The 57,544-nt window shown below is 34.9% G+C and overlaps 5 protein-coding genes and 1 long non-coding RNA gene across 6 annotated transcripts; 2 read left to right on the forward strand and 4 right to left on the reverse strand.

Annotated features, from left to right (window-relative positions):
• Window positions 1-6,345: 6,345 nt before the first annotated feature.
• LOC106433955 lies at window positions 6,346-8,365 on the reverse strand. The gene is made up of 6 exons (XM_013874794.3): window positions 8,157-8,365; window positions 7,783-8,055; window positions 7,473-7,682; window positions 6,829-6,989; window positions 6,682-6,755; window positions 6,346-6,593 (listed from the first exon to the last, which is right to left on the reverse strand). Exons 2-5 carry the CDS (start codon window positions 8,048-8,050, stop codon window positions 6,723-6,725), a joined length of 672 nt encoding a protein of 223 aa, XP_013730248.2. The 5' UTR covers window positions 8,051-8,055; window positions 8,157-8,365; the 3' UTR covers window positions 6,346-6,593; window positions 6,682-6,722.
• Window positions 8,366-12,459: 4,094 nt separating this feature from the next.
• On the reverse strand, window positions 12,460-14,945 carry LOC125584165. Its single transcript, XM_048752182.1, has 5 exons — window positions 14,750-14,945; window positions 14,396-14,668; window positions 14,094-14,277; window positions 13,291-14,001; window positions 12,460-12,718 (listed from the first exon to the last, which is right to left on the reverse strand). The coding sequence occupies exons 1-5, from the start codon at window positions 14,943-14,945 to the stop codon at window positions 12,460-12,462; spliced, it is 1,623 nt and encodes a 540-aa protein (XP_048608139.1).
• Window positions 14,946-25,044: 10,099 nt separating this feature from the next.
• On the reverse strand, window positions 25,045-27,147 carry LOC125589210. The gene is made up of 6 exons (XM_048761676.1): window positions 27,014-27,147; window positions 26,675-26,913; window positions 26,376-26,579; window positions 26,197-26,289; window positions 25,983-26,084; window positions 25,045-25,897 (listed from the first exon to the last, which is right to left on the reverse strand). The coding sequence occupies exons 1-6, from the start codon at window positions 27,144-27,146 to the stop codon at window positions 25,592-25,594; spliced, it is 1,077 nt and encodes a 358-aa protein (XP_048617633.1). The 5' UTR covers window position 27,147; the 3' UTR covers window positions 25,045-25,591.
• Window positions 27,148-27,298: 151 nt separating this feature from the next.
• Window positions 27,299-30,548, reverse strand: LOC125584166. The gene is made up of 3 exons (XM_048752184.1): window positions 28,444-30,548; window positions 28,080-28,361; window positions 27,299-27,947 (listed from the first exon to the last, which is right to left on the reverse strand). The coding sequence occupies exons 1-3, from the start codon at window positions 30,546-30,548 to the stop codon at window positions 27,299-27,301; spliced, it is 3,036 nt and encodes a 1,011-aa protein (XP_048608141.1).
• A 7,834-nt stretch (window positions 30,549-38,382) lies between these two features.
• Window positions 38,383-38,889, forward strand: LOC125584167 (meiosis regulator and mRNA stability factor 1-like). The gene has a single exon (XM_048752189.1). The coding sequence runs from the start codon at window positions 38,383-38,385 to the stop codon at window positions 38,887-38,889; it is 507 nt and encodes a 168-aa protein (XP_048608146.1).
• Window positions 38,890-40,705: 1,816 nt separating this feature from the next.
• On the forward strand, window positions 40,706-44,766 carry LOC111205894. Its single transcript, XR_007325262.1, has 2 exons — window positions 40,706-40,815; window positions 41,101-44,766. It is a non-coding gene; the product is annotated as an uncharacterized LOC111205894 (long non-coding RNA).
• Window positions 44,767-57,544: the final 12,778 nt, after the last annotated feature.

Consider the following 57,544-nt stretch of genomic DNA (forward strand, 5'->3'; position numbering starts at 1 on the left):
ATCAACATCGCAAAGTCTACGGTGTTTGCAGCTGGCCGGGAGAAAACATGCTTTGGAAAATGAGCAGCAGTGGTGGGGCTGTCGATCTCTGCGTTGCCTATTAAGTATTTGGGCCTTCCTCTCACCTCTAAAATCATGTCTAAGAATGATTATGAGCCTTAATATCAAAGGTTAGGAAACGCTTTCTCCTGGACAAGTAAAGCTCTTTCCTATGCAGGTAGGCTTCAGCTCATTAAGTCAGTAATTGCGAGTGACCAACTTTTGGTGTGCTGCTTTCTGTCTTCCTCAAGCATGTATTGATGAAATAGAGAGTATGTGCTCGGCTTTCCTATGGAGTGGCTCGCCCCATGATTCCTCCAAGGCCAAAATCGCCTGGGAAGAAGGTGTTACCCGTATGCAGAAGGTGGTTTGGGTATTCGACGGGTGCGTGAAGTTAGTACTGTGCTCATGCTAAAGCTTATATGGAGGCTGTTCTCGTGCACCTCTTCTCTGTGGGGAGACTGGTGAAGAAATATTTTTGAGAGGGGAGACATTCTGGGATGCAAAGGATACAGGGCTGGGATCATGGGTTTGGAGGAAATTGTTGCGGCTTAAACCTTTGGTGAAAGGCTTCTAAGAATGGATATAAGGATGGATGCAGTGTGAGGTTCTGGACTGATAATGGCACCCACTAGGCCGCCTGATTGAGATCACAGGAGAGGTCGGTACGCAAAAGCTTGGTATAGCAAGGGAGTCAAAATCTGCGAGGTCTTGCGTGATGGTGTATGGAGGTTTCGAAGCTGTCGTGATCAACACATAGAGATGTAGTTCTGAGTGTCTCCGGCCTTCCGCTATCTCTATCAGCAGTCCTGATGGTGTGTTGTGGAAGTATGGAGAAGATAACTATAAGGATGTGTTGTAGCGCGGAGGTTTGGCAACAGCTACGTGGGCGAAAGGAGGAAGTAAGGTGGAGCAAGCTAGTCTGGTTTCCCCAAGGAGTTCCCGCTATGCATTTATAACCTGGTTGGCCATTAGAGACAGACTAGCTACGGGTCATCGTACTAGACAATGGGGCATGGCAATGGTGGGTTACTGTGGTGAGCCGGATGAGACAAGAGACCATCTTTTTTGCGTTGTCCATAACTTCACACTCTGGTTACAGGTTGTAGGCAATCTGTTGGTTCAGACCCTGACCGGACTGGGAAATCACGCTGCAAAGTATGCTTTTGGGTCTTATGATCGGCTTACTTCTATCTTATTGTGTCTGGCCCTGCAAACCTCCGTTACTTCATATGGAGGGAGGGAACGACCGGCGACACAACGGGACGGGAAAAACTGTAGATCAGCTGGCTCGGCTAATTGATAAGTCAATAGGAAAGGATTACTGCTGCAAACTATACCGCTCGAATCAAAAGCTATATGGACTGATGCAGAGATGGTTTAGTGCTCATCTATAGTCTAGAGTTTATGCAGTAGCCTTTAGTAGTCTAAAAACTCATTTTTGTACATATGTTCTTTTAAAGTTGATCAATAAATTTAACATTTCATCAAAAAAAAAAAAAGATGATTCATTGCAGGATTTTAAATAATGATATAAGAGACATTACTAATGATGTTGTTTTTTTTACCTTAGTTAACTTTCATTTGTTTAATACTTATATAATTTTGTGACTTTTTGAAAAGTTTTTTTTCAGTTTTATATTTAATTTAGTTCACTTATCTTTAAAAAAATTAAACTAAAAAGAATCTAATTAAACCGATCCAAAATACAAACCGAACCGAATCGAATACAAACCAAACAGAATACAAACCAAACCGAATATAAACTGAACCGAACACAAACAAACCAAACCAAACTAACTATGGCTTATTTCATTAGAAAAATACTAGAACCGGACTAAACAAACGAACCGAACCCAAATAAAGGTAAAAAACAAAAATAAATAACTTGTAAATATTAAAAACTATAAGAAATTACCTAATAGTGAGTTGCCTCTCACTCAGCAGTGTTATAGTCATTTAGCTTGAATTTGGAGGTTGTTTGTGGCTAGTAATGATCAAAGTGACCACTTGGTTGTATGCAAGTGTCCACTTCATTTCGCTCATCTGGAACCAAGTGACAATGAAAGCTTCTAATGCTTCATCTCCCTGGTCCATTGATTTTTTTAATCTTTCTCTAACAACCTCACCATCATGCATCCTATGCTGAAGATTTCCAATGTCGCGTTGTTGCATTCCAAGTCTGGCATATGTTTATTCTGAGATGTCCTTCAGCTCTTGGTAGACATCTTCTTCAGCAAGTCTTGAGGAGAACGTGATCTCACCAAGCTTATCATGTATAGCCTCTCGGTACCAGCTGTTTCATGATCTGGTATAGCCGGTGTCGATCGATGGGTATGTATGTATGTCATCAATGGTGATGGTTATGCTTGAGAATCGAGTGTCTCTGAATCGTGTCCAGGGTCACAAGTGATATGAATTTTTTTCTTACTAGAAGAGTTACAAAAGATGAAGTTAAGGAAAGAGTTTTTTTTTCTATTAAACCTGATAGTGCGCCTGGTGTTGATGGAATGTATGGGTTTTTCTTTCAAAAATATTGGGATGTTCTGGGTGATCAACTTACCAAAGAAGTCCGTTTTTCTTCGAAACGGGTATTATGCCATCGGAACGGAATTATACACAGTTTTTTCTTATACCAAAGAAGACAAATGCTTCTCTGATGTCTGATCTTCGGCTTATTAGTTTATGTTCGGTTATGTTCAAGACTATTTCTAAAATCCTAGCTGTCAGACTTCAGCATTTTCTTCCAAAGATCGTTTTTCCAACTCAATCAACATTTGTATCAGATAGACTTATATCTGATAACATTATTCTCACCCATGAAGCTGTCCATACCCTTAGAACTCATGGTGCAATCTCAAAATTTTCATGGTAGCTAAGACGGATATGTCAAAAGCTTTCGACAAAGTTGAATGGAACTATTTGAAAGCTCTTCTACAGTCTCTTGGTTTTGACAATCTTTGGGTTAGATGGATCATGTCTTGTATAACCAAGGTCAACTATTCTATTCTTTTGAATGGCCAATCATTGGTTTCATTTCCCTTGAGAGAGGTTTAAGACAAGGCGATTTGTTATCTCCTTTTCTCTTTGTTCTTTGCACTGAAGGGCTCACGCATATGCTGAACCAAGCTGCTTCCAGGGGAGATTTAAATGTGATTCAATTCAACTTGGATGGTCCTGAAATTCACCACTTTTTTTTTGCAGACGCTAGTCTATTCCTCTACAAGGCTGATATTTACCAATGTCAGATCTTTCAAGACATTTTACACAAGTATGGTGAAGCAACAAAACAGGTCATAAACCTTTCAAAATCCTCCCTCACTTTTGGTAAGAATATCAGTCTGAATTTAAAAGAACATATTCAGTCAAAGATTCATATTTATTCAGAAGGTGGAGCTGGAACTTATCTTCGTCTTCTAGAATGTTTTAGTGGCTCGAAAATGGAAATGCTTGCATATATTCAGGAAAAAATGAAAGGCAGGATGTCTAGTTGGAAAAGAGATCATTTTGAAGTTTGTTGCCATGGCTATGCTAATTCACGCTATGTCTTGTTTTAAACTACCAAAGACCACATGCAACAATCTCACATCTTCTATGGCAACGTTCTTGTGGAAAGATTTGGAGGACAAAGGCAAGATACATTGGCTCAGCTGGGATAAGCTATGTGTCTCAAAATATTTGGGAGGAATGAGTTTTAAGGATATTGAATTATTCAATCAGGCTCTCCTTGCTACACAAGCTTGGCGTATTCTCTCTGATCAGTCGTCTATTCTGAGCCGTTTTTTGAAAAGTTGCTATTTTCCTAATGGAGCTTTCTTATCAGCTCCTCTTGGTAATAGACCCTCATATGCTTGGTGCAGCATCCTCTATGGCAGAGGACTCCTAGCTAAGGGTTTAAGGCATATGATAGGTAATGGTCTTTCAATTTAGTTTGGAGTACGCCTTAGTTGGTTGATGGAGAAAGGCTGTGCATTCCTCTTATGAAGAATATCTTGGTAGACTTAAACCTCAAGATATCAGACCTCCTACTTCCTAACACTCACTTATGGGACTTTCAGAAGTTGGAAAACCTATTTTACAGATAGGATATTGAGCTGATTTTAAAAAAAGCCAGTTATTTCTTCACTGGATTTCTACTTCTGGAACCATTCGCGCTCTGGAGAGTATTCTGTAAAGTCTGGATATTGGTTTGCAGAAAAGAATGCTAGAAAAGAGGCTTTAGTTTCATGACAAGCCCGGCCTTCACTAAGTGGTATTAAGCAATGCATCTGGACTCTTAAAACTGCACCAAAAATTAAGATTTTCCTTTGGAAAGTCATTAGCGGTGCCATCCCTGTTGTTGATCATCTCGTCGAAAGAGGAATGAAGGTTGACACTCAATGCCAAATTTGTGGTTTGGAGGGAGAATCAATGAATCATGTCCTTTTTACTTGTACTATTGCAAGGCAGTCATGGGCTCTATGTAACTTTCCTATTCCAGAGAATGGTTTTGACCCCTTCTCCATCTACTCCAACATTTACTACGTTCTACAGATGGGGAAAAATCAAAGTTGTCCTTATCATATCAGAAGGAGTGGCCCTTGGATTATGTGGTCAATATGGAAGAATAGAAATTGTCTTCTCTTCAATGGAAGTTTATCAGTGGGATCAACCTTTACGAGATCAATCTTTGAAGAGATAGATCACTGATTTTTAGTTAAAGATTTAGAAGACCAAGAGCGTGCAACTAATCTAGAAAGAAAGAAAAAAATTATTTTTGGCTGGAAACCACCACATGTTACTTGGTTGAAATGTGACATTGGTTATGTTTGGGACAAAAATCGATTTGAATGTGGAGCGTCTTGGATTCTTAGGAATTCAGATGGAAAAGTGTTACTTCATGGAAGAAGGTCTTTCAACAATGTTCTCAGCCAGACAGAATATTTTTTGAAAGTTGGAGCTGGGCAATTGAAAATATGAAATCCCCCCACTTTGATAACATTATCTTCTCTAGTGAAGATCATACTCTAGTAGGAGCTTTATCCAAACCAGCTGTTTGGCCCGCTTTAAAGTTCTACTATCGGAAATTCTCTTCTTTGCTTAATAATTTTTTTGTCTTGGCGAGTAGAATCGCCGTCACGCCAGGCCCTTAATGCGGCTTTTCGTATTGCTAAATAGTGTTGTTAAGGAAAATTTGTTTCAATCCTACATTGCTAGAGGTTTTCCTGATTGCCTTAAGGATCTTTTTATTTAGGAATCCTATGTTTTCTTTTTGTTCTTTGGATCACCTTTGATCCCTTTCTGTACTTTGAATGTATGTTCTTTGAGTATTATAATGAAAGTGTTTTAAGAATATATATATAAAAAGGAAAAAGAATCTCCCCTAAGAAGAAAACAAAAATCAAAACAAGTAAATGGAATATAATGGTAACTAGTAGACGTAGACCGACCTTAGGGATGAAATACTTGTTTAGAACCTCAAATTTTAGGGTTTCATATAATAGCCCCTAAAAGTTTGTATTTTTTCTTATAGGAAAACTCGCTTTTACATAAATATCTCTTATAGTCAAGACCGGATCTGGACACGACTACATGAAACATTGGAATTGATATCCTGAATTTTTTAAGGTTATATACAAAAGTTGAATCTCCTAAAATTATGGGAAAAATTTATAAGAAATATTTTTTAGTTTCTGAGTTTTCAAGCTCTGCTTACAGTCAAACTATATTTAAATATCTTTTATAAAAAAAAGTATCAAAATGAAAAAATAGAATAATATGCAATTCCTATAAACAAAATTAAAAAAATATAATCCACTTCAGTTTCCTTTTGTTTATAATGGTGTATGAAAGTGTATTTCTGAAGATATCTCGATTTTATTTGATCGTGATTGTTTTTGCACGTACGTGGTGTTCGCAAGCTGCTCGGTATTCAGAAGAGCTGGTCGGAGCTTTTTTTGTTGGGGTAAACTATATACATAGTATTAATATAATTATTTAGTTTGGTTGGTCGGCTCAGATTCAGTTTTACAAAGCTATGGTCCTATGGATCATCCAAATCCAAGAAGACCTAATTAAAAATTGTTACTTAGGGAATTGGATGTTTTTCACTAATGTAAAACCTGAATTGGGACCAAAGCTGTATTTTATTTTTGTTCTTTCTCTTTTAATAATATAAGATAGATATACAAAAGTTAGTATTTAACTAAGCGGTTGAACACGGTACGTATAAAGTTGAAGCGGACTCGATACATATAGGAAACTATATACAAAACAGTTGGATATTCGGAAGATGGAGAAGGTTGATCCCAACAAGAAAAGCGAAAATGAGATATAAAGTTCTTTTATTTTACCATGCATAGTAAAGTTTCAAATACAGGCACCCAACATTATTGTAAAAAGAAACTAAGAATTTCATTGCAAAGTCCACATCTCTTATCCTATTCTCCAGATTTGAACGGTTCCTTAAAAGAGTTGGCATCAACTGGCCTCGAACGAGGAGGAGCGAAAGCGCCGCGGAGTTTCAGAACTTCAGCGCGTCGCATCATGCCAGCTTTTGCGAGAAGGTCCCACTCCTGCAAAAGAAATCAGTCTTAGATGGGTATCAAAAAAGCAACTTGTTATGAATATATGAGATGGATGGATATGATTTAAACACATTACCTCTGAGCGACCAAGCTGCAAGTTATCAGGATTGGTGCGATCTACTTTTTTTTGCTTGCGACCAGGTCCCACACCTAATTGACAACCAAGAGTGGTAAATATCAGAATGAAAAACGTTATAGACAAATTCAGCAGTGAAATACTTACAAAATAAGCATGTGTTTCACTCTTGAGGTGCTTTGTGAAATCTTCAAAACTTGGGGCATCAAAATGGCAAACTGAACAAGACCAGGGAGATTCACCCGTTCCACGATCCAACCGGTAAGAAAAAATAAGTCTTGATGTTGTCTCCAGTTTATTATCGGCATCTGTGAAAACCAAAACAAAAATAAAAGGGGTTGAATTCACTTTAAAGATTCTAAACTGTATATTTCTATGGATCTAATTCCACAGTTATAATAAATTCTGTAAAATCTAGCTCAACAATTTTGTTTCACGTTTTAGAAACTGCGATTACAAATCGACCCGACTGAAATCAAATACAACTTGATCCGATCTAACTAAATAATAAACAGAAAAACTCAAGGATGAACTACTAATAAATTTTTTTAACCCTCGTGAATCAATTGTGTGACTTTGGTTAGGTACAAGAGAAAGGAATTAAAAATTAAAAACGGGTTTATTTGGAACACGATGACACATGTAAATTATATATTATTAAGATTCTGATTTATAAGAATCACACAATTTTGAACCTTATTGGTACACAGCTAGGACTACTGAACCCAAAATCATTTGGAAAAGTTAGAAGGAAGGAGGGAGAGAGAGGGAGAGAGAGAGAGGACAAACACCTGACAGTAAAGTTTCCCAGAAACAGAGTTTAGGCAGAGAGGGTGGAGCTGGGTTTGACTGAGGATAAGTAGGAAGAATTCTGTATCCTTTCACTTCAAGGCCAGAAAATGTAGAAGCTAAATGTTCCAGTTCCTCATGACCGGTTATGACCATTATAGTAGCCGGAGGAGGATTCCTACGGGACCACTGATACAAATCCGTGTGAACCCCTGTTTCAGAAAAGGAAGGCAATGCTGAATCCAAACAGTAACTTAAAAAAAAAAATCTAAAAATGTAAAAAGAGAGAGAGAGAGAAGAAAGAAGATTAACGGTCAGCATGTTTAAGAGAGATTCCAGAGGAAGAAAGCTTCCTCATGACGTCTTCACCAGGGATCTCTGTTAGGTTGTCGCTAATGGCAGTGATGGAGAGAGGACCATAGGGGCGATCGCGTCTTAACTTCTCCAGCGCCGTTTGTATTCTCGGAACCACCTGGAGAGGATCATGACCAACAGGAATCGGGCAGTTGCTGATGTTCCATATCACCAACGCGTTCTCCTCCTCATGCTGCTCCCTCGCCATGTTCTTGTTTTTGTTCATTTTCCCTACAAAATCAAAATTCATATTCACAAACAAAATCAAATCGCGGCTGATCTAATAAACTACCTAAGATACTGACTCAAGTTGTTGAATCAAGATCACCCACCTCGAATGTGAAACGTTTCGTTAGGTAGGGCAAACTATGGAGCGAGCGATGGATGAGACCGAGATAAAAGGGAACTAACTAGCTTCACCTTATATACAAAATGTTAGGCTGGTTTATATGGGCCGATGGGCTTTCCCCATCTTTTCAACCAACAATCAAGGGCGAGGACTTACTACCATTCCAAACCTAACTGAGAGCCAACAACCTTTCCACGTTCATCTTCAAGTCTTCCACCGACCAAAAGGATTAGTATGGATTTGGGCTCAAGCTGATGATTGTAATGACATGGGCCCAATCCTACTCTAAGCCCAATATCAAAATAATTCCTTTTTTTTTCCGCATCTTCTGCTTCGGTCTGTGTTTTTCCAATAGCATTAGAAGAACTGATATAATCCTTATATATACAAAAGGATTAGGTCAGAGTTTTTGACTAGGGGTGGGCAAAAAACCCGAACCAAACCGAGTCAAACCAAACCAACCAAACCGAAATCGATTCAAACCAAACCAAAGTCTATTTCAAACCATTCGGTTGAAAATTTTCCCAACCCGAATGGTTCGGTTCAGTTCGGTTTAAAACCAAACCGAACCAAAAAACCGATGTGTTAATTATTTAAATTACAAATATTAGTAATAATACCAATATACTAAAATTGTAATACTAAACTATGTATTTTCTATTTTTATTCAGTAACTTATATGCTTCTAACCTAATATGTAATCATCAAAATATTTGATTTAAAAAAAATAGAAAAGTTTTTATTCTTATATTCTTATATATATGTAAATGTAGATGTTAAATCTAAACCTAAAACCTAAAGCAAATTTTATTAAAAACAAAAAATCTTCTCCACAGCGTCACATGGAAGATGATTCATTGAGCTACTCTTCCGGAAGCCATTGAGCTAAACCAGTGTGCTTTTGTAGAGGGACGACTGCTACTGGAGAACGTCCTACTAGCTACTGAGCTTGTCAAGGACTACCATAAGCCATCGATCTCATCTCGCGCAACAATAAAACTGGACATATCTAAAGCTTTTGACACAGTTAGTTGGTCGTTCAGATACTCTGTGTGCCATGCGGTACCCGGATATGTTTGTTGCCTGGATTATGCGTTGTATCGACACAGCGGCGTTCTCGGTCTCCGTAAATGGGGAGCTTGAGGGCTTCTTTGCTAGTAGAAGGGGGATTAGACAGGGATGCTCATTGTCTCCATATCTCTATGTCATCATTAGTAATGTGCTATCGAAGCTTCTAAACAAGGCGGCCGGGGAAGATCTTATTGGCTATCATCCTCAGTGTAAAGATGTGAATTTGTCCCATCTGAGTTTTGCGGACGACATTGTTGTGTTCACAAATGGCTCACCCTCATCACTTCGTCACACTCTCTCTGTCTTCTAGCAGTTCGGGGATTTATCAGGGCTGAGAATCAACATCGCAAAGTCTACGGTGTTTGCAGCTGGCCGGGAGAAACATGCTTTGGAAAATGAAGCAGCAGTGGTGGGGCTGTCGATCTCTGCGTTGCCTATTAAGTATTTGGGCCTTCCTCTCACCTCTAAAATCATGTCTAAGAATGATTATGAGCCTTTAATATCAAAGGTTAGGAAACGCTTTCTCTCCTGGACAAGTAAAGCTCTTTCCTATGCAGGTAGGCTTCAGCTCATTAAGTCAGTAATTGCGAGTATGACCAACTTTTGGTGTGCTGCTTTCTGTCTTCCTCAAGCATGTATTGATGAAATAGAGAGTATGTGCTCGGCTTTCCTATGGAGTGGTTCGCCCCATAATTCCTCCAAGGCCAAAATCGCCTGGGAAGAAGTGTGTTACCCGTATGCAGAAGGTGGTTTGGGTATTCGACGGGTGCGTGAAGTTAGTACTGTGCTCATGCTAAAGCTTATATGGAGGCTGTTCTCGTGCACCTCTTCTCTGTGGGGAGACTGGGTGAAGAAATATCTTTTGAGAGGGGAGACATTCTGGGATGCAAAGGATACAGGGCTGGGATCATGGGTTTGGAGGAAATTGTTGCGGCCTAAACCTTTGGTGAAAGGCTTTCTAAGAATGGATATTAAGGATGGATGCAGTGTGAGGTTCTGGACTGATATATGGCACCCACTAGGCCGCCTGATTGAGATCACAGGAGAGGTCGGTACGCAAAAGCTTGGTATAGCAAGGGAGTCAAAAATCTGCGAGGTCTTGCGTGATGGTGTATGGAGGTTTCAAAGCTGTCGTGATCAACACATTAGAGATGTAGTTCTGAGTGTCTCCGGCCTTCCGCTATCTCTATCAGCAGTCCCTGATGGTGTGTTGTGGAAGTATGGAGAAGATAACTATAAGGATGTGTTTGTAGCGTCGGAGGTTTGGCAACAGCTACGTGGGCGAAAGGAGGAAGTAAGGTGGAGCAAGCTAGTCTGGTTTCCCCAAGGAGTTCCCCGCTATGCATTTATAACCTGGTTGGCCATTAGAGACAGACTAGCTACGGGTCATCGTACTAGACAATGGGGGCATGTGCAATGGTGTGTTTACTGTGGTGAGCCGGATGAGACAAGAGACCATCTTTTTTTCGCTTGTCCATATACTTTCACACTCTAGTTACAGGTTGTAGGCAATCTGTTTGGTTCAGACCCTGACCCGGACTGGGAAATCACGCTGCAAAGTATGCTTTTGGGTTCTTATGATCGGCTTACTTCTATCTTATTGTGTCTGGCCCTGCAAACCTCCGTTTACTTCATATGGAGGGAGCGGAACGACCGGCGACACAACGGGACGGGAAAAACTGTAGATCAGCTGGCTCGGCTAATTGATAAGTCAATAAGGAATAGGATTACTGCTGCAAACTACCGCTCGAATCAAAAGCTATATGGACTGATGCAGAGATGGTTTAGTGCTCATCTATAGTCTAGAGTTTATGCAGTAGCCTTTAGTAGTCTAAAAACTCATTTTTTGTACATATGTTCTTTTAAAGTTGATCAATAAATTTAACATTTCATCAAAAAAAAAAAAAAGATGATTCATTGCAGGATTTTTAAATAATGATATAAGAGACATTACTAATGATATTGTTTTTTTTTACCTTAGTTAACTTTCATTTGTTTTAATACTTATATAATTTTGTGACTTTTTGAAAAGTTTTTTTTTCAGTTTTATATTTAATTTAGTTCACTTATCTTTAAAAAAATTAAACTAAGAAGAATCTAATTAAACCGATCCAAAATACAAACCGAACCGAATCGAATACAAACCAAACAGAATACAAACCAAACCGAATATAAACTGAACCGAACACAAACCAAACCAAACCAAACTAACTATGGCTTATTTCAATTAGAAAAATACTAGAACCGGACTAAACAAACCGAACCGAACCCAAATAAAGGTAAAAACAAAAATAAATAACTTGTAAATATTAAAACTATAAGAAATTACCTAATAGTGAGTTGCCTCTCACTCAGCAGTTGTTATAGTCATTTAGCTTGAATTTGGAGGTTGTTTGTGGCTAGTAATGATCAAAGTGACCACTTGGTTGTATGCAAGTGTCCACTTCATCTTCGCTCATCTGGAACCAAGTGACAATGAAGCTTCTAATGCCTTCATCTCCCCTGGTCCATTGATTTTTTAATCTTTCTCTAACAACCTCACCATCATGCATCCTATGCTGAAGATTTCCAATGTCGCGTTGTTGCATTCCAAGTCTGGCATATGTTTATTCTGAGATGTCCTTCAGCTCTTGGTAGACATCTTCTTCCAGCAAGTCTTGAGAGAACGTGATCTCACCAAGCTTATCATGTAAAGCCTTCTCGGTTACCAGCTTGTTTCATGATCTGGTATAGCCGTTGTCGATCGATGGGTATGTATGTATGTCGATCAATGGTGATGGTTATGCTTGAGAATCGAGTTGTCTCTGAATCGTGTCCATCTCATGTTGCAAAGCATCCAGGCGTGTGGTCAAGAAATCTACACCATCACATAGTGGGTATTAAAAACCATCAGGCCGATAGGTGAATGATTGTAGCCTATCTTCGAATGATGCGAGTCGAGCGTCGATCAATGTTTGGATGTGAGCGTCGATCGATGGTTGAGCGTGAGTGGCGATCGATTTTGATCTTCATGTACCGACTGCATGTTGTTTCTGAAGCATGGCTATTTCTTGCTTCATCTCATATGTGCGTGTGGTCAGCCAGCTAATATTGTTGTCAAACGAGTAGTAGACGTCATCGAGCCTCTTTGAATGATAATCATTTGAAGTTTTGATAGCTTTGTAGATCTCTGCTACTAACTTATCAATCTCTGCGTTGTTGTAGTTGTTCTGCTCTTACACGGTCGGTATGGATACCTCTGTGTTCTCCCAATGAGGTTTCCACTTCCTGTTTTGATGATGTGTGCTTTTTCTGGATCCGAAGTGACCCTCGATCGATGGTGCAGCTGCGTCGTCGATCGATGGTGGATCCTCTGATTTGTTCTTAGGATTGAAGAAGTTACTGGATGCATTCATGGCAATGATTTCAGCTATGTCTTCCTTGGATATGTGAAGAATGCGTTCATCCATTGCTCCTGCTTGGCCTTCTGGATCCCTGAAAATACCAAATTCATCAGGAGTTGGATATGTCTTGATTTTTTTAGATGTCATAACTCTTACCTTGTTCGAGAAAATTTTAAATAGTCTAAACTATTTTTTGATATTTTGTATGTCAAATGAAAATAAAAATATAAAAACTAAAGTTAAGTATTTTCTAAATGTTTTTAAACATAAAATATATACATATCCAAACTATTATTTTATGTTAAAAAAAATAGAAAATATTGAAATTTAGTTTCTATATTTTTATTTACATAGCTGATATATTATTATATAATAAAATAATTCATTTATTAATTTGCGGTTCATCCATGGTTCACCCGCAGTCGACCCAGTGACCCAGCAACCCGGTAAGTCCTCCGGTTCAGTGTCCGGGTCGGGTTTAAAAACATTGGTATTATCTTTAACATGTAACTTGGAATCTGGTGTGTGATGAGCGTTGATCGATGGCTGGATGTCGCTGTCGTAGGACTGCTGTCGATCGATTCTTTGGGATGTTTGTCGATCGATGGATGAATGGCGATGTCAATCGATGGGGGAGTTCGGCTATCGATTGATCCTGAATACTTTGTCTCAAATTCATCCTCAAAATCGAAGTGGCATGCTGCAGTGACAAATTCGTATTGTCCATAACGAGTTCTAAACGCAGTCTTCATGACATCACCCTCTAAAATTGGAATCTGATGATAGCCAGACGTCAAGTCGATCTTTGAAAACCAACTTGCTCCCCTTAACTGATCCAACAACTCGTCTATCCTTGGGAGAGGATACTTGTCTTTGATTGTGATATTGTTGATTCCTCGATAATCAATACAAAGTCGCATGCTACCATCCTTCTTCTTGACAAATAAGACCGGAGCTCCCCATGGTGAAGAGCTAGGTCTTATGAAACATTTCTCCATTAAATCTTCAAGTTGTTTCTTCAACTCTGCAGGTCCCATGCGGTAAGGAGCCTTTGCTATTGGCTTAGCTCCATATTCCAAGTTAATTGTGAAAGGGTTACTCCGAGGTGGAGGTAACTCCTTTAACGCCGCAAATACATCCTCAAACTCTTGTATGACCGCAATATCCGAAATTTCAACTCCATTGCTAGTGGGTCCTTCACTAGCAGTCACTGTTACCAGATGCGCTTCTCCATCCTTAAGCAAATCTTCCACTCTCAAGGCAGCTACTAAAGACACAGACTTGCTTGGACTGATCCCGTAGAACACTATTTGCCGTTGTCTGTTCTCCTTGAACAAAATACGACTTTCCCACAATCTAATTGTGCCCAGTAGCCTGATAACCAATCCATGCCCAAGATAACTTCATATCCTTTTAAGGACACCACCAACAAATCTGCCAAGAACATCTTCTCGCAAATGACTAACGGAACTCTTTTGAGGCATTCTTTTGCTTGAAGGGTTTGGTCTCCGGGAGTCATCACAGCCACATCCATCATGTCAATCACAAATGAACCCACAAACTCGGCAGCTACCTCAGGGGTCACAAAACTATGTGTTGCCCCGGAGTAGAACAATACATGTGTGGGACGCCCCGCAACATGTAAAGTTTCTGCCACAACATCAATATATATCAACAACATAATAATTATCCAATAGAAATTAACCAATCCATCACAAGAATTCACACAACACAAAATCAATATAGTAAGGTTAAAGAACCCAAATACCTGTAATGGGACCCTTAGATGGACCTGGAGGTTTAGTATCCTCTAGTTCTAAAGCGTAAACTCTACCTCCTATAGCTTGCCTTTTTGGCGCTGGTGCGATTACAGGTGGAGCTGGAGGAGGATGGACATTGATTGGCATAGCTGGGATAGAACGGTTGACGTTGCACTGGGTAGAGATGTGCATTTTCTTTCCACACGTGAAACATGTAGGATTGTAGGAGTTTGACTGAAAGGATCCAGGTTTCTTCCCGAAACATTCACTTGACTTATGGCCTATTTTGCCACAGTTAAAGCATTTTCATGTGAACAGAGATTGTCGACTTGGCCCTCCCAATTCCTTTTCCTTATCTTTACCCTTAAATGATCTTTGGTTTCCACCAGACTTTCCTTCTTGATGCTGCTTGGATTTCTTACTTGCCGCCTTCTCAGCTTCTAATCCGATCTCCAAATTCACAGCCTTTTCCACTAGCTCGGTGAGACTCTCGTAGTTTCCGACTGCCAGTCTATTTTCTAACTCTGGTTTTAGACCAAACAGAAAGTTAGATATCATGGTCTCCTCATCATCTTGTCCTCGCAGCACGTGTCGTCGCAGCCGCATGAACTCAGATTCATATTCTCTAACCGTCTTATCTCCTTGTACCAAGTTTGCAAACTGGCGTTGAAGCCATCGCTTGGACTCCGGGGTGAAATACTTGCGTTCAAATTCCTTTTTGAATGCCGCCCAAGTGGTGACCAGATGTCTTACTTGGCGATTCCTACTTTCCCACCATTCTGCCGCGTCTCGTCAGGGTCTCAAAGTTTTTCTCCATAGTTCGAAGCCACTGGTCAGCTTCAAATGAGTCTGTCCCTCCATCAAAATGTGGTGTCTTCATGTTCTTCATGGCAGTTATCAATGGTAACATCGGTGTAGCCACTGTAGGTTGTGGTGGTACGAGTAGCTGAGGTTGCACCTGAGGTTGTTGCAATGACCTTGCTATCACGTCATGAAGCATCTTCAGAGTGTGCTCCATTCCTATTCCTTGTTGTGGTTGACCATGAAATTCTTGTTCAATCGGGTTGTTCCGTCTTATTGGTCTTGGTCCTTGGACACTTGTCTCACTATCATCTGCTTTTGGTCTTTCCCTTACACTACGATTCGGTGGAAAGTGTTCTTCTTGTGGCTTCGACTGGTCGTGCCCAAACAGATTGTCGTTTCCCACTATGTTATCTTTGCTGAACTCCTGGTTGGTGTGTGCTAGTGTTTGCACTCTTACGTCGGATTCATATCCCAGCCCTCTTCTTCTTGAGATTCTTCCTGTACCCAGCATCCAATCCTGTCCCCCTTCACTCCTTCCCCTTCTTGCCATCTGCAATCCACAAACAGGGAATTTCCTATTTAGAATAATAATTAGAGCGGAACTCTGCTGGTTTCCTAATACATCTTTTACGACACATTTGACTTGATAAAACACGAAAAATGTGTGATTGACCGCATGATCTAAACCATGCTCTGATACCACCTCTGTAACACCCCCGAACCGTTTTAGACATCGGTCAATCAGTCGGGCAACAATCAAACAAGAACATGCCCGAACGACGTTCCTCTGCCAAGTCCGGAAGTGTCACAACGGGTTTAGAATAGACTTTCCAAGTCACAAAACATAATTCTGTAACCCAGAATATCCATTCAAAACTCGTTTCCTCTAATCTTCGGCCTGAGGCTTTGCAACCCATACCGAGTCATAGAGTTGTGTTAGGTTGGAATAACCTAATATCAGATTCAACACGTCACGAATATAAAACATACTTTATTCCATATATATAAAACATAAAGTTCGCAAGCCCAAAATATTATACATAGGATCCATGGACGCAGTCGAAAGTAAAACATACATTCATATATCTTGAAAACGAGTCTTTAGTAAAAGATGTCCAATCTACACCAGCTTCTACAGTTCCGCGAGTGCTATGGTCCTTTCTATTGGTCACCTGCAAAAGGATGTGAGGAGTGAGTGAACTAGTTTCACTCAGTGAGCCAGGGTTCCCTATCTAGCATATACAACTACCCGTCATTCTAAACCCAATCCCCAAACACAAGTAAGACGGGTAGTTCAACAATCAATAATCAAGATAATAAAGCATGACCGATTTAAGCAATAAACTATTAAACCATAATAAATCAAAACACTCTTATATATATATACTCCTAGGGCCCAACAGAATCATTCTTCCTCCACATAAGGGACACCGACAATCCCTTCACTATTACACCACACAGGCGTAGGCGCTCGGGAATCGCCCGGTCACGGTCCTCAATCGGAATCACCGTGCCCCGGTCCTCTATCGGACTCGCCGGGGGCTGTCACATCCACGTGTGACACTCGGCCTTGGTGATCAAGCCAAGTTAAACCGAGCCCACCACTTTCCGGACCACGACCGGCTTAGTGGTACCATTTGAGGAAGCAACGACCTGCAAACTACTAGTAGAACCACCACGAGGTTCTCACACAACAGTACCAACACGAGATACACACTATAACAACATATAATAATCACACAATCATAATAATCCGAGTGCTTAGACTAGTCTTGCTATCCACTTAGCCCAGACATCGTCTTTAGCCTCGGATCCACAAACTGACACCTAGACCGGTCCGGCTCTCCTAGCTCGGAAGCCGTCTCCGATGTTAGGAACCTGCATTAAAAATTCGTTAACAAACAATTAACCGTGACTCACAGTGATTAACCGATGTGGCTTGACTTTCTGATTCCGGAAGCTGACCAAACCCCTTTTTATCCTTCCAACTCCTCGTCTTGATTCCATACCATTAATCCCGCAATCTTGTAACACGTCTTGCCTCTCTAAACAGCTCCTTAAATTAATTATTTATTTATTTATTTTTCTCTATTTCTTTTCTTCTTTTCTTTTTTCTCTTTTTTTCTTTTCTCTTCTTTCTCTCCTTTCTTCTCTCTTGATCACGTAAGTGGGGAAATGGAAGAGGTTGACCTTCCTTTTATAGTGAAACCAGATGAATAGGTTTGTGACAGCTGCCCCACCTTCTCTCTTTGATGACCACGTCACCTTGACCTTGTCATTCTCTTCATTTTCCACGTGAACCTATACTCTCTTCAATTTATCCTTTTCTAACACCTCATTCCAAGTTTAATTAGTCATCTCCTTGTCATATTATTCTCCCACGTAGTCATCACTTATATTTGCCTCCTCCCCAAGATGTCAACGTGTGGTGACAGTGCAAGGCAAAATATGATTCACTCTTCTCCTCTTTTCTCTTGGACCCGTGATTGTCAAACCATAAGAAATATAAAAATATTTCTTTGTCTCTTCTTTTCTTTTAAGCATGATTAACTAATCCAAATTTGGTGACCAAAACTCCACACTCATTGGTCACTATTCTTTGAAAAGTGGCTTAATTATCCAATTAAACTATTGACTTACATTTAATGACATTGCACCATATCATTAAACTGTAGTCAAATTTAGATGACTCTACTTCCTGCCGATACTATTCCGAGCCCTTTTTTTTTTTATAGACGGGGTATTACATGTCAGCTACGGGTCTTTATTATTTTATCTCCAAAATACACCAAAATGACCACTTTCCTCCAAATAATTCCAAAACCTGAAACATACTAAAAAGACTCCAAAACAACTAATGTGTATTTAAAAACACTTATATACCATGGCTGAAAATGGGTAAAATACATGGTATATCATATAGTAATATGGACCAATACACCAATTAACAGTTAAACTAGAATGTAACTATATATAAAAATGTTAACACCCTTACTTTGAATTCATCACACGAGAAGATCCTTGTCTTCTTAGGCCTTCCTGGTGGGCGTCTTGTATTTGGCAGTGAAAGGTTCAGCGCACCAATAGTGTCGGCCTCAGCAGCTGAAGTCATGTAATCTCCGGTTGGGTTGATGTTCATGGAGTAAGCAGCAGCCCTAGTGTTGCGTGTGAACTTCTCACTGGCGACTAAATAATCAAAATCTACAAGAATAAATGATCAAAACTATGTAAATATGCAAGATATCACTTAATAAGGGTGAGAGTGGTGATTGGTTTTGCTAGGAAGATAATAAAACTAAGGAAAATCTAAGCTCTGTTCCAGATGAAGAGGGTTCTAGCATGGTCATTTCTGATCCAAAGGCACAAGCTTTTAGGGAAAAAAAATCTGAATTTGCTTTGAAATCTAATTGTAAAGTAAGATAGTGAAAGTTACTAGTGGAACGTAACGAAGGAAGTCTATTAATAACGTTGGGAATGCAATTGAGATGTCAAAAGAGATGAGAGAGAATGAAAGAAACATCAATGTCATTATTAAGTACCAGAGCAAGCTACACTAGAAGCTTGCTTTTCTTTAAGGAATGGTTAAGGAAACTGCATCAGATATTACATGCAAGATTTGAATTATCAGTACTCATCTCAGGGTATACTCTATACATCAAAAGATCACATGGATTGAAAAATCTATGATTCATGTTGTTGGAGGCTCAGACGAAGAGAAATACAAGGCTTCTAGAAACCAAAACCAAAGCTTCAGTGAAAGGCATGAACAAGGAAGAGCTTGAAGGCATGCTCTTTCCTCACCAGAGATTGTTAAGGAGCATAACTAAGTCCAACACACTGTCACAAGTAGGGTCATGTTGAGGAGAACAATAGCGCTAGAGTTATTGGCCTCATTTGACAAGGGAAAAGTCAATTAGGGAGTTTAATTTTTAGAAAAACACCACATTTAATTATTATATCATGTACTTTTATAATAAATATAATCACAAATATATGTTACTAATATTTTAATAAAACCAACAATATAATATATTTAAAGAGAATTTCAAATTTGTTTATTGCTAAAATACGATAAATTTAAATATATGTATTCAAGACCAATAATTTAAATATAATTAAATATATCAACTAACTTATAAAAATATATCTTTAACCTATTAATACAATAATTATTAACAAGATATATAATTATTATGTAGGCCATTAACTATTTTGTAGGTCATGTCATTAACTATATTTTGTTTCTTCATATCTTATGTAATCATAATATATGATTATACTAGTGGTATGTCCGCGCTTCGCGCGGATTATTTGATATTGTGCAACATTATGTGTAATTTGGTTTGATGAATTTGTGGTAGTTTTGAAAATATTTGATGTTGTATTACTGTGATCCATTGGTTGGAGTTCCATGATTTTGTTTCTTACTATTTTTTAAGCTTGAGTTTTGTGAGCAAAAAAAAAATCTGTAAATTTATTTTTTACTGTCATTGATTGTATGTACAAAATACCACGAACAAATCTCTCTTCTTCCCTTTTGTTCTTCTGCATTTTGTTTATAACATTTTTTGGGTAATCTTTATGTTTACCACTTTGTTGGTATCATTATTTATGATTACCATCACTAAAGAGATATTTAAAAATATATATTCTTCATTAAGAGGTAAAAGACTCTTATACTTTGCTCTATATATAATAAATAATTATTTAAATAACAATAAAATATATTTTTTTATGTTTTGTAATTATACTTTTTCAAATTCAAACTTTTTATAATTTTTTTGAACTTTTTTCATAATTTATTTTTGAAATTCGGAAATTCTTTTTGAAACTATACTTTTAGTTTTCTTTAATTATTTATTTATATATTAATTAGAATCCTAAATTTCATATTCCAAAAATCATGTTTTACCCCTCAACTCTAAACCATAAGTCTAGATAAATTCAGATATTTTTTTTTACAAAAATCAGATTTTTAGGTAATAAATGCTTGAGTAGCATTAAAGATAGGATGTTTATTATGTACACATAGTATAAAAAGTTGCGAAGTGGCTATGATGATAGTAGAATGATTTTACTTTCATTATGATTGTAGGACAATGGTTTTTTCTTTAAAAAAGTATAGCAAAAATGCTGATGACAAAAAAGTATAGCCGAAATCGCATTGTGAAATCTGATATATTAGTACTTAATTGGCATATCAATAGAGTATATAACATATTCAAAAGGGTTAAAGTAGAAAAAGTTAATTGTTATTATAACAGCATAAACTGACCATGTTTTTTCACTTTAAAAACCTTATTTGATGATTCTAACTTGCGTTTATATCATCCATCATCTTTTTCTCCATATTTTACATATTAACTTATGGAGACCAAACATGTGTATGTGTAGATATAGATGCTCAGTAGAATTAATATTTGCTTCGAACCCTTTTCTTGCTCATGATTGACGCATCACCTCTCCCCGAAAATTTTCATTTCACAATATTTCCGTTCCAGGACGAGCTTATAAGCGCCGGGTAATGCAGAGGTCAATTTGATGTCTCTTACAGGTGAACTTGGTGCTTTAGCACTGCTGCTTTTATCTACAGCGACATAAGAACAAATTATTATTCCAAATTCGGTCAAATCTATTCAGCCATACTCAAAAATAGACCATAAAGTATGGGGATGATGAAGCCATTATCAGGTTAAATATGCATTCAGAACTATCGTTGGATCCTATGTGCCATGGCCTGTGGCTTAAACATTAGAATCTTCATCCAGTTCTACCAAAATCATTGCTACGTGGTGTCATGGCTTGTGTCTCGAGATGAGAAAACGCATGAATATAAAAAATTCACAAATAAGCAAAAGCATTCCCAATGTCCTTTTGTGTGAAAATAGGGGGAGGGCGTTCGGGTACCTATTCGGGTTCGGTTCGGGTATATTCGGGTTTCGGGTTTTCGGAGTCAAAGATTTCAGCCCCATTCAGGTATTTCTAAATTTCGGTTCGGGTTCGGTTTTGATCTTTGTGGGTTCGGTTTGGGTTCGGATAACCCATTAAAATTATTTTTTAAAAATTTTAAAATTCATTATATACTTTAAATTTCTCAAAATCTATAAACAAAATAATATACATACAAATTTGAATAACATATGTCGAAATACTTAAAATTAAAATTAGCATATAATTTGATTTGGTTTAAGTATTTGGATAGATAATCAATACATATTTCAAGTATTTTGGTGTTTTGAATATATTTTAGCTATTTTCGACATTTACTTTTGACTATTTGTATATATTTCAAGTATTTTGGATAATTTAAAAATATCTTATATATTTATGTTTTTAATAGACATTAAATCTAAAATATATTTATATAGGAGGTATAGAAATCTATTTCGGATACATTCGGGTACCCATAATACTTCGGTTCCATTGTAACCATTGTTACCTTTCCATCAACCAGAAGAAGATCAACACCCATGTAACCATTGTTACCTTTCCATCAACCAGAAGAAGATCAACACCCATCATACTTATCAAAAAAAAAAAGATCAACACCCATCATGTGGCCTCTTTTCTTGAAATTATGATCTTCGCAGGAACAAAGGATCTGGGTAACAACACTCTTCCTGCATCGACCAGCTTTGAGGTAGGATAAATCAAGCTGTTGTTTCGGATTGTGGGTTCGAGTCTCACCGGGTGTGCTCTCATTTTTATCTCTCTTTTGTCTTTCAAAAAAAAAAAAAATATATATATATATATATATACAATCTATGAGAGAGCTTGATAAGTAGTAAAGACACATTGAAAAGCATGTAGTGGGCGTTATTCATTGAAAGTCATTAGTGTAGAAGTTTCTTAAACGCATCAAAGAGGAGGGGGAACAGAACGGAATAGGTTACACAGAAAAGTGTCTACAACCATCTTCAACGATGAGAAAAACCCTAAATAATCAAAGGCCAGTTTGAGAATGTAATTGTTGGCCCAAAGTGTCACATATAATACCAGAAACCTATTAGGACAGAACATTATTTCTTGGCAAAGAGAGGTGGACACATGTCCAAATATGCTCTATGCTCACTGGTGACGTGGCAGGAAAAGTGAGATAAGTCTGTTTTATTGTAATAGATATACATAAAATCGTGTATATAAAGTATGATTTACCTATTAAAAAAATTATGAATTACCATCATCTGATAGAGAATGGAGCAAATGAGAAAAGACAAGAGCCAAAATGCAAAGGTAAATGACCATAGACGTTGGTTGCTCCCACTACAAAAAAGTTGTTTAGCATCATTATTTTATATTTTGCATTAGTTTTTTTTTTGCATCACTTAAATAACTCTGAAAATAGCAATGTAAATAATTACATCAATTTATAAATAAACGTTAAAAATACTAAATATTTATGTATTTAACACATATATGGTTAAATAAGCCATTCTAGTCGAGATTAAAAAAAATTCAATTTTTAACTAAATTATTTTAGTCCCCAATTTTTATATTGGAACAAAAAAAAAGAAACCATTTTGACCATATTAGAAATCAACTTTAAATATTATAACTATGGAAGCTGAACAGTTGACTTTTAGCGGGACTGGAATAGTTTGGTAAACGTTATATGAGATTTATTTGTATTTAATTAAAAATTGAGGATTAAAATGACGTGTGTTTGTGAGCTAGTAAAAAAAATAGGAAAAAAGTTTCTCAGCTACACCATGTTTAGTATAATATGGTGCAAACCATCCAGAGTTTAGAAATGTGTCGAAACCTACACGATGTATATGATAATACATGCCACATATACGACGTTAATAAAAACATGGTGCCAACATCATAACGAGGTTTAATTGATTTTAGCTTAAATAATTGGGGTCAGAGCGTAATTTCTTAAAGTTAAACTCCAATTAACAAAACCCGACCCGACCCGTTCGATAAACCCGACCCACACTTAACCATTTCCCCCAAATCGATTTCATTAGGGTTCTAAACAAGAAAAAATTCGGAATTTCGAAAAGAGAGTGAGAGATTCGTCAGAGACAAAGAGAGATTGCAGAGACATAGAGAGAGATCATTATTTTATATTTTGCATTAGTTTTTTTTTTGCATCACTTAAATAACTCTGAAAATAGCAATGTAAATAATTACATCAATTTATAAATAAACGTTAAAAATACTAAATATTTATGTATTTAACACATATATGGTTAAATAAGCCATTCTAGTCGAGATTAAAAAAAAATCAATTTTTAACTAAATTATTTTAGTCCCCAATTTTTATATTGGAACAAAAAAAAGAAACCATTTTGACCATATTAGAAATCAACTTTAAATATTATAACTCACTACAAAAAACGAGGTCTGTAGCATCACTTATTTTAAACTTTTATATCACTTGTTGAATGACACAAATGTATTACCATCACTTAAATAATTGATTCCGATAGTGGCGATGCAATATAAGGCATCGGTTATAGTAACTGATGGTTATACTTCTATCAATTATAGTAAATGACTAGGTTAAGACCCGCGCCTTGCGCGGAATGAACGTTATATATTAAATTATTGTATATATTATATGCTTCTAACCTATTATGAAACAATAAATATGTATTGAATAATTAAAAAGTCAGTAACTATTATCTATATAATTAAGCTGGTGCGAACATAAATTTTATTAATCCAAAAGAATATTTTTTTCTATTTGATATGGTATATAATTAAATTTAAATGATAGTAACATATATATATAGTATATTTTGATATTAATATTTATTAAATGATGCTTTTTGCTCATGTTTTGTTTATCATTTGTATCTGTTATAGCAAAAAATTTAAATTACTAATAACAAAATTTTCATTGTAGAATTAATAATTTATGTAATTTATAATATTTTTAAAAATTAATTTGTTAATATTTTTTCAAATTTTTATCAAAAAAAATTTATTAAAAGTAAATTTCAAAATTAAGATATTTATTTATTTTCTTATATGACATATAATTTAATTTAATATATATACATATCTATTTTTATCTATATTTTATTTTTAATACTTATTAAATGAGACTTTCAACTTATATGATGTTTTTAATTATTTGTATCATGTCATAACAAAAAGTTTAAACCATAGATCACAAAATTTGAATGTGAAACTTTTAATGATTTTAGTAATTTATATTCGTTTTTAAAAATTCAATATACAACATATAAAGAAATTTTTTAATTTTTAAATGGTTACTATGATTATCTAATTTATTTTAATATTTTAAAATTAAACAAATATAATATAAGATACACTTATTTTTATCAAATCTTTATTATTCAAAGTCACTAATTATCATATATACTTTAGTCATATTAGGTAATTCCGTAATTTTATTTATGGAAATAATGAAGCATATTAATAATGTATTTATGGTTATTTTAATAAAAAGTTTATTATATATTTAGATGGACCAATTTATTTCTCTAAGAATTCTAAGAATCATTCTAGTAATGACATGTGGCTACAAAAACATGTTGTAATGCTTCTCAAATAATATATAGGGGATACTATAATGCATCCCTTATCATAACTGATATAAATATTTGTGACGCTTAGCATAAATGATTTAATTATGTGCATCGATTATTTTAAACGTTGTAAGTACTTGCGTCAGGTTTTTTAGATGATGCATTTTTATATCATTTGAAATATCTGATGTTAATATTAGCATTACTTCTTTATAAACGATGGAAAATGTGTTATCAGTTATAACAATTGATACTAATAATGGTAACGCTTTTGTTTAAGTGATTGTAAAAATTGTTTCACTTATTTTAATTGATGTTAATATATCACTGTTGCATCATTTAATATATTTGCTACTAATACTCATGCATCACTTATGTAACTGAAGTAATATATTTTCGTTCAATAATTACAAATTAAATTCATTAAAACAATAAAAAAAATATTAATAATAAAAAAGAAATTATTTTTCAGATAAATATCCAAATGCATACAAAAGTCTAATATTAAAACGGGAACCAAACATAAAAACCATAGTAGCTAATAAAATAAATAATCCAACCAATGGTCTAAACTTAATTATTAAAAGTTTCTGCGCCGTACTCTAATCCAGATGATCTCTGTTTTGGGTTGCCTGTAAAAAAATCAGATTAGATTTATTTCTTTTGAAAAAAAAGACTAATGCTTAAATTAAATAAATAAATGTTTAACATAAAACTCGTAAAGTACCTCAGAGTTTTGTTGATTGACCAAATTTGATAAAATATCAGCAAAATTTGGTTGATTGGCCAAGTTTGACAGAACACCAGCTAAATTTGGCACCGCTCCATTAGTCTACATATAAAAAGTAATATTTAGTAAACAATATAATACACCAATAAAATACAAAACAGTAATTAGTATAAAATAACCTGAATAGTAGTAGCACCAACTAATTGTTGGATCATTCCTGCTAAATTCTGGACTTGACTTTGCAATCCTGAAACTTGTGACTTTAGCTCAACAACTTCAGAATTTGACGCTGCTAAATTTGGAGTATTGGACATTTTCAATAGCTTTGAAGGTGTAGGTCCACGTCCTAGGCACCGGACTCGTACTGATCGCTCTGGTCCAAAAACTTTGGAATATTCATCGTCTAAACTTGCAGTGATATTTGATCTTTCAACTGAAAGATTTTCACTCATCAAAAGTGTGAGTTCATCCTGAAATATTTAAACAATATAAACATGTATAATTTAATGGTTTTATAAATATTAGTTATAAGCTTTTATATTTAAAGGAACTAACCGCACGACTCTTTGCTTCTTCACAAACAAAAGTTCCATCAGACTTCTTACGGCTTGCAATGAAAAATTCTGCTCTGCATGGTGTTCTTCCTGTTTGGTCTTTCTAAAGAAAATATAAGAAAAAATATTTAACTTATTGTCCAATATAAACATAAATATGTACCTACATGAATGGTTTGAAGAATCAACAAATTATGCAAACTCAAATTACTTACAATGTTGCGTCGCTTCCTTGCAAAACTCTTTCTTCCGCAGACATGTGGCAAAGTATTCTTTTTCTGGTTATTGATATTTCGTTCACGCATTTTCTGAAATTTGATATGTAATACTAAAAAGTTAGTCCCAAATCTAGTAATATGTATAAATATATTGTATATTCAATACATAAACATACCTTCCATTTTTCAGTGAATCTAAAGAAAACAAAACCATTCCACTGATCTTCCGGAACCATGGCAGGACGATTCAGAACTGTTTCAGTACGGTCACTCCGTTTGTACATCTTCCAGAGACGAACTTTAAAATCCTTACATCTGCTCCCTAATACACTTAGAACATAGTTCTTTTTTGTGTCCGGGTTATCAAACCAGAATTTTGTCTATAACAAAAGTCATAGATTTTTTAGTACAAATTACTAGTTAGAAAAGTATAAACCAATAACTATGTTGCAAGAGTAATAATATTTTTTGTTACCAGAATAATGTCCCAGGCTTTGTCCTTCCTGTGAGGAGCAAATACCCTCCAATCGGCATAGTCAATTGGCAACAAATTAACATCATTGCTCAACTGACCTAACCAAGACCCCAATAAAACTCCAGAATCTTCATCAGGCTGGCCACAATCTTCATCAAAATGAACTATCACTCTACGGTTTTGCAGTTTCCAAACTTCTTTTGTTGTCAACGTTTGTTCTTCTATTTCTCCATTTGCATCTATTTAATAATCAGACAATGCATTAGTTATCAAAACTAAAACTAAATATATATCAGTTACATAACACTAATAGGTGTCAATAAAAAAACTGAACGTTACCTCTGATTTGCACTTTCCATTTGAAAGTGTTACACTCTGGAGCAAACTGTGGTGGACAACTGAAATCCAACTGCGTCTCTAAAAACTGCGAATCCTCCGGTGCTTGTGTATCATCAGAATCTGTGAAATCCATAACTCTACATAGAAAAATATAAACCTAGTTAATATTGAGAAATATACTGATGAAATCACATTAAAGATAGTTAAAACTATTAATATTTGAAATCATTATGTTATATAACCTGAACTGTAAGCGCTATAAATATTTACTTCTTCAAAAAAATATTATGATAGGCTACTATCCCCCATGTCATATAAATCTCTAGGTTGGACATGCACAGCAATATTCCATCCTTGCTCACATGGATCTTCTACATAATACACCATTTTTGCTTGAGAGGCCAAGACATATGGTTCGTCTTCTTCTTCATCCCCCGTGTGTAACAAACGATCAAAGTTCACCATGTTATGACCATAAACATCATGTTTGTAGCCTCGACTACTGCGAGTATCAGCCCATTTACACTTGAAAAGCACAACTCTAAAAGTCTCATAGAAGTTTAGTTCGATAACTTCTACTAACTTCCCATAATAAGCTATATCTCCTGCTTTAGGATTTTGATCACGCGAGCTCGCATAACTCACCGTATTAGCATTCACATAAACACCACTGTTTTGTGTTTTCAGGCCATCATCTCTTCCTGATGCTCTAAACTTATAGCCATTGATATTATATGATGAATATTTCACTACTTTTTCAGACGGGCCCAAAGCTAAGCATCTAATATCGTCAGACACACCTTCAACATCATTTTTTTCTACCCTATCTTTAAGCCATTTCCCAAAATTAAGATGCACTTCTCTGTCAACATCTAAGACGTGATTCCGCTTGCTTTGACGAATCTTTTTCTTGCTAAGCTCTTTTTTGTATCGCCTAAATAAACCATTTTTATAAAATGGTTTGTTAGTTAAAATATAAAACAATTTAAATTAGAGTACATATTGATTAATATATAAAACTTACTCTCTCAAATGATCCAGGAATTGACAATTTATCAATATAAACCGATGCGCCTGTTGTCTCTCGACATAACTAAGCGTATAAACCTGACCAGCTCCGACAAATCGGCCTACATTTGGGAAACTTGATTGAATCTCCGAGTTTGATGTATGATTTTGCACTAATGAAGGCCGATCATCAACTCTTCCAACTCTGTTGAATCTTGTCTCTATATCATTGAGATACATTGAGCAAAACGTAACACATTCATCAGCCAAATATTGTTCGCATATAGATCCTTCAGGTTTGGCACGATTACGAACATAGGATTTGAAATGTCCAAGAGTTCTGCACATATATTAATTAGTGAGATACTCCTATATTCACCAGTCATGAAATATTTATGTGACTAATATTTTACGACGATTACCTTTCAATTGGATACATCCAGCGAAAAGCCACTGGTCCACCTTGTTTTGCTTCTTCGACGAGATGCACAGTTAGATGTACCATTACCGTGAAAAACGAGGGAGGGAATACCATTTCCATATGGCATAAAGTCATTATAATATGCTCTTGTAGTTTATCTAATTCATCTGGATCAAGGACCCTTGCTGATATACTTCGGAAAAATCGAGATAACTCAATAATGACAGACGCTACATCCTGTGGGAGCAGATTCCGAATTGCTATTGGCAATAAATCTTTCATTATAATATGAGAGTCATGACTTTTTAGACCAGATAGCTTGTGATTCTTTACATCAACACAGCTAGATATATTAGATGCATATCCGTCCGGCAGCTTTACATTTTTTAAGACACCTAAGAAAATGTCTTTCCCACTACGATCCAAAGTGAAACTTGCTGGTGCATATTTATCATTATTATCAGGCCACAACTCAGAGCGAATACCAAGCTCATGGAGATCTTTTCTAGCACTTAAGTTATCTTTTGACTTCCCCTTGTCGTCTAACAATGTGTAAACAATATTGTCAAACACATTTTTTTCTATATGCATAACGTCTAAATTATGTCGCAGGACCATGGATTCCCAATACGGCAAGTCAAAAAATATACTCTTCTTTTTCCACTGTTGATCATCACACTTTTCCATACCACTCCGGTCTCTCTTTTTACCAACCAATTCACGTCTCTTTCCAAGAGTAATATTAACTCTTCCTTGTTGATCTTTAATTGTAGAACCTGTTGGTGTAACCGGTGGATTTCTAAGTTCTACGGTTCCATCAAAAGTAGCTTTATTTTGTCGATACTTATGATTAATGGGAAGGTACCGACGATGACCCATAAAACAGTTTTTTTTTCCATAGCGTAAACGTCGACCAACGGCATCATAGTTGCAGCTTGGACATGCCAATGCTGTATAAGTATTCCAACCGGATAAATTTCCGAAACCCGGAAAATCACTTATTGTCCACATAAGAGCTGCTCTCATGCTAAATGTGTGATTTGTTGAAGCATCTCGAGTTTGAATTCCATCAAACCATAACTCCTTTAGTTCTTTGATAAGGGGCTGCAAGAACACATCAATATCATTTCCAGGCATTTTTTTTCCAGGAATAACCATAGAAAGGATCATCGATGTTTGCTTCATTGATATCCATGGAGGAAGGTTATATGGAAATAGGATCACCGGCCATATACTATAATTTGTACTTAATCTACCAAATGGGTTAAAACCATCAGTGGCCAAGCCAAGACGAACGTTTCTTGGATCCGATGCGAATTCGGGAAACTGTAAATCAAAAGCCTTCCAAGCTCCACCGTCTCGAGGATGTCTAAGCTTTCCATCACCGTCAGGAGCAGTTGCATGCCATCTCATATCAGAAGCTGTTTTTGACGACATAAATAGTCGTTGTAGACGGGGTTTTAAAGGAAAGTAACGTAAAACCTTTGCAGGAATTTGTTTCACTTTCTTTGTTGACTGAGATGCCTCGCCGCTAGCTGTAGAACTACCACCTTTCCATCTAGATGCTTCACAAATTCCACATGTTTCTCTATTTGCATTTGCTTCCCAATATAGCATACAATCATTTGGACATGCATCGATTGATTCATATGTCAGCCCGAGCTTGCGAATAACTTTTTTCATGTCACCGAATGAATTGGGAAATTTCGCTTTCGGAAAGGCTTCTTTAAGCAATTCAAGCACCATAGAAATTCCCTTATCGCTGATCCCGCACATACACTTAATATGATACAACTTCAGCACGAATGTTAACGTTGTAAGCTCTGTGCAGCCAGGGTAGAGGTTTTGGTTAAAATCAGCAAGCAACTCATCAAAACTAGTTTCATCGTTGGTACTTGATGGGTTATCAGCACCGATTGGTTGGTCAGAAGAACTAGATCCAACATCTGTATTCATGTTGATTCTAGGAAAGAGATCATCCAAAAGATTTGCCGTTGAATTAGAGTCATCAGGGGCATGAAGGATTTCTGTTGCTTTTCCAGTAGTATCGACATCCTCTCCATGTAAAACCCATTCCGTATAAGAGCTTAGAAATCCGAAACACATTAAATCACCTTCAATATCTTGTCTTAGCTTCGATTTGGATAGAGAACAATGATTACATGGGCATTTTAACATGTCCACTTTAATTTTGCCAAAGGCAAAATCTAGGAATTTTTTTACGCCATTTGTATAGTCTCGAGATAAACGAGACTTGTTTATCCATGACTTGTCCATAATGACCTAAGAAATATACATATACATATACAAATTTAGTTAAACAATTATTTTTAGTATATAGTTTTTTTTAGTATATAGTTAAAGTAACGATACATATGATTTCATCACATAAATATTTTTTAGTTAAGAAGGTTCATTACTTGGCTGATAGTCAGATATCTAAATTGTTATTGTTAAGAGTCATACATTTTAAAAATGATTGGTTGTCAGATTTTAACACTAAAACTAAACAAGCGTAGGATATTCATAGAAATCTTATAAACCAGTCAAAATGATATAAAAAAACTCATGATTTCAAACTCAATAGATCCAAACAAATCAGATATTAAACCTCAATCAGAATAAGAAAATAGAACCACAAGTACGATGTTATTCTTAATTGTAATACATATTAAAAATGAATGGTTGTCAAATTTTAACACTAAAATTAAACAAGTAGGATATTCAGAGAAATCTTGTAAACATGTCAAAAGGATGTAAATTCGTGCTTTCAAACTCAAACTATCCAAACGAATCAGAGATTAAACCTAAATCAGATAAGAAATCAAAATTGCAAAAACGACGAAGCAACAATTAACTGACAAATACTAAATAAGGATTAGATTGTCCAGAGAGCAGGGGATTCTTTCAATACCAATGAATAAGAAATCTATGTAACCAAATCAATAATTTACTTGTTTACAGAGATAGTCACATGTCAATAGTCTACCTTCACTAGCTATATTAACAACGTAAAGAGGTAGTATGGTTTACCTCGCAAAACGCCGTAAGCTGATTTGATTCACTAAACTCGTCAATGATAGGTTTCTCTAAAGATATTATGGTGAGTATTTGATATATAAAGATATTATGTATAGAGATATAATTCACTTCCCGCCGAACGTAGAATATTTTAGGGGATCTGAAAACAAAATTTGTTTGTAAATAATTATCAACAGGAACAAATCTCAGCCACTATCTATTAAAATATACACTTATACATAAGTTGTTAGATTCATTATTTATCTTCTCAACAGCACAAGGAAATGTTTTTTTTAATTATTAGTTTAGATCTACAAAATTTAACGGATATGCATCTTCTCAATTAGTTTATTAACCATAAAAAAATAGATAAATTAATGTATCAGTTATCTAACCGTTACAAATTCACTATATTAGCGTTATTGTCTGAAAGTGATACAAATACATATTTATTAGCGACACTTATAATGAACCGACGTTATATTAGCATTAGTTTTGGTAAGTGATACAAATATGTATTTATTAGCATCACTTGTAATGAACCGACACAAAAAGAATTTACAATGGCATCACTTATTAACGCTGATGTAAAACTGTGGAAATTGCATCATTTATTTTTAAGTAATTCTAATTTGTGTCGATAAATTTTCTGATACATTTTAACTGATGCTACAGACCTTGTTTTTTGTAGTGACTATGGAAGCTGAACAGTTGACTTTTAGCGGGACTGGAATAGTTTGGTAAACGTTATATGAGATTTATTTGTATTTAATTAAAAATTGAGGATTAAAATGACGTGTGTCTGTGAGCTAGTAAAAAAAATACTATGCAGCTAAAAGTTTAGATCGGCTGTTTTGTACTATTTGCTTTCATTAGGGGAACAAATAAAATCTCAAACAAAATTAAATGGAAGAGATCCACTGTTTAATCTTCTAATCAATTCAAATTGCACGTTATTACATCAGGCTTAAAATTGGTAGTGTGTTAGCATATTAAGTGCACGGATTCGTAGTTAACAATTACCTTCCACGTAAACATGGTAATATAAACTCAGGCCCGGTGTATGTGCTGGAAGTACCTTTGCACAAGACACATTACAATCTTTTAAAAAAAATTACCCCATATTAAGGCCTGAAAATTTTTAAAATTATTTTTTCTTTTCTTAAGGAAAAAGGTTCCAATTTTTTTTCTTCTCTTTAAAAAAGCTCCAAAATATTTTTTTCAGCTCAGGATCCCATTTACAACTGAGACGGCACTTAGGATACATGCTTATTTTATTGATGAATACACTGTAACATAGTTGCTAAAAACATGAATTAGTGAATTAATTGTAATTCCTCATTGTATATGTAAGAGCGTCTCCAAAAGAAACTTTATAACTTTAAATATAGAGTTTTTTGTTCTCCAAAAAGAACCTTCAAAACTTTAAATTTAGAGTTTTGAGTAGTGAAATTTGCATTTTTTATTTATAAATTAAAATTTTACACATCATTTTTTTTAAATCTAAATAAGATTTACAATATTTTAAAAGTTGAATTAGACAACAAGAATATTACAAAAGAAACTTAATAAAAAAATTTAAGAAGATATATACACGAAGACATAATTATTACACAAATTTAAATATTACAACATCACTAATAGTCTAGTAAATTTTCTCCGGAACTTCTAAAATATTGTCCAAACAAATTTTCTATAACCAAAAATGGAGCATTAATAAAATAATTTTATGTAATAATGTGGTATTTTTCTAGTAGTTTGATATTTTATTATGTATTTCTATTTATAATTTTAGTGTAAGATTTTATTAATTAATATTACTATAATATTTTTATATATGTGCTAGTTTTCTACAAAAGTTGTATGAATTTATTTTAATTATGACAAATAAGGAGCATATATAGGGTAAATTACAAATAATTTTGAAATTAAATTTGAAGTTCTGTTTTGGGAGAAAAGCACCTTGAAGCTTCAAATATAAAATTTGCAAAACTGTATAATAGAGTCTTTTTGGAGATGCTCTAAAGCTCAAGATATTAACAAAACAAACAAGGAAAGCTTATTATTAATTGAAAACGACTTTTCTCTCTAAAAAGAAGGAAAAAAAAACAAGATCGTAGATCTTAGATTGGGTGGCCGGTGGTCAGGTTTTGCCGTCGGTCCCCCCCCCCCACGGGTGTCTCTCTCCTCGCCTCTATCTCTCCTCTTCCTCTCCAGCTTGGTTGCTGTCGCTCTGAGTTCGTCCCTCCATCGGGTGGGCTTGCCTTGGAGTTCCGGCGAGGCTGGGTGAATAGTTGAAGATGAGGGGTTTCTCTGGTCGAGTGTTGCTGTTGAGGCTTGGATCTGTTCTCTTCTTGCGGTGTGGGTGTGGGGTTTTCCAGCTTAATCTGCTCCTCTCAGCCTTCTCGGCTTGGTAGATCCAGCCCTTATGGGATGGATCTGTTGCCAGTTTCAGTTGGTGGAACCGGAGTAAGGGATCTTCTCCTTGTCTCGTCTTCTCTCTCCTTCCGTGTGTTCCAATTTTGGTCTTTCGGGTTGGGTCTTGGAGGTTATGTCGGGTGTGGCCATCGGTGTACATGTTCTATTCAGGTACATGCAGTTGGTGTGTGGTTTCTGCTAGGTTTTTGGTGGTCCATGTCTCAGAGTTTTGCTCCTCTCCGTTGGTGGTGGCGCGTCTGTCGCGTGGGTTCAACCCCTTTCTTGCTCCGGGAAGTTCTGTCGCTGGTTCTCAGTTACAGATGCGTGTGGGGCAAAAATTCTTTGAATTTGTCAACCAGGTCCTTTTAACCTCTGTGGTGGCGCGTGCAGTGTCGTCCAGTGTCGGAGTCAAGATCTAGGGTTTGTCTATGTCCACCTCTGACTTGAGGTGGTGCTGGTTTGGCTCTGGTTTCCTTGGTGCAGGTTTGTGGTGTGGCGTTTCTCAACGTCCTCATTCTCACCAAATAAGAGCTTTGTCCTTGAGAGGACTCTGTCTGCAGCTTTGAAGCTCTGGACAGGTGATTATTCAACTGGGTTTATGTTCGTTGCATTGCTGATGGTGAATAGATGTCGAATAGAGGCAGCGATCTGACTTTGGCTGCTTTGTTACAATCGTAGGAGATGATTCTTGAGGTTTCTCTATCTCGAGGATGCTGGTCGGAGGTGGCTTCTCTGACTGCCCGTAGAAGCTCCTATGCTGCCGGGTGTAGCTTTGTCTTCTAAAGTTGGTTCGTTTTTGCATAGTCCTCGGAGAAGCTGTAGGCTTATCTTCCCACTTACGAAGTTTGAGGGCTGGCTTCGGAAGGAGGAGCTTGTGGCAACAACGATGAGGACTCTAGTTCTTCGGATCTGCGACAATTTTTCAAATGTCCTGGTTCATTGCTAGGAATTGGTGTTTCGTTATCCATGATTCTCTTAATTTTTTTTGTGGTGTTCACTGCTTGTTGCTTTCGCATGTTTCCCTTGTAGCTCAGTTTTATCGGTAGTTTTTGGTCTTTTTGTTTTCTATGTTGTCTCTGTATTATGCCAAAATTTTAAAATTGGTATAAAATTTAACATTTTACCCCAAAATAAACAAACAAACAAGACATAAACTTTTTCATTAAAAAAGCTAGACATAAACTAGCACAATAGAAATGCAAAGCAGAGATAACCAAACGGTGTCGTGCACTCGTGCTCATCATCTCCCACCGTAAGTTCACGAGCGAGGATTCTCTTGTTCCTCCTGAAAACCAACCCGTTCCGTTAGCTAACAACGGATGATCTCAATGCCAATTGCCAACCCCCGGCGTTTAGCGTTTTCTGCGGAGGAACCGAACTGTACTCGTACCCGGCGTCACAGTAGGATGCTACGGAAAGAGTTCAAGTAAATGTCAGACACTTCATAGGAAACTACATTTCTCTCTTCGTTGTATTTTTCTTGATCTCTCTGTATAAGCAACCGATATATCGTTTCTTACGCTGCTTGCAAATTTTCCGTTTTAAGGATTATCTTGACCATTTGATTACTAAAAGAGGATTTGATCAAGCTTACCCCTTCATTCGTCGTTTACTCTTCTTCATCTCCAAATTAGGTTGGTAATTTTTTAGTTTCTTGTTGCACAAGACATGTATTAGTTATAAATATGGATCGATCATGCCAGAGTAATGTTTGTTTTGTAGTATTGACGATTCTTCTTATGCGTGCGCAAGCTGTCATTGCCTTTTTATTGTCCCTTCTCGCAGCTTGCTTAGGTAAAAGCTCTAATCTTTATCTTTGTGTTTCTTTTATGTGTGTGTGTCACTGTGTGCGTATATTTGTATATGTAATGCGTTTATATATGCTCTATATTATTTTTAACAAAAATATCAAGCTTATATCCTCAAGAGATAATATATTTGGTTGGAGCCTATATGTGTTGTTACACGGATCCTTAAGGAAGTTGCGTGATTGAGAATTGGAATATTCTAAAGACGTGGGCTTTCATAGGAGTTGTTTTAATGTGATAATTATTACATGTAACTTTTACTGATCAAACTTTCAAGAAGGAAGGTTAGCAAGGAATAACTGAGGATGATGGTCTTCTCAGAAAAAAAAAAAGGCGAACAACTGATCTGTTTTTCTAGTGAAAACTATTGAATAAATATTGTCCTTTAGCCTTTGAGAAACATGAACAAGTATCATACATATAATTACACCGACCTATTCAACATGAGAATAAACCTAAAACCTTTAATCTACACCGTTCTTCTTCTACCAACAGTTACTTTCATGTCCTTTAATCTACGCCGTTCTTCTTCTACCAACAGCTTCTTCGACCTATTTTGAATATATATAGTAAATACAACTTTTATAATTATTTATATACTTTTATAATGAAAAGTAAGACTATTGGTAACAAAATTTTTAATATAACTTTTAACAGTTTTAGTAATTTATTGTCATTTAAAAAAAATTCAAATTATAACATATACAAAAAATGTAAATTTTTATTATATAGTTAACATCATTTTTATTTTATGTTAATAATAAAAAATTAAACAAAGACAGAGGATACAAATATTGTTATCAAATTTTTATTATTAAATCATTAATTCTCATATATACATTTTAATAATATTAGGTATTCCACACCTTTTATTTAAGGAAAGAAGTAAAAACATTAACTGTAAATTATTAATTAGTGTTATGATTAGTTTATTAAAACTATAATATATATTTACAATAGATCAACATATTTCTCTTTTAATATATACGGATAAGAGAGATAAGAGATTTGCTAATATAAATTAAACTAACTACTCAGTTGTCCTAATACACTTTCTCAATTATTTACTATTTTTTTCTATTTTTCCCTTTATTAATTATTAAAATATTATAAATAAATAGTTTATATAGTTTTACACTTACGAAAATTAAGAAAATATGAAATCATAATTATTTGATTGGTTCAAAATAATATTTTAAAAAACAAAAAAAATCCATTTTCTAATATTTGTTCTACTTATTTTAGAAGTTACTTTCTACTTGTACGTGAGGGTAGATGTATCCTGATTTCTAAACTATTTCTACCTAAGTTAGAATATGAATTCTGCCCAATATTAAGTAATCTCTAATATAGCTAGATTATGTATTGTAAATAATGTTATTTTTTCTACTATCTTCTGAATATACGTTCTGCTAAATCTTTCAGATTCTACTTTGTGTAGTTTACGATTTATACCTATATTTAAAAGTCTACCGCAAATAGTATACGGTTTCTAGCTTTGTCGGCACATGCTACTTTGTGTAGAAAGTGTTGTCTACCAAGTTAATTATCAAAATCCCAAAATATAGGAGATCATGCTAACCAATTTATTTGACAAAAACAATAGTTCTTTCCTTTGTTTTCATCCACTGTTTTATAATCTGATTCTCTTGTGCTAAATGATTATGAGGCTGCTGATAGTCTAATATCTTTGGTTCATATATACCAATCATAGATTACTTATCATTTGTATTATTTGATTAAGAGTATATACAACGAGGAAGAAGAAGAGATTAGGTTCATGTTAGCACTACTTCTGTTTCCGATAAAAGTCCGCAGTTTTTCTCTCGTAACCAACTTTACCAAGTTTGAAACTGAGAAATAGAGGCTGGTGACATAAACAAGAATGACAATGGGATAGATATTTTGAGGAGAACACAACAAGTTAGGTACACGCTGCAACAATAGCAAAACAACAATGATGAGTTTGATTACAAGGAATTGAGATTTTAGAGAAATGAGTTTGTGAATTAAAAGGTTATAGAGGCTCTTCAAGAAATTAAGATGCATGAATCTACACCGTTCTTCTTCTACCAACAGCTTCATATCCTTGTCACAAGTTCTACTTTCGGAAATGAGACTTTAGATCTTTTCTCTTTTTACAAACTAGAAATACAACTATTTCTCATCTCATACTAAAAAGTTGTTCCCAAGTCAAAAGAATAACTAATGTTCCTAGTTCGTCTACCACCCGTCTTCTATATTAGCAATTTTTCCCCTTAAAAAAAAAAAAAAAAATCACCATTCTTTAGTTCACGCGTTTAAGAATCAAATAAGGTAACTGCCAAAAGAATATGACATCTTTAGACCGTTTGGTGAATTAAATTGGTTACCGTACTGAACAAAAAAAAAAAAAAGAAGAAGTGTAATTTGGTGCAGCAATATGCATGCATGCATTTGGTAGAAAAGTATAGTGTGAAATGTGGACCGTTTGGTGCTCCATACTCGATCGATCGGCGTATTATAAATACAAGACGAGACTTCTTCACTTTTAGAATTCACAAAAGATACTCTTCACTTTAACCCAATAATCAGAGGTATATATGTATATAGTTAAATTAAGAGATTTCCTTGTGTGTTGAATCAGCTTCTATATATATATATATATATATATATATTTTTTTTTTTCTTAACACGTTTGATTTTTCTTGTAGATGGCAATATTAGACCACAATTTGATGCCCATACCTTTTTATGCATTCAAGACAGTGTACGTAGCATGGGACATAGAGAATTGCGCTGTCCCGCGCGGTCTTCCAGCTCGCACTGTCCTTGCAAGGATCAGACGATCACTAAGGAACCAAGGGTATCAAGGAGATATCAGGATTTTGGCCGTGGCCGCTAACCAAGACCGGGTTCCTCAGCATATACAGGACGTATTGCTGAATAACGGGGTTGAATACTATGATTTGCACACAAATGCGAAGCAAGCCAGCGATGACGAAATCGTGAAACGAATTAGAGAGAAGATGGGATGTACAGATCGAGGGAACTTTATGTTGATCAGCGGTGATGGTGGTTTTGAGGGGGTGGTTAGAGAGCTCGAGACCGAAGGACATAATACAATATTGGCGTACAATCTTGAATCTGCGGCGGAGGCTATACAATACAAAGTTGGTTACACCCATTTCCTGTGGTGGGATTTATTAAGGTGGTTCTAAATGTGATAAAAGGGTTGAGTAAACCAACTAACTAGCTAAACCACTAAACCGGAATATAAATAAATGTGGCTAAAAAGGGTTGATCGAGATGTGTTGTAAGAGAAAGAAAACCCGGTATTAATTCCGGTTCAATAAAAAGAAAAAAAAAAGTACATTTTGTTACATTGTTTTTTCTTTTTTTTTTCTCTTTTACGGTCAAAATAATGTTAAAAAAATAAAAATAAAAATCAAAATCGGATCGCGTCTCGACCTTTCCTTCTTCTCGCCGAACCCGATATAATTCTATGGTGAAAAACCATCACAGATTTGAAAATTGACGAGTCCGTTGAAGGTGGAGATTTATTGACGGAAACGGAGAGAGAGAAACTCGACGGAAACTGGCGACGCCTTTACCGGACTTTGAGGCGGCGAGAGGCGGAGGAGGAGTCGCGGCGTCTTCATCAACCACGGTCAATTCGAGCTCTGTACCTTCTTCTTCTCGTCCGCATGTGGCGAATTCGTTCTCGGAGGACGCGAAGAGATTTCTCCTCCATCTTCTTCTTCCTCCTCTCCCATTCCTGTCGTCACATTTTTGGAAAGGTTTGTTTCAGATTCATATATCGAGCTATCTATTCGCTTGCTTCGACTCCTCGGTGGTAGGCTGGTAGCTTGTTGTGGTGAGAGAAATTCGTTTTTAGGTTTAACTTAGATTCCATTTAAGTTAGTACGACTGAATCAAACTAGAGATGTGAGAAGATTGCTTTTAGATGTTCCGGAGAAGGCAATGATAGCTTATTATTATTTTTTTTTGAATTGAATGTTAAATTTAATTCAAAAGAAAAAAACTCTTTTTAATGAAACTCCTATTTTAAAATGCATCAGAATTCTATCTTGTATTGAACCAATGTTGCATTCCTTCTCCAATCTCTTTATCCCCTCCCCTTTGCACTAGAGTGAGCCTGTTTCTCATGTTCTTATCAAGTAGTTTTATCAAAAGCCCTGCTGGAGCTTCAGCTTCTCCATGCCTTCTTCTGTTACGTTCTCTCCAGATCATGTACACGGTCGCTTGAAACATGTACTTGAGAAGAAACAAATGCATCTTCTTCCTCCTTGTATCTCTCATAATTCTCATAAGGCAATGATAACTTAATGTGATGGGATTGAGAAAGTTTCACTTGATTGCATGGAAACAAGTTTCAGATGGATAGCTGGTTATGTGTTTCCTTGCTGTTCATCTGTTTATGACATTCTATTAACATACTATATGGTTTATCTTGGTAAGAGACTTCAAAAAAAAAAAAATAAATAAATAAATAAGCATCACACTATGAAGCACCAGATCCGTTTCCTGCTCTTGCTTCCATTGTTGTAATTACAGGAGCAAGAGCGTAAATTATCTGAAGTGGAGCCTGAGAATCGAAACATGAAAGTTGAACTTGAGGAATTTAGGGCAGAAGCGACTCATCTGAAAAATCATCAGTCCACAATAAGGAGACTAGAAGAACGGAACCGCCAGCTTGAGCAGCAGGTCAGCTTTTGTTTTTTTCTAAACTAATGCGACTGTTGTCAGTAAATCTTAGCTTCCTTGAATGCTTAACCCAACTAACACACCGAGCCAAATAGAAATGCTGTTTTGTGATCTTGTAAATGATAACTGTTGAAGATTCACATCGTATTGTTTTTATTTGATTCAGATGGAAGAAAATACTAAGGAGGTCGTTGAGATCAAACAACGAAATCAGAATACGTTGGAGCTTTTTAAGGACAGGTAAAAAATATTTTTCCTACCCTGAATGATTCGGGTGTTAGCCATCACCCACACTCCCATAGTCTTCTTTTATACAGGGAGCAAGCTTTGCAAGATCAGTTCGTAACACTCCACTCCACTATGCAAAAATTTGCATGTGCTGGCACAGAGCCAACTTTTTTAGCTTCGTGCTCAATCAGGTTGTGCTTTGACCCTTAATATGGTGAATCATTTTTGTGTTTCCATAATCGGGATAGTCTCCTTTACATGATTAGTCTTCTAAGACCTTATCAGTTTTCATTTCAGTCTTTCTGTTCCTTCATGTGTTGTTAATACACATTACTTTTATGACTAACATCAGACGAGCAAGCAATCTGAACTTAGTCTATTGATGGATGAAATGGAGCTTTTAAATGTCATGTTTGAATTGAGGGAATGGCCCAAGATAAACCTTGCGGTCTAATTTTGTTTTTGGTTTGTAACAGGGACATCTACGGTCCGTCTCAGCTACAAACAGCTAATGAAGATACTGAGAACTAGAATAGGTGAGCTAGAATCGCTTCATAGGTTTGCTTTGGAGTTTGCGGCGGGCCACCACGTTGATCTCCGTCTGCCTCGTGCAGCATTCTTGTTAATATGCTTGCCGTGCTTCTTCCATGGCTCGCTTCCTCCAGCGAGGAGATGCAGACGTGAGATAGTTCCAGACGAGAAGCTCCTTCAGCAGGTAAGTTTTTGAATTAAGATGGCACTTTAAAAGATGAAAGACTTCTGGAGTTGTATGAAGAGCTGGGGTAATGAACATCAGGCCAAAACCACGGCAAATCCAGATCTACCCGTCGTCGAAGACACGGCGAACGCAGCACAGTTCCCATCGTTCCCACCCAAACCACCGGATCCGATCTGATCTCCCCGATTGCTGCTCCACAGCCATTTAATCCTTTAGATGATCCTCCAGGTTCTAAGAGATTGGAACTGATTTCAGAGGTTAAGGATGCACCTAAGGTAGCTAAAGCTCCACGGTTGAAGAACAAAAAGCTACTCCGGAAGTTTTCATGTGAAGAAGTCTATGACAGGATGTCAAAGGGGTTGTGTGCGTTCTGTGAAGAGGTTGATATTCCTGGTCATCATCTGAAGCACAAAGGAGTAACGATTCTAGTTACTGACAAGGATGATGAACCCATTCTTGAAGACACTTTGGTTGAACCCTATGAACCTGTTACCAACACTGCTATGAAGCATGATTCGTTTTCCAAATCGTTGGAGTGTTTCACTTCAGCTTTGCAGATTGTTGATGTTGCAGTTCAGAGAGAGCACCAAGACAAAAGCAATGAACACGAAAAGATGAGCTTATGTCTTGGAGAAAATATCAAACACATGATAGGCAGCCAATCTCAAAAGGCGAAACTCGTATGGGAGCCAGGTGGGTTACCAACTTAAGTAGCTCAGTGGTACTGGACAGAGAAACGTCAAAGCTTGTGGTTTTCTGCAGCAAAGTCAGATACGCGACCGACCGATGAGACGACTTCATATTCAACATAAGGAACTGCATTTAGAGTTTCAAGACATGCCGAGATTGCTAGTTGGTGCATCTGAGTTTGGCGCTAAGATTCATAAACCTCCTGCTCGAAACAAGAAGCTATTAGGTGATGAAAACTTGGGGAAGTTCAGAGGAGGAAAGAGCTTATGGCTGATGTGAGATTCAACCTTGTTCAATCCAAGGAAGGTTAAATTCTGCTGGGAAGTATGGTTAAATGTAAGTTTAGAGAGACTTATGAAGCTGAAGTTCACCGTGGAGGTTGGGATTTTACTGTTGATGTCTCAGCTGAGTGGGGCAACCAAAATCAGAGAAAATGGTATGTTCGGTAACGGCAAATTCACTAGATGCAAGGCATCTTGTAGAAGGACTAAGAAACAGCGTTCACTGTTCTGATGCGGAGCGTGTACGGGAGCCTGGCGGGTTGTCAGCTAAAGCATCTCAGTGGGATTGGTCCCAGAATTATCGGACTTGTGTACAGACTTTGGTGATGTTACTTAGCCTGGCAAAATAAATTCAAGATTGGACAGTGAATGAAAAGTCCAGCCTTAAGGTATTTTCTTATTTTAATCTAGAGGCAAGGATTCAGTTCGAAACCCCTGGCTCATGAGTATGAGAAGCAGTTGCTGCTGTTCGGATATCGTTACTTAGAAGTGCAAGTGGGAACATCCTTACAAGATTTTGATCCATCAAATATGGATATAGATATAGCATTTTGTTGGAGAATTTGGGAGTCATTCTTGTGGTCTCTCTATTGTGAGGCGAATTTAACAAATACTAGGCAAAATGTTTTGACAAGGCCAGAAGATAAGCATTGCCGACAGTATAAGTGTGATTCAAGAGGGTCAGTTTATGATGGTAATGTGCTAATGTCAATCTTTGCTGTGCTCGTGGGAGGCAAATGGTATAATACGAAGTTGTTAGCTTCTGACCAGAAGGAGCACAAGAACCGTTACTTGTTCCCTGCTGGATGTTCTTGCAAAACCAAGACCTTGCAGATTTTATGGTTAATTTTGCAGAACATTCAAAGCAGTGGCTCTGGCAGCATGAGACACATTCTGTTCTTGGTGATTGAGAAAACTAGTGTGTGGTCTGTATTGCAAGATGTTGAGATGTTCTTGAGCCCAAGACTGCTTCATGACAAAGGAAAATCAGTTTTTGCTGGTCCGAGAGCTGACCAAACCATGCTGTTTATTCTCGAGCAGGGAATCAGTTTTTGTTTCTTCCAAGGAAGCTTACATTCTGTTGGGAAGTGTTGTTAAATGGAAGCATAAAGATATTTCCATAATTGGATCTCGCTATGGATCAAATTATGCAAAATAGAGCTGCCTCGGTGGCGATGTGAAGCAACTAATACGTGGTGAAATGGAGTATTATATGAAGCACAAGTGGAAGTCTAAACTCTCAGAGACAGATTCAGTCTTCAAGATAAATCACCATTCTAACTTTGCAAAGTCGGTACTGGAACCATCGTTGATAGATTTTAGTTTTGATGAGAACGAATTCTGCATCGGCACACATAGAGTTCCTATTAAGATGCCTATTACGGTTATGAGTCTACCCGTAGTTCTCCTAAAGCACATAGTAAGCAACAAATGCAAGGGAGACAACCTAGTGAAGGCAGCTCAACACGTTTTGGTTGCACAGGTTTCCCTTTTGGTGAAAAATGAATTACAAGATACAAAGCTGCTTGCAGCTAGTGATACATTCCACAAGAGGTACAAGGAGGAATTATGGCTGTTTATGAAGCTCACTCTCAGTGCACCACGTGCAGGCCAATTGATGCAATCAGAACTGGTTCATGGCGAAGAAAAGAATGTGCTAAAGGACGTCGCAGCAGGAGTTTGCTATGGATCATATTCTGGTCTCGATTCTGGAATGTGCTAAAAGAATGTGCCAGTTTTCTTTGTGTCGGGAGGAGATAAAAAGGATGTTAGGGTTTAAGATTCATGATAATCTATTAGGGTTCAAAATCTTAGTACAATATTTTAGATAAATTCATTGATTTTACTGGTATGAAATCTGGCATATTTGCTTATTTACCAAGTTAATTATTTTTTTAACAAGCGTATTTGAGAAAAAGTGTACGGGAAAAGGTTAAAAGCTTTATTTTGTAAATGAAACTATGTAAATAAGTAATCACTATTATGGAAAAAATTGTAGGATAATTATTATTTCTGAAAAACAAAATTTCAATAAAATTGTGTTTTTTTTTTTAATATATAGGTCGAACTTGTGAAAGTCACACTCGACCTTGGATCGACCCAGGCTAAAGAAAGGGCAGGTTTCGTTGCCGGATTGGAAAAAGAGCCTACATTTAAAAAATATTTTGAGATGTGCAGTGAAAACTATGCCACAATAGTGAATAACTTTAGAGGTGCTCGATTATGTATGGAGGATGGTGCCCCGGGTGCCGCGGGTTCAAGCATTACAATCCTTGAAACTTACGACGATACACAACGTGTGAAGGATACAATCGGCAAGAACACAGACAAGGCCTCGAAAAAGCTCATGGAGATGACATTAGTTATAGAGGATTTCGTGGCTATAGCTAATGCAGCCATCAGCGTAATATTTTAATTATTAAACTTTTCATGTGCTCAAATCCTAAAGATAATATTTAAGTAAAATATAAATATAAATTTCAATTCTGATTAATAAATGCAGCATATCTGCATTATTGGTAATTGTCAAATCCCAGTTCTCATAAACCCGGGATGGTTTTTTTTTTTAATTATTAACTTGATTGAACTCAAAATCCATTATTTTTTGCTTTTCTTTTTTTGTTCCGCATAGTAAACTGTAGTGTTTTCTCTTCTTTTTCTTTTAAAAAGGAGCATTTCCCTTCTATTTTCTCTCATTTAGAAACCAAAACAAAACCATACAAAGTTCCAGAAAGATCTGAAAATTTTAGCCGTCAAAGTTTCTTTTTTTTTTCTCTTCTCTCTCGTTCTGTCATGGCCAACCTCTCTCTCTCTCTCTCTCTCTCTCTCTCTCTCTCTCTCTCTCTCTCTCTCTCTCTCTCTCTCTCTCTCTCTCTCTCTCTCTCTCTCTCTCTCTCTCTCTCTCTCTCTCTCTCTTCTCTCTCTCTCTCTCTCTCTCTCTCTCTCTCTCTCTCTTCTCTCTCTCTCTCTCTCTCTCTCTCTCTCCTCTCTCTCTCTCTCTCTCTCTCTCTCTCTCTCTCTCTCTCTCTCTCTCTCTCTCTCTCTCTCTCTCTCTCTCTCTCTCTCTCATCTCTCTCCTCGTTGTTCTTTGTTTGTTGCACACCAGAGCCAAGCCATCAGAGATCCCTAACTGATCTCTCCCATTGTCTACATATGTCTTGTTTTCCTTCTAGATCTGGTCACCGGTAAAGTAAGGAACCCTAGTTTTTTTTTCCATCACGTTCATCTCTTTTATCTTGAATCTGTCATCCCTTGTCCTTTGGTGGTAGCACCAATCTTTTCTGTTCCAGATCTGATTCGTGCGAAGCTATAAGCTTCAGATCTGTTTCTTCTTTCTATTTCCATTCGTAGATCTAAGGCCAAGGTGAAGAATGATGTGATCTCTTCCTTCCTTCGCTAAGATTTCCAACAATTAATTTTGTTATGAAAAAAATTTCAACAAATGCTAAGTAATTTACATAATCTAATTAGTAAAACACCAGAAATTAAAGAAAAGTATCATTATAAATTGAAAATTTAATATAACTGAAACAAACATATATTGTAAAACATCAATTATGGTTATATTAAAATTGAAAAGTGGAAATTTCATTCGTGCAAATTATTTAGTTATGTTTGTATAGGAAGTGCAATATTTCAAATTAAAACATATTTTAATATAAAAATAGTTTTAATGTAAATTTAGCCACTAGTCTATCTATATATTCTTATCGTAGTTAAATCTATAATTTTAGATATAAGTTGGATCAGTCGAATCACTCATGTTGTGAGTATATTGATTTACATATATTCGTTAAAATTCAAAATGAATTATAATTATCTACTCTATTAAAATAAAGTCATATTTTTTATCTACCATACATAAGTCTATGTTAGACCATTCATTAGAAATTTAACTAAACATCATAAAATTACTAATATATGATATTCTCCTAACAAAAACAATATACATCTAAACAATAACATTTCTAAAAAAATAAAGGGGTTTTTGCCAAAACTAACCCACAACTTGATTTTAACCCCAAACCTGTACCCAAACTTGAATCAAATGCAAAACTAACCTAAAAGCCTAGTGAAATTACAGCTCAGCCCCTTGTGACCAAACAAAAAAACAGAAGCCATTTTTACGAATATAGCCCCAGTAAATCGTCTGAGTCGTATGAGATGTTGGAAGTCGTCTGGACGACTGAAGTGTAAGTCGTCTGGTACCAGTTTATTTTAAAAATAATTTATAATTTTTGTAAAAAAATATTTTGATGCGTGAAAAATAAAAATCAAGTAATTATAAACAGTTTTAAGTGATATAAATTAAGATATGATAAAATTGATTTGTTTTGAAGATAGATGAGTGGAAGTAGTGAATCATGAAATACTTTGGTTTAAGAGTTTGGCAAACATATGTTGTAGTATTGTATGTATTGTTAGGGTTAGATTTTGGAAAACTAAAATGTTTTTTTCAAAAATTAGTTTTCACCTATATGTGTTTATAATTTCTGTGTATAGTAAACACTTTTCAAGTTTGATTTGATTTTATGAAGTGTTTAATTAGATAATTAAGTTTAGGGGTTATGTTTAGGGTGTGGACGACTTATATTTCAGTCGTCTGTTGAATAATTTACTCGGACGACGTATATTTCAGCCGTCCACATCGTACCGAAACTTTATCCAATTAGGTTAAATATTTTTAACTCAGACGACTTCCTGGACGACTTACATTTCAGTCGTCTGGTGAAGAAATTAAAACAGACGACTTACATGTAAGTCGTCCAAATATTCCCGCCTAAAATTTTTTTAAAAAATTATTTTCCCGCTTAAATAATTTAAACCAGACGATTTACTTGTAAGTCGTCTGGAAAGTCTTCTATTTTAGTTTCCCGCTAAAAATATTTAATTTTCCGCTAAAAATATTAAACTCTTCTGGACGACTTACATGTAAGTCGTCAGTTTTAATTTCTTCACCAGACGACTGAAATGTAAGTCGTCCAGGAAGTCGTCAGAGTCAAAAATATTTAACCTAATTGGATTTTTTGTCTCCCTATATAAAGAAAAATTTACACATTCTCTCTCATCCTCTCAAATGGCTGCAACAAAAATGTAATGTTCATCATTCTAAAACTCTCCAACCTCTCTCTAATCTTTTTGACTTGAAAACACCAAACTTTATATGAATTTTTCAGTTTTGTCTCATGTATTTCTTAATAATCTATCTCTTTTGCAGGTTTCTAATCAAATGGTACTCATCTTCCACTAATTTAAAGGTAGATCTATTAATTTTAGATATGTATTTTTGTGTGTTCTATAAATGTAGATTTATCTAATCTTCCACTCATTTTCTCTATTTTTAAGTCATTTGAACGTTTTTGGATATGCAGGTTTTTCAGATCTGGATTTGATATGCAGGTTTTTCAGATCTGGAAGACTTCTGGGACGACTTACCTGTTAGTCGTCTGGAAGTCATCTGGACTTCTTGGAAGTCTTCTGACAAAGTCGTCTGGACTTCCTGGAAGTCGTCTGGACTTCCTAAAAGTCGTCTGGACTTCCTGTAAAGTCGTCTGAAGTTCCTAAAAGTCTTCTGACAAAGTCGTTTGAATTTCCTGGAAGTCGTATGGACTTCTTAAAAGTCGTCTGGACTTCCTGGAAGTCTTCTGACAAAGTTTTCTTCCATATCAAGTGGAATCCAAGCTTGTCTTTGTAGAGGAATGATCTATAATAGTTTTGTTTGTGGTCTGTTTTGTGAATGGTATGTCTACTCTTTTAGTTGTGAATTTTTTGTAAAATCAGTAATAATGTTTTCCAAGATGTATTAAATGTGCTAACAATGTGTTTACACATTTACAAATCAATGAAATAATAGACTTCAGTAGCCTTTTTCTTATCTTTGGATCTCTCATATGCAATAATAAACTCCAATGGCCTTTTTCTCATCTTAATAAACAAGAATGTTGGTAGCTTCATATTGATACAACATTTTAAGAAGCATTTTAACCCTTCTTCCAACTCATAACAATAGTCATCATTATTGTCTATAACAATAATACTTAAATGAAAACAAACAATAGTAACTAGTCAAAGCATATCATATTTTTTATAAGTTTGCGTTGAAAAACTTAGTCAAATTTAATAAAACTAAGGGAGAGAACATATTTTGTAAATATGAGTTTTACATATCTTGAAGTTACTTATCACTCTTAAAAATACAAGTTATTCAAAAACTAACGTAGAAGACTTAAAAACTAGCGGAGAAGACGCGGACGACTTCAATCTAAGTTGTCTAGACGACTAAACTATATGTCGTCTGGTCAACGCAGAGGTTATTTTTGCAATTGACTTTGAAATCTGTTATTTCGGACGACTGGAAGTTAAGTCGTCTACTATTGTTTGGTTAAAAAAAAAACTCCAAAAAAGCTAGACGACTTACATTTCAGTCGTCAGAGGTTAGTTTTGCATTTGACTGGATTATTTCAGAAGTTTGACTTTTTGGACAAATTACATTTCAGTCGTCTAATGAAAATTAAAATAATAATATTATTTTAAAAGTAGACGACTTACAGTTAAGTCGTCATAGGTTAGTTATGTAATTGAAAAAAAAACTTCAAGATTTAATTATATACAGACGACTTATAATTCAGTCGTCCACGAGACGACAGAAATGTAAGTCGTCCAGGATTTACGAGGTTTGACCAGAATCTCGGAAAAAAATCCTGGACGACTTACAATTAAGTCGTCTGGTGGACGACTGAATTATAAGTCGTCTGTGTATAATTAAATCTTGAAGTTTTTTTTTTCAATTGCAAAACTAACCTATGACTACTTAATTGTAAGTCGTTTACTTTTAAAAAAAATTATTATTTTAATTTTCGCCAGACGACTGAAATGTAAGTCGTCTGGGGAAGTCAACCTTCTGAAATTATCCAGTCAAATGCAAAACTAACCTATGACGACTGAAATTTAAGTCGTCTAGGTTCTTTGGAATTTTTTTTGAAACCAAACAATAGTAGACGACTTAACTTTCAGTCGTCTCAGGTTACAGATTTCAAAGTCAATTGCAAAAATAACCTCTGCGTTGACCAGACGATTTCCAGGTAAGTCGTCTACAGCCAGAAGACTTCCAGGTAAGTCGTCTACAGCCAGACGACTTCCCAAGGAAGTCGTCTGATGAACAGATCTGGAAAAAAACTCGATGTCATACCTTAAATTGGTGAGATAAGTTCCTTAGCATACATAAGGCTTCTCCAAGCACACAGAATCACAAACGAAAGTCACCCACCCATAATCGTTAGCTTCTATGACTCTATGAACCATAAAAATTTTAGAATCAAAATCTTGGTTTTTTTAGCTCATTGTGGAGAGAAAGTAAGAGATATGTTGTGTTTAGTTCACAAGAATGGAAAAAGAAGAAGGGTAGATCAATTTTGGGAGCATTAAGAGCTTCAAATTGGTTGTTCATGGTGGTTGTGGTATTGATGACAATGACAATCTTGTAATTACTTGAAGATGATGAGGGTGAGAGAGTAAAAATGTCATTTTCGAAAAAAAAAAAAATTGATGGCATTTTCGTAAATTATATGAACTTGTGGGGTGAATAGGGCAAAACCAATTTTCAAAAAAAAAGAGGTTAGTTTTGTGTTTGACTTTAAGTTGTAGGTCAATTTTGCAAAAACTCCAAAAATAAATATATCGTCATTAGGTAATTATCATTTGACTATTTATCATATTTAATATAGACCATATTTATATATTCCAGTAACTAATTTTGAAATTAAATAGTATAGCCCAATTCTTTTTCAATTATCAAATTAAATTTTTATATAAAAAAATAAATAATATTTTATTGGTTGTAACATTTTATGTTGATATTTTTAGTAAAAAGAAAAATATTAAACTGAAATATAATATATTAAATAAAATAATATTTTAAAATATAACAAAAATCATTTAATTTATTCACATAAAAACATATCAAGAATAAAATTTCGAAACAAAGAAGCTAATATTTTTTTTTATTAATTCATTTAAAACTAATGTTTAAAATTAAACTATTAATATTGATGTTGCATTTTAAATAAATAAACAAAAATACTTCATTAATATATGATTTGTACAATATCATCAAAAAAATTTCACCATATATAAATATTCAAAATAAAAATTATATACATAAAATTGATATTAGATATATAGCTTTATAACATATTTTATATTTTAAATATTAATTTAAAAATATAAATATATCCGCACGGATATGCGGGTTAGTATCTAGTTTTTTTTATAATTAAGTCAAATGTGCATGTATTTCGTAATATTTACCAAATTAAATGTTGATGGTTTTTAAAAAATATTAGAAAATAAAGCGATGATCAATAGGAAGTTATATTTGCAAGTATCTGATACATTTTTGAAAGCTCATGAAAACATATCAATATTTACAATAATTAAAATATTAAATAAATTCAAAATAACTTTATGCATTTGATTTATTGAATCAAAACTAAAATTTATTTTAAATAATCTAAAAATTAGAATTCACATTTGCTTTGGTATTTTGATTATGGCTCTATTAAGTTCCACAAACATAAAAACATAAAATTTAAAAGCAAATTTAATATTAAGAAAAAATAACTTTAATGATGATAAAATATAATATATGTACCTCATTAAATTATTTTGTAACTATTTGATCAAACGATGTTTATTTAAAAAAATATATTTTTAGTTTTTTTAATATCTCTTAAAAATAAGCAGTAAAAAATTATGATTTTATTTAATAATAATATTATATAATTCAAATATAATTTATCAATATTTTTTTGCTGTACTTGAAAGATATTATAGTCAACTAAATATAAGAAAAATAAATAAAACATTTCAATATTACTAATTTTAAACTATTTTAGACAATTAAACTTATATCAGTTTATGTTACTTAATTATTTTTGTAATCATCTAAGAAAAATATATAGATATATAAAATTATTTTTATTACTTTGAATTTTTTGTATTGTTTAACATTATATTTTAAAATAATAATTTTTTTTCTAATATCAAGATTATCTATGTAAACTATTTTTAATGAAATCACATTATATAGAAATTTATAATTTTCCTCTAAGAAAATATAGATATAAGGAAAGTATTTTATTACCTTAAAATTATATTTTATGTTATTTAGAATATTTTTTAAATCTAATATTACTATTTTGTGAACTTTCCTTTTTTATGAAATCATATTATATATACATATATTTTCGTTTTTCAATTCTTTTTTTTAACTTTATAAAAAATTCTTTTTTTATTATATGTGTATATGTTTCGGATTTTTTTAAAAGGAAACTAAATAAAAATGTAAATTAATTCATTAAGGGTAGCAGTGTAATCAACCATCGTGAGAGTTAACGTGAGAGCGACACATAAAAAACTGATTTCTTAAATAATATAATATAAAATTATATTGGTTGTAACATTTTATATTAAATTATTAAATTATTAAATTTAATTTTTATATAAAAAACTAAATAATATTTTATTGGTTGTAACATTTTATGTTGATATTTTTAGTAAAAAGAAAAACATTAAACTGAAATATAATATATTAAATAAAATATTTTTTTAAAATATAACAAAAATCATTTAATTTCTTCACATAAAAACATTTCAAGAATAAAATTTCAAAACAAAGAAGCTAATATTTTTTTTATTAATTCATTTAAAACTAATGTTTAAAATTAAACTATTAATATTGATGTTGCATTTTAAATAAATAAACAAAAATACTTCATTAATATATGATTTGTACAATATCATCAAACAAATTTCAACATATATAAAGTTTCAAAATAAAAATTATATACATAAAGTTGATATTAGATATATATCTTTTTAACAGATTTTATATTTTAAATATTAATTTAAAAATATAAATATATCCGCACGGATGTGCGGGTTAATATCTAGTTTTTTTTATAATTAAGCCAAATGTGCATGTATTTCGTAATATATACCAAATTATATGTTGATGTTTTTAAAAAATGTTAGAAAATAAAGAGATGATCAATAGGAAGTTATATTTGCAAGTAGCTGATACATTTTTGAAAGCTCATGAACACATAAAAATATTTACAATAATTAAAATATTCAATAAATTCTAAATAACTTTATGCATTTTAGTTATTGAATCAAAACTAAAAATTATTTTAAATAATCTTAAAAATTAGAATTCACATTTGCTTTGGTATTTTGATTATGGTTCTATTAAGTTCCACAAACATAAAAACATAAAATTTAAAAGAAAATTTAATAGTAAGAAAAAAATAACTTTAATAATGTAAAATATAATATATGTACCTCATTAAATTATTTTGTAACTATTTGATCAAACGATGTTTATTAAAAAAAAATATTTTTAGTTTTTTTAATATCTCTTAAAAATAAGCAGTACAAAATTGTGATTTTATTTAATAATAATATTATATAAGTAAAATATAATTTATCAATATTTTTTTGCTGTACTTGAAAGATATTATAGTCAACTAAATATAAGAAAAATAAATAAAACATTTCAATATTACTAATTTTAAACTATTTTTAGACAATTAAACATATATCAGTTTATGTTACTTAATTATTTTATGTAATCATCTAAGAAAATATATAGATTTATAAAATTATTTTTATTACTTTGAATTTTTTGTATTGTTTAACATTATATTTTAAAATAAATAATTTTTTTCTAATATCAAGATTATCTAGGTAAACTATTTTTAATGAAATCATATTTTATAGAAATTTATAATTTTCATCTAATAAAATATAGATATTAGGAAAATATTTTATTACTTCAAAATTATATTTTATGTTATTTAGAAATTTTTTAAATCTAGTATTACTATTTTGTGAACTTTCCTTTTTTTATGAAATCATATTATATATACATATATTTTCGGTTTTCAATTTTTTTTTTACTTTATAAAAAATTCCTTTTTATTATATGTGTATATTTTTTGGATTTTTTTTTTAAAAGGAAACTAAATAAAAATGTAAATTAATTCATTAAGAGTAGCAGTATAATCAACCATCGTGATAGTTAACGTGAGAGCGACACATAGAAAACTGACTTGTCAAATAATATTATAGAGATGTTGGAAACCATCCAATGTACACAATGTGTCAATAACTATACAAAGTTTTGTTAATACATGCCACATATATGATGTATAATTAAATATGTTAACAACATCATAATCCGGTCTAATTGATTTTAATCTTAGTTGTTGGTGTCAATCCGTAATATTATTAAGTTAAACCCGACTAATAATATCCAACCCGATCCATCCATCCCTTACACCCGACCCGACATGACCCTTCATCCCCAAATCGCGATTTCATTAGTTTTAGGGTTCCAAAGAATTTTTTTTTGGGAGGTTTCGAAAAAAAGAGAAAGAGAAAGAGAGAGAGATTGAGAGAGAATTGAGAAACAGACAAAGGCCGTCGATTTCTAGGTTTGTAAGAAGGTTTTGGTGAAATCGGAATCTGAATCCAAGTTTGGTGAAATAGAATTCCAATCCAAGTTTGGTGAAATCGAATCCGAAAGAGCTAATGGAAGAAAGGTACTAAACTGTAAACTCTTTTTTGTTTACTTGGAGAATCGATTTAGGGTTTATAATGAAATCGATTTGGGGTTCATAATGAAATCGATTTGGGGAAGAAGGGTTGTGTCGGGTAGGTTTTACGGAGTTGGATCGGATCTGGTCGGGTTTTTCTTTCTTATTTCGGGCTTAGATTTTTTAATTACGAAATAACCCCATTACCTTATCTTAAAATCAATTACACTTTGTTGTGATGTTGGCATCATATTAATTATTACATTGTATATGTGGTATATATTAACATAAATTTTGTGTAGTTATTGACACAAAGTAACTAGCAAACTTTTTTCCTAATTCTTTTCACCAAGCTCTTTGTAAACCCAAATTTTGGAGCCTGTAAAAGGGATATAGAACGCTCTCAATCTCATCGATTCAGCAAATTCATTCCTATTACTTCCCTACAAGCACAACCTGCAACAATGGTGATATCCCATATCATGCCCTCTGATTTGAAGTCTGTTCGTTGCCCTCAATCAGTGGTGAAGAAAGGAAGGGAACTCATGGGGATTCATGTGTTCCAGCTTGATGAAAAGGGGTTGTCCTTTTCATATTCCATCGCCTATGTCTTTCAATTATAATCTGCTGATTCTTATACATTTACCACTTTCGTCATGTTTATTCATCTTGACAGTCAACGCCTCCAAGGTTCCATCATTGTGCATCGGCTGAACACTTTTAAACATCTAAGGGAGCCAATTACGAGATCAGTGGGTTTGGTGATGTAAACAAAGCAACCACAGCAAAGCAAATATTCCATTTGTGAGAATTACAATTTAATTTTACGTGCAATGCGTTTTTCGTTTCTTTGTACTTCTTAGCTACACACACATAAGAAGAAGGTTTGATACATTATTTTGTTTAAAAAGTAGTTTGAATATCTTTTAAAATGATCTTCCAAGTATTTTTTAGCATAAACTAACCCAACCAAGATTGTTTGGTGCTGAACTCTAAAGCCATAGCTTGGTATCCTCGTGTTAACCGATCTTGCTTCTTCCTTCTGGTGGTGGGATTTATGATAGATGCACACGTTTTTGGAATACAACTAATACTCATTTAATTATTATACTTGCAGTCAAGTAAATCTATTCTATTAAAACAATAACATGACTAAGGGTCTGACTGGTTCAACCGCAGCGGTTGCGGTTGCGGTTGCGGGAGTTTGCGGATGCGGGTAGTTGCGGTTTCTAGCGGTTTTAAGAGATTTGTACGACTGGTTCTGCGGTTAGAAATTGGTGCGTTTGCGGGATACTTATGACTGGTTAACTACCAAATGCAGCAAGTGGTTAAATAATAAATTAACAATATTTATATTTTATACAATTATAAAAATATCAAAAATAATAATATTATAATAAATATAAAAGTTATATTTATAAAGTTATACTTAATTTTTTTTAAATTATAGAAAATATTTTTATTTTAAAGTTTTATAAATATAAAACGAAGTGTGGGGCACATGCCACACCTCCTTCAGCCTAGGTCCGCCCCTGTTAATAACTAAACATATGTCTACTGTCATATATACACTTCGTTTTCCATATATTTATCGACTACTACCCTAATGTAACCGTTTGTTATCAATATGCAGTTCACCAATAATATAACTGTTCAATATTAGAGCGGGTGGGATTACATTTATTATTTAAGATAGTCAAGTCGATATTGTTTCTATATATAATTCATTAGCTATTAGCCTATTACGTCTTCATGTATCAAACAACGAAGTGTATATATGTTTTGATAAAGAGTTACTCGACATTTATTCTATTAAAATATGAATATAATCTATTGATATAGGGGTGGTCCAATTATTTTAATACAGTTATTAAAATTTCATATTAATCATTCAAGAGAAATATTTTATAAAGAAAAACATAAATATAACTAAAAACACAAATATAAAAATTAAATTTCTCAAAAATTACAAAACAAAAATATACCCACCTTTTACGTAACGTAACCAAATATCTTAACCTTCCTTCTTTGTTCATGCATATGACAGGTATGCAATCCAGCTTGGTCTGAGAACGTAAAAAAGCTGTTTACCACGCACGGATACTCCCAAAACCAAGCCATAGCCTTGAAATAACTCACCATCTCCAAAGTAATAAATATCTCTGACTTTTCCAAAGTATATATGTGGTTAACTAGTCCAGAATGGAACTCTGATAGGTCGCACATAACGATGACAACTCTGACAGCTTACCTGACGGACAAACGTTTGAAATCGGAGCAGGAGCTGAAATCTTAAGGTTCTGGAATGTCTTCGCGTCCCTTGAATCTGAGGTAAAACCAAATCAACTTATCTGCATTAATGAACGATATTCTTAGAGAAAATATCATGCCTGGCTAATTGTTAGATCAAAACAACATGCGCTGGCTCAGTGGACTCGGCAGCTCTGAGGACAACATCAGTGTTCTCATCAGCTCCGCTAGACATTCCCACCGTCCATCCGTGAATTAGGGTCCCGGTCTGGCTGAGGGATTTCAGCGTGTGAATCAATTGGAATCTTGGAATTTAAGTTACTATAATAAATTTATTGTATGGTTTACAAATTTGAAGTTACTATTTAAGCTGCTCTACCATGTACCATAAGAGGAACATATATGTTGAAGGCTTTGCAACACCTGCACTTGGCAGAGTAAGAGGACTGGGTGTACGAGCACCATCGTTGTAACACCCCGGCCCAGGCCCAAGTAGAAAAGGCCCAACAGAGGGAAACCCTAAGTAACCCTAATCCAGAAACCTATATAAAGAGGAGTCTCCCCACAGCTGAGCCATCAGACACTCACCGAGCGAAGCCCTGCGAGATCCGAGAGCCGCCGCCGCCGCCGCCCCACCGAGGAAGCGCCGCCGCCGATCACCGAGGAAGCGCCGCCACCGATCACCGCCCACGTAGCCCAAGTCGCCGATCGCGGGTACCAAGCCGCCGGCTTCTCGATTCTGTGGCGTGTAACCGTCTTCGTTTGGATTACTAAGGTAAACCTCATAACCCTTGTTCTACCTAGTCACAGTAGACGACAAATCTGAGATCTAAAGCCTCTTCTTCCCCACCCAGATCTTTGAGTACCAGATCCGGAACCAACCTATCCTCGTCGCTGTCTTGGAACCAGATCGACAATCAACTAAGGTGAGGACTTGTCTGTGAACTCTTCTCAAGATTCCTAACATCGTATAGTATTAGGGTCTAGCTAGTACGGGCTTGATTGATTGATTGATTGATGATTGACTCAGTGATGAGATTATGTGTGATAATGATAAATGAATGAAAGACCCTAGTTGAACTAGAAAGAAAGAAAGAAAGAAAGAAAGAAAAGAAAGAAAGAAAAGAAAGAAAGAAAGAAATGAGAATGAGTCTAGGAAGACTAAGAAAAAGAACTAGAAATGAATGAAATACGACCCACACGAGGAACTGGTGGGAAGTATGGGAAACGCGGCGGCCGTAGCGTTCAAAAACGGCGGAGATGCGGGCCATAGCATCCGATAAAAATGGCAGGGTAAGAATAGAGGCGCCGGTAAGATTGAGTCACGCCGAGTCTTGGCGGGAAGGGTCGTAATACACTGCAAATGCGGACCGAACCCTAGGAA

This window comes from Brassica napus, chromosome A2 (genome assembly GCF_020379485.1).
Source record: "Brassica napus cultivar Da-Ae chromosome A2, Da-Ae, whole genome shotgun sequence".
Taxonomy (NCBI): Eukaryota; Viridiplantae; Streptophyta; class Magnoliopsida; order Brassicales; family Brassicaceae; genus Brassica; species Brassica napus.

What these genes read in the sequence shown, in the direction of transcription:
- LOC125584165 (XM_048752182.1), bottom strand. Translation starts at nt 14,945, where the DNA reads ATGATATCTAACTTTCTGTTTGGTCTAAAACCAGAGTTAGAAAATAGA. An exon ending in ATCTAAGGGTCCCATTACAG is followed by an intron (nt 14,278 to 14,395) that starts GTATTTGGGTTC and finishes ATGTTGTGGCAG; the next exon opens with AAACTTTACATGTTGCGGGG. An exon ending in GAATGCCTCAAAAGAGTTCC is followed by an intron (nt 14,002 to 14,093) that starts GTTAGTCATTTG and finishes ATTGGTTATCAG; the next exon opens with GCTACTGGGCACAATTAGAT.
- LOC125584166 (XM_048752184.1), bottom strand. Translation starts at nt 30,548, where the DNA reads ATGTGTTTCGGATTTCTAAGCTCTTATACGGAATGGGTTTTACATGGA. An exon ending in TGGATGTATCCAATTGAAAG is followed by an intron (nt 28,362 to 28,443) that starts GTAATCGTCGTA and finishes ATATATGTGCAG; the next exon opens with AACTCTTGGACATTTCAAAT. An exon ending in GAGAGACAACAGGCGCATCG is followed by an intron (nt 27,948 to 28,079) that starts GTTTATATTGAT and finishes TGGTTTATTTAG; the next exon opens with GCGATACAAAAAAGAGCTTA.
- LOC125589210 (XM_048761676.1), bottom strand. Translation starts at nt 27,146, where the DNA reads ATGGATTTCACAGATTCTGATGATACACAAGCACCGGAGGATTCGCAG. An exon ending in ATGGAAAGTGCAAATCAGAG is followed by an intron (nt 26,914 to 27,013) that starts GTAACGTTCAGT and finishes ATTATTAAATAG; the next exon opens with ATGCAAATGGAGAAATAGAA. An exon ending in AAGAAGCAAAGAGTCGTGCG is followed by an intron (nt 25,898 to 25,982) that starts GTTAGTTCCTTT and finishes TAAATATTTCAG; the next exon opens with GATGAACTCACACTTTTGAT.
- LOC125584167 (XM_048752189.1), top strand. Translation starts at nt 38,383, where the DNA reads ATGGCAATATTAGACCACAATTTGATGCCCATACCTTTTTATGCATTC.
- LOC106433955 (XM_013874794.3), bottom strand. Translation starts at nt 8,050, where the DNA reads ATGAACAAAAACAAGAACATGGCGAGGGAGCAGCATGAGGAGGAGAAC. An exon ending in CTGGGAAACTTTACTGTCAG is followed by an intron (nt 6,990 to 7,472) that starts GTGTTTGTCCTC and finishes TGGTTTTCACAG; the next exon opens with ATGCCGATAATAAACTGGAG. An exon ending in GTGAAACACATGCTTATTTT is followed by an intron (nt 6,756 to 6,828) that starts GTAAGTATTTCA and finishes GTTGTCAATTAG; the next exon opens with GTGTGGGACCTGGTCGCAAG.